Raw genomic sequence first — 72,089 nt, 5'->3', positions numbered from 1 at the left:
GTTTGTGCGTGTGCCTTCCTTAGATGTGTGTGCATTTCTGATGGATGTCATCATCTGTGGTTCCAGGGTGTAGCCAGCATCCCCCATTAAATGGCCATGTGGGCTGTCCCCCTAGCAAACATCTGGTACAGCTGTCATGCAAGCCAGATATGGGAGTTGTGATAGCTGCCAGGGCTGTCAGCACACACATTCATGATAATGACCTGGCCATTGCACATGGCCTGGCATTTGATGGAGTGGTACCCCTTGTGATTGACATAAATTCTACCCTCCTCACTGAGTTGTGCCTTGTTGTGTGCATGAGTGCAAACTATGGCACCTAATACCTCAGGGTAGTGTGCTGCATGGTACAAGTGTTACATTTTGCTGTCCCTCTCTTCAGGGGTGAGGAGAAAATTAATGTGCTCACTGGCATGTGGTTGCATGGTATCCAGGAACTGGTGGAATACCCTGGATGCTGATGCCTGTGAGACCCCCACCATGTGCTCAGTTGGTCTTTGGAAGGTACCTGTGGCTATTATTCTAAGGGCTACACATCCACTGGGATGCATTCCCTTCTGTTGGCTCTGGGCCTGAGTTGAGGGTGGCAAAGCCCAGTGAGTTCCTGTAGTATGTTGCTGTCCATCCTGTAGTGCTCTACAATCACCAGATTATGTAGCTCCTGTAAGGTTACCCTGACCCTGAACACTCTTCTCCTTCTCTACCTAGGCCTATTGTCAGCAGCAGCAACATTGACTTCAGCATCTAACACATACAAATGGAGCAGACCTGCAGCAGCCTCTAGCATTCTTTCAGTTAAAATTCCCAAGTCTGTATTCCAGTTGTGCAGAGTATGGGGGATAATCATATTGCAGGGTGTATGCATACTTTATAGTGCTCTGCTGTAGGTGCTGTCTGCATGATTAGCTACCTATAATGCAGTGCACCTGCCTAATATGTCATTGACATAATTTAATGGCCCTAGTTTAAGTTAAGCAAGGATCAGCATTAATTAATACATCATTGGCTGTTTAGATACTATGAGCACTGAGGTGCATGGCACAAAAGCTCGCCACATAGGTAAATACAGCTTAGCAGTCAGTGCACATCCCCCAAACTTCCATGCTCTGCATAGCGGTGCACCATGCAAACACAAGGAAACATGTGTCCCGTAGGTAAACAATGTTTAGACATCAGTGCACACACCCCCTCAGGTTTCCACATTTAGCATGGTGGTGCACCGTGCAAACAGGAGCAGCTAAGCTCTCGATCAGCTTAGAAGTTATTGGACACACCCTCTCCTGATGTTAGCTACCTCGTGTGTGGACACCCACACAGTTATCTGCCTACATGGAGGGATCTGCGGACATTGTTACCCCATTATGCTATTTAGTGACTCCACCTCATTTGCATAGGGATCCATGCTCACAACCTTGATACTAAACACTTCCAAGCTCTTCCACATTAGCAGCAGCACCAATGCACCATTGTAGATACTGCATGCAAGGTCCTGTAGTACATTTCTGTCTCATGATATTAATATTTGATTTTTCCATAGTTTTAAGGCATGTTTGTGCACTGCGGCATGCTGCACAAACATGCTAAGATTATTAAAAAAAAGTTATTTTAATATATTTACTGTAATTTTTGGAACACAGAGAATAGTTTTGTTGATATCTGTGTGTGCTATGCCATTTCTGTCTACCTCCATTTTTACAGCCCTTTCTGTCTGTCTACAGTCCTGTACATGGAAGTTTTCTATGTACACTATGGACTCTGACACAGGGTTTACAGGGCTGCCTCTCTGCTTGCTGGATTACTCTACCTGCCTTGTTTGCATGAGATTCCCCTGCTTATGTGGTGACTTGCATGCCACGGAAGTTTCTGTGTTGGTGCTCTTGAGTGCACCGCTCAGCAGCACTTACTGAATCTAAAAATGTTTGCGGCCTTGTTAGTAGCATGGCATGATGCCTCCATGATAAAAAAAAAACATGTAGACTTTATTAAATTCTCCCCACATAGTTTCTGGAGAATGAATAGAATGGAAGGGAGATTACAGGGGATCCATAACAAGAATTCAAATCCCAACTTCCTCAATGCAAACTCATTAATCAAAAAGTTTAAGAATAATGTAACTCATCCTTTACTTTGCCATCTGTTTTATTGCACCTCTCATCTGGGAAATTTTGCTCCCATGCATTTCTTACCTAAATTTACAAAATCAGTTATCACACAGCCATAGCAAAAAAGACATCAAGTAAGGATAAAAGCATGGATTGTATAAACTGTGCTCTCACAGAAAATCATATTAATAGAAATTACAGTCAAACACTGATTAAAGAAACAAAATCAGGGAGATATTGTTGGTTGCTGATACATATAGGATCACATTTTGCAAGGGAGAATAGTCATTAAAGATATTTATGAGCAACAAACATGATGCAGTGGGGTTCAGGTCCACTATGAACAGGAAATGGAGGCATATGTTCAATAACTAACCTCTTGAAGGCTGCATGACACTTCTCAGTAGTGTACACAACATTTTATGGGAAATGTAACAAAACAAATTTTCTATAATGTTGCCATAATGTATTGCAACATAAGTATATACAAATGTGAAATGCAAATAGCATAGCAAGGAAGTACCCTTTAGATAATTTCTTCTAAAGAACAAGCATCGATAGTTGATTGCAACTTATCTTCATGGAGAAACTCCATTGTAGGTTTGCTTAGAATAATTGCATGTGTTACAGCCCCTCGTTCTGCACACACTCACTAGGGAATACCCAGGATGGGGGAACAGATAACTATGGCTGAGATGGAGAGTCTCCTCTGTTTGTTTTATTCATCCTCACTGGGGAATACCCAGGATGGGGGAGCAGATGACTATGACTCAGATAGGGAAGTTAGATGGCATTAGATTTTAATTCATACATGATTAAATTAAACATCTGAACTACCAATGCATCACGTGCCAATAGCTGCCCAGGCCAACTCCTCTAATGATTGTGAGTCTAGCTAGATCCTCACCAAACTACCAGTCATATCATCTTGCTATGTTAACATTACTGTTGCTTACTTACCACCTCTTGCTTGTCTCTTTGGCAAAATGCAACTTTCTTTTGTATAACATTCTGGCAACCATTACACCAGACAAATGCATTATTATCCTTGGTGATTTCAACTTAAACTTTCTGGGTCTCACCTCACCAACCATGGCTCATAACTACAGGACAAACTTCAAAAATCACATAAACTGCAAAATAAACAAAGGATGGCTGCTACCGCAATCCAGTCAGTATGTTCTGTAGTAACCACAAATCGCTTCTTTCATGAAACTGCCAACTGATTTATTCGGAATAAGATACATAGATAAAATGAGTAACCTGTACACACAGTCAGATAAAATAAAGCTATATACACAGTCCAATTAGGCACCTTTCGTCTCACTAAATCAAAAGAGACTTCTTCAGACACATCGACTATGACACTCCCCTCACTTAAATACTTCATTAATTTATCACATGACATGATGCAGGTGTAAACTGCTATTTTTTAAAAAAATAAAATAAACTATAATATATATCCTTACAGTCTTTCACAATATGCTTTAAATCATTTACTTTTTCAATAGAATACCCAAAATATTTAATTTATTCTAATTAATACAGTCAAAAACACGTATTACTAGAATCAACTACACCTATTTAGGTTTTTGAGTTTTAAAATGCATAAAATGGAGCTAACTTCATTTATTCCTGGGTAACAACAAGCATTTGTGTTTAGCTGCCACTCATAACTAACCAACCAGACCTACTTTTAAAATAATTCATCACTCACACTTGGCCTCATAATAACCTCCCATTTTGCTCACATCTCTGTCATTACTCCCCCATGTACATTCAGTGACACTGTCCTATAACTTCCCCATTTAATACCTGAAAATCACATACCGCTAAGATGATTTGTAAAAAGGCAAAATCTCCCCAAAAACTACCCACTTCTCCACTGTTGACTGGACCCTGATACCTTTTCTTACTCAGGCCAACATCACACAAAATAGATGTTCTTAACATCTGTCCCGTTCAGAACACCCTCTTCTCCATATTTTGTAGACTGTTTAAACATAATAAAATGGAGCTGTTCACTAAAGATATATTCCAAATTGGAATTTCTCTCTTGAGCCTCTATTAAAAAGTGGATTTTTACTAAAGCCAGTCACATAATTCCAGTATACAAATGAAAAACACGAAAAATAAACTAAAACAATAAAAGGATAACCAAAAACACTACTGTAGCTTTAAGATGAAGCTTGAAAAATTTGGGAAAAGGGTCTGTCAATGACTAATAATCAGTACGCTAAGGTGCAGGATATCACCAAGCACTTCATATGCACAAAGCCAAATACCTAAAATAAGAACAAACATTTATCCTACATTATCTCAAATAATTATGGCATAAGATGAAAAAAATCTTTGGGAGATAACCTACAAAGAAACTTTCCTCACAAGGATGCATTCCTTATTTAAATGATAACCTGTCTCTTGACTTTCTAAAAGAATTCTCCAAGCTCACCTCTGATTGCTCCAGCCCTTCTACTTCCTCCAAATAGATTTTAACCTGCCAAAATATCTCCCACCTTAACTTTACTAAAATCACAACTAAGTAAATTACTTCTTTAAGTGAACAAATCCACTTGACTCTCCTACCGGACCTGACCAATTATGCCCTTGATTTTGTTGTCACTGCAGAGGCTACATAGTTGCCCCCACTAAAACACATATATAACCTTAGTCTTAAACCAACACATTGCCCACAATCCAGAAGCCAGCCTTTGTCTGACCTAAACCTTCAGATCCAAAACTGCCATCCACCAGTCACTTCTAGGCCATCTCCATACTTCCTACTCTTTGCAACATCTTTAACAACTGATATGTAACCAATTTACCACTTAGCTTTGTCATATGGAGGAGTACCTATAAAGCACACTGGACCCTAAATGATGACAAACTCACCAGCATGGATAAAAGGAACCTAACTGGGGCTGTGGTCATTGATTTAACCAAAGCCTTTGACATGGTGGGACTCTCAGTTTTACTAGAGCACCTCTTGACAGTAACATCGATCCTAAAACCATACAGTCATTCAAAGACTTCTTATATAACATATCTTTTATAGTTAATATCAGCAGCTGTCTACAAGACTTTACCTGCATGTGGTCCACAGTAATAAGCTACACCTTGACCTTCTCAAACAGCAGATCCTGTTACATGCTGCTTACATGGTCATTTGTAGTTCAAACCCACCATATCATGTCATTCAAAGCCATCTGTAAGTAGACCTTCTGAAACCTAGATAAGTGACAACTCCAAAAAGCTTTTCAACCTAAAAATGTCTACGCTCTTTGGCACTAAGAAAAGACTTATAGCCCCTAGCTCTTTCAGTATTAATGGCCAGCAGACATCTAGACTGAAACTAACATTTCATTTAGATACCTAGATATTAAGTTCAGTCAGTTTCTCAACTGTCAAGAAGATTCAAAAACTTAGAACTAAAATCTCCTATTCTGGGCCTATAAATTATTTAACACTTTTCACCACCAGCCAAGATAGGTACAAGACAAATGTGTACTGCTTGCATAAGTGGCAACTACCTCAAACGAAAGACATTTTTCAAATAAAATATGCAGATTTATTAACAAGTAAATTTGGAACAAAAATAACTGTCTCATACCATCTGAGGAAAGCTGACTACTCATAGAAGCCACAGACAACCTACTGCTGGGTTCCCTACTGCTCAACCAAATCACTTCATCTCCTCTCTCAACAAAAATCTTAGCAACCCCCCCAACCTACGACCTTAGGAGCCAGCCTATAAATGGTGCTACAATCAAACCTTTTCTATCAAGCTCCTTAGCTCAGATCATAGCATGTCTGTACTTGTCTCCAAACTGCAAAAGTCTCTCCCTCATTGTAGCACTGAGAATATAAACTAGTGTAAGTTAAAGACTCATTTCAAATCATACATAATGAAATAATATAAGTGTAAGTGCCAGAATGCAGGACATATCACATAATTAAAACACATTTCTTGTAAATGTATTTCTCTTCTTGATTTATCTTTGCTACCTCAGTTCTTTTTATAACCTGTTTGATTAAGCTTTGTGTAAATATATATATATATATATATATATATATATATATATATATATATATATATATATATATATATATATATATCTATGGGATCCGTACAGATGCTCGTCTGCATCTTTCACCGAATCCTAATTTGGTGAGCATACTTGCGCGAAAGTGCTGTTCACCAAAAGTATGCTTGTTCCAGTCATACTACAGTGCAGTAAGGGAAAATTCCCTTTTCCTCACTGTAGTGCGACCTTTGAGTGAGAATACTAAAGTGGGGGGGGGTGTGGGGGTGCAGGGGGGTTTGCCCTCCTGCTTTCAAGTAGATTGTGTGTTTTTTTTTTTTAACATACTTTAACGAAAGCGCTTTTTTGACGAAAGTGCTTTCGTTAACGTGTGTTCAGTGGTTATGGATTCAGGCTTTTGAACTTTCATTCAAAAGTCCTAGATCCATACATTATATATATATATATATATATATATATATATATATATATATATATATGTGTGTGTTATCACTTTTAATGCACGATCTCTGTTTTGTTGACATTATTTACCTATGTTCATCCTTTCTGAAATACTTGTTACTGCTCTGCCATTATCAAGGCTAAACCTGTAACTTCTTTCATGTTACGCCTTTTATAGTTGCTTTCATTGTAAGCTGTATGACTCATAGTATCTCTATTTGCATACACATTGATCTCTTGAATTTAATTATCTATGATTGCTTCAGTTGAAACATTTTTGTTGTTATTGTTTTGAATGCAATTGGTGCAGCTGATCATTTTACCATCACTGCCCCTCTCCCCCTTGCAGCCTGATGTGATGGGAAGCCTCCTCACAAACAATATGTATATACAGTGAATTCAAAGTCACACAAAGTTGGAGAAAATGGTGCAGGTGGAAAACAAAAACAAAACTCACCTTGTCACTCTTTTGTTCTGATGTACTGAAACTTTGACAAAAGGAGCCTAGCAATCTGTGGCAACTTTCTGATATTCTCCACTGTTATCCATTTACACAAAGGTGGCGCATACACCGATCCAGGAAATTATAGACCATCAGCCTAACTAGCCTGATCTGCAAGGCCATGGAACAGATTATCATGGACCTCAATAACAAGGACATTGGCAACCTCCAAACACTCGATCCCACATAGTTTGTTTTCATCAAGGGAAGGTCATCCCTGTTAAATTTGGTCAACTTCTTTGAGACAGTCACCAAAGCCATGGACGAGGGGAAGATGGTACACACTGCCTACCTTGACCTGGTCAACGCCTTCAATACTATTCCCCACTTGGGTATAATACATAAACTCTCTCAACTAGGCATCAATCTGTATGTTATCAGATGGGTAACAAACTTGCTCATTACTGACAGAACCCACCTAGTCAAAATAAGGGAAAGTACCTCAAGCAGTAGACCTGTAATGAGTGGTGTACCCCAGGGACTGGTCTTGGAGCCTCTATTGTTTGGGATATACGTTTCTGAGGTGCAAGCCAAAACCAGTGAGCTATGGCTGACCAAGGTTGCAGAAGACTGCAAGCTGGGTGCTGTCATCAGTTCCCTAGTGATATAGATATCCTTCAAGAGGGTCACACCCAAATAAATGATTGGTGCTAGAAACATGGCCTCAAACTGAATGCCAAAAAATGCATCATCATCTCCTATGGGAAGAGTGATGTCCCCACAAATGATCACATTAATAACAAGGTCCTAAGCAAGCAATCAGTCGTGAGGCACTTGAGCACCCAGGTTGATAGCAAACTGACTTTTGACCACCATATTGCCTATGTGGTATGCAAAGCTTTCTACATGGCCCACCTCATTAGGAAGGGTATCTCATCCAGGGACAAAGAGGTCATAACATCCCAGTATTCTTCCCTTATAAGACCCTTTATTGAGTACAACACCCCTTTCAGCATGTACCTCACAAAACACATGCAGTAGCTGGAGAGACCACAGATGTTCCTCACTGGAGAATCCAGGGCCTCAAACATCTACCCTACATGGATAGGCTAAAAGCCCTGTCCCTCTACTCAGTCTCATACAGACTCCTCAGAGGTGACCTCTGTCTGGCATACAAGGCAATCCCAGACCCCGGCTTGATGGGACTGCTGCATATCCACAAGTCAAGCTCCACTCAAGTAACCTACACATGCAACCTCAACCTGGTCTGTGACATCAATAGGACTTGTTGGCAGGACAGATTTGTATCCCAGAGACTCCTCTGTTGAGCAGAGTACCTCATTATTGCTTTTTAAGCATAACCTGGATAACTGGATGGGGAACAGAAAATAGACCACTCAGATTTCACTTGTGTCCCTGCTGGACAGGGACATTGGATGCTTACTTGTCAGAACATGGGCTAAAGTCTTGGCTAGGCTTGTAAGGGCCTCAGGCCAGTATCCTAGTAACTTCCTATTATCCTATGATCCTATAATCCTATGATAGATTAATAGTTTCTCAAATATTTAATTGAGCTGTTTGGAAACATTTCTCATTTGGTAAACAAAAATATACTTTGTAATGTGTAGATACTAGTTTATATAATGTAATTACAAGTGATAACCAATTGCTTCTCATTATGTTTGATGATCATCAGACCTTATCCTATCAGTCATACCCATCTACCCTCCATCATGGGTCTTACCAATTGAGGTTGAGACTTGACCAGAAGAGACGGAATACAGGCTTTCTCAGTGGTTGTCTTGTGCCCTCACCAGTGCAAGATGTGTTTATCTAAGCCTGACACCTCTTCTTCTTGGAGAGACATATGCCTTTTATCACTGCAGAGTCCATAATGTCCTCCACAATGAGGATACACACTCCTGTACAGTCATGATAAGAGTTGCTGCTGAAGTGGTCTGATGGACAAAAGCACACTTATGGGACTTGCCTGCCTTCCTCCAAAGGATTGTTGATGGGCAAACTCACATTTATGGGACTTGCCTGCCTTCCTTCAAAGGATTGTAACATTGGATGGCCCAGATCCACACTCTGCTTCCAAGAATTGTCATGTCTATTTTTTTCTGCCCAGACTGCCAAATGTCTGAGCCATAATTCATCTAAGTCACTTTTGCTGTAGTCAGAACTTTATTCCTCTATGCCACTGGAGCTGTCTACTCAGGAAAAACTAATTCAAAAAACATCATTAGGAAAGAGAAGAGCTAACACTTGATGAGACTGTGTCTTCCACACACTCACAACCTAGAGCTACAAATATTGTCTGTACCTCAGAGAAAGGGAAATCTCAACTTTTTAAAAAAAATCACATTAATCACACAGTAGTAAATGGGACTTGAAAGCACTGATCCTTAATGTTTCTCATTTCTGCATTGCACCCAAGTCTGTACTGTCCTGGACAATCTGAGAAGTCTCCGTTCTTCATATGAAGAAGGTTATAAGAAAAGTATAATGGATCCCATTAGTCCTCAAGATCGACGAGACGGTTTAGAAATGTCCAGCCTTGAATGATGGAGGGTGTAAGCCTGTATAGCACCACTGATGTTGTATTTGAACATCTGCCCTTACGATGAAGATGATCACATGACTATATTATGTTAGTTAGTTATAAGAATTACTGCTGCAGTGTAACTTATTGTCTCTGTAAGAGCACCAAGGTGAATTTAGTTGCACAGGTATAGATTTGTCCACACTCAAAGGAGTCAGATTGTACTACACTTTGCAGGACTGCACAGATAAATCCTGCTATGACTATAGGTTCTATAGCTATCTCAGTGTGCTTTGAAAATGTGTGAATGGTTGTTTAAATGCCTGCCCTGTAAATAGTTTGGGATGAAATATTTCTCATGAATGCTGCAGTAGTAACACCATGTTCCCTCCCAGTGTCTTTGCATGGTGATCATAAAAGAACATAATGAAATTAAGTAGAAAATTAGAAAACATTTGCATAGGTAATCTTCAATCTTCCTTTCCTGGCCCAAAGGAAACAAAAAAAAAATTCATCTTCACTAATTCTTTCAATATTGTATGTGTATATCAATTATGTACAATAAACATTTCCTCCTGTTCTTTGGAAGAGGAATAGTGCACTTGTAAATGAATGGATTGATTTATTCCAATTTTGGAACCACTTTAAGCATGAAATGGGTAGTCCTTAATGCTAACCTGTTCTTCAGAAAAAAAACAAATATCTTATTACATAAAAGCTTGGCGACCAGAGATCCATCTTGCAGAAATTATAGATACCAAAAATACAAATTTCCACGATAGAAATTCTTATGCTGCAGAAGTTGCTTTGTCAAAAGAAGACAGGGTCAGCACCTCTGACATGAAATTCATATCACAAGGAAGGGCACGAATCTCCTGGGGGCCTTACCTAAGGGGTCATTTAGGAATTGCTTGACTGTTAAAATGGATAATAAGGAAGAATCCATGAGTAGGCAAGCTGCAATGGCTGACTGGTATACCTTACACAAGATATATACCAAATATTTTCATAAAGATTAGTGAGATAATTTAGGTCTATAGGCATGGAGGGCACAGTGACTTATAGTCTGCTATTTACATACTTCACCAAAACTATTTTCTATTTAGCCAAGTAATATTACTGGAGCTGGGCCTTCAGGATTTTTGAAGAAACTGTACCAACTCAAAAGGAAACTGGTCCTGAGGTGGAATAGGGGGAGATCACTCAGGCTACTAAACCAAAGGGGGCTGGTATACTAGAGCTCCTTCCTGCAGTGATAGCAGGTTGCTGAGTTTTGGAAATGTCAAAGCTCATTTTCTACCCATTTAGACAAAAACAGGACAACCAATGTTGCCATAACAAAAAAAAGATTATTAAATTAGCCTTTTTTTCTTTCTTGTTTTCAGAAGCATTCTGATTAACAGTGGAAATAGGGGAAATGCATATAGCAGTCATTGATCTTAGGGGATTGTGACGGCTTTCATTTTCAAAGGTCCCCCTACATGGGAATATGGAAAAATTTACTTATTTGATTATTATTTTGGGAAACAACTAAGACCACTACTTGGACTTGCCACTTATGTACCAGCATGAGCAAGACTCTGTTCAATTTCTTCTCATACAATTTGGCAAAGGGATCTACTTTTCAGCCTACAAGATACTTGTCATCCGGAGGGATATTTATGGCCCAAGGGTGAACAGTCTGCTGTGAGACAAGCTCTCCAACCATTGTAGCCAGCCTAAACAACAAATGCAGTTAGGTACTCCTTGCTTGTTTGTATATCATGCCATTCTAGGTTCCTCATTGCCACACTGATTTTAATATCTTTATTGCAAAGCTCTAAAACATCATTTGTTTCATTTTTATGTTTGAGTTTGTGATGGGGTGATCACATTCCCTAGACATGAAGCCTGTCCATTTACTGCCTATGAGAACATCAAGGCATATGCAATATGTTTGAAAGGCCCGTGAATAAAGAAGGATATCAACTATCTGAGCAGTACTTGAATGGCACACCAGTTGATCTACTTTTGGATGCAAAGTATTAAGGGGATGCATATCTCTAGGGAATTATGGTTTTGCTGCTAAATGTTCCTGAGGCAGCAAAAAACTTTACTTATGTTGTGTGTCCTGTTAATTAACAATCTGCATTCAAACTGGAACCTTAGTTTGAGAGACAGCCTTACAGAACTATCTGCAAATATATAGAGCTGAGTATACTTTTCTGTATTATTCTGTATTATAGAGCTAAATTGTTTTCTTAGATATCTGTTGTATATATAGTTATAGAGAACAGTATATATTTTTTGGCTTTATAATTTGCACATTCCTCACATCTGTGTTGAAACTTTTTCCCCACCCCACCTCATTTCCTGCCTTGTCTTCAGCTATATAATTGAGATAGTGTTGTGTGTTCTTTTAATTAACAATCTGCATTCAAACTGGAACCTGAGTTTGAGAGACAGTCTTACAGAACTATCTGCAAATATTTAGAGCTGAGTATACTTTTCTGTATTATTCTGTATTATAGAGCTAAATTGTTTGCTTAGATATCTGTTGTATATATATTTATATATATATATATATATATATATATATATTTATAGAGAACAGTATATATTTTTGGGCTTTATAATTTGCACATTCCTCACATCTGTGTTGAAACCCCCCCCCCATTTCCTGCCTTGTCTTCAGCTATATAATTGAGCTAGTGTTGTATGTCCTGTTAATTAACAATCTGCATTCAAACTGGAACCTTAGTTTGAGAGACAGCCTTACAGAACTATCTGCAAATATATAGAGCTGAGTATACTTTTCTGTATTATTCTGTATTATAGAGCTAAATTGTTTGCTTAGATATCTGTTGTATATATATATATATATATATATATATATATATATATATAGAGAGAGAGAACAGTATATATTTTTTGGCTTTATAATTTGCACATTCCTCACATCTGTGTTGAAACTTTTTCCCCACCCCCTCATTTCCTGCCTTGTCTTCAGCTATATAATTGAGCTAGTGTTGTGTGTCCTGTTAATTAACAATCTGCATTCAAACTGGAACCTTAGTTTGAGAGACAGCCTTACAGAACTATCTGCAAATATATAGAGCTGAGTATACTTTTCTGTATTATTCTGTATTATAGAGCTAAATTGTTTGCTTAGATATCTGTTGTATATATATATATATATATATATATATATATATATATATATATATATAGAGAGAGAGAACAGTATATATTTTTGGCTTTATAATTTGCACATTCCTCACATCTGTGTTGAAACTTTTTGGGCACGCCCCACTCATTTCCTGCCTTGTCTTCAGCTATATAATTGAGCTAGTGTTGTGTGTCCTGTTAATTAACAATCTGCATTCAAACTGGAACCTTAGTTTGAGAGACAGCCTTACAGAACTATCTGCAAATATATAGAGCTGAGTATACTTTTCTGTATTATTCTGTATTATAGAGCTAAATTGTTTGCTTAGATATCTGTTGTATATATATATATATATATATATATATATATATATAGAGAGAGAGAGAACAGTATATATTTTTGGCTTTATAATTTGCACATTCCTCACATCTGTGTTGAAACTTTTTCCCCACCCCCTCATTTCCTGCCTTGTCTTCAGCTATATAATTGAGCTAGTGTTGTGTGTCCTGTTAATTAACAATCTGCATTCAAACTGGAACCTTAGTTTGAGAGACAGCCTTACAGAACTATCTGCAAATATATAGAGCTGAGTATACTTTTCTGTATTATTCTGTATTATAGAGCTAAATTGTTTGCTTAGATATCTGTTGTATATATATATATATATATATATATATATATATATATAGAGAGAGAACAGTATATATTTTTGGCTTTATAATTTGCACATTCCTCACATCTGTGTTGAAACTTTTTCCCCACCCCCCACTCATTTCCTGCCTTGTCTTCAGCTATATAATTGAGCTAGTGTTGTGTGTCCTGTTAATTAACAATCTGCATTCAAACTGGAACCTTAGTTTGAGAGACAGCCTTACAGAACTATCTGCAAATATATAGAGCTGAGTATACTTTTCTGTATTATTCTGTATTATAGAGCTAAATTGTTTGCTTAGATATCTGTTGTATATATATATATATATATATATATATATATATATATATATATATATATAGAGAGAGCAGTATATGTTTTTTGGCTTTATAATTTGCACATTCCTCACATCTGTGTTGAAACTCGCCCCCCCTCATTTCCTGCCTTGTCTTCAGCTATATAATTGAGCTAGTGTTGTGTGTCCTGTTAATTAACAATCTGCATTCAAACTGGAACCTTAGTTTGAGAGACAGCCTTACAGAACTATCTGCAAATATATAGAGCTGAGTATACTTTTCTGTATTATTCTGTATTATAGAGCTAAATTGTTTGCTTAGATATCTGTTGTATATATATATATATATATATATATATATATATATATATATATATAGAGAGAGAACAGTATATATTTTTTGGCTTTATAATTTGCACATTCCTCACATCTGTGTTGAAACTTTTTCCCCACCCCCTCATTTCCTGCCTTGTCTTCAGCTATATAATTGAGCTAGTGTTGTGTGTCCTGTTAATTAACAATCTGCATTCAAACTGGAACCTTAGTTTGAGAGACAGCCTTACAGAACTATCTGCAAATATATAGAGCTGAGTATACTTTTCTGTATTATTCTGTATTATAGAGCTAAATTGTTTGCTTAGATATCTGTTGTATATATATATATATATATATATATATATATATATATATATATATATATATATAGAGAGAACAGTATATATTTTTTGGCTTTATAATTTGCACATTCCTCACATCTGTGTTGAAACTTTTTTTCCCCCCTCATTTCCTGCCCTGTCTTCAGCTATATAATTGAGCTAGTGTTGTGTGTCCTGTTAATTAACAATCTGCATTCAAACTGGAACCTTAGTTTGAGAGACAGCCTTACAGAACTATCTGCAAATATATAGAGCTGAGAATACTTTTCTGTATTATTCTGTATTATAGAGCTAAATTGTTTGCTTAGATATCTGTTGTATATATATATATATATATATATATATATATATATATATATATTTATAGAGAACAGTATTTTTTTTTGGCTTTATAATTTGCACATTCCTCACATCTGTGTTGAAACTTTTTCCAACCCCCCCCTCATTTCCTGCCTTGTCTTCAGCTATATAATTGAGTTAGTGTTGTGTGTCCTGTTAATTAACAATCTGCATTCAAACTGGAACCTTAGTTTGAGAGACAGCCTTACAGAACTATCTGCAAATATATAGAGCTGAGTATACTTTTCTGTATTATTCTGTATTATAGAGCTAAATTGTTTGCTTAGATATCTGTTGTATATATATATATATATATATATATATATATATATATATAGAGAGAGAGAGAGAGAGAACAGTATATATTTTTTGGCTTTATAATTTGCACATTCCTCACATCTGTGTTGAAACTCCCCCACCCCTATTTCCTGCCTTGTCTTCAGCTATATAACTGAGCTAGTGTTGTGTGTTCTGTTAATTAACAATCTGCATTCAAACTGGAACCTTAGTTTGAGAGACAGCCTTACAGAACTATCTGCAAATATATAGAGCTGAGTATACGTTTCTGTATTATTCTGTATTATAGAGCTAAATTGTTTTCTTAGATATCTGCTGTATATATATATATATATATATATATATATATATATATATATATATAGAGAGAGAGAACAGTATATATTTTTGGCTTTATAATTTGCACATTCCTCACATCTGTGTTGAAACTCTCCCCCACCCCCTCATTTCCTGCCTTGTCTTCAGCTATATAATTGAGCTAGTGTTGTGTGTCCTGTTAATTAACAATCTGCATTCAAACTGGAACCTTAGTTTGAGAGACAGCCTTACAGAACTATCTGCAAATATATAGAGCTGAGTATACTTTTCTGTATTATTCTGTATTATAGAGCTAAATTGTTTGCTTAGATATCTGTTGTATATATATATATATATATATATATATATATATATATATAGAGAGAGAGAGAGAGAGAGAACAGTATATATTTTTTGGCTTTATAATTTGCACATTCCTCACATCTGTGTTGAAACTTTTTCCCCACCCCCCATTTCCTGCCTTGTCTTCAGCTATATAGTTGAGCTAGTGTTGTGTGTCCTGTTAATTAACAATCTGCATTCAAACTGGAACCTTAGTTTGAGAGACAGCCTTACAGAACTATCTGCAAATATATAGAGCTGCGTATACTTTTCTGTATTATTCTGTATTATAGAGCTAAATTGTTTGCTTAGATATCTGTTGTATATATATATATATATATATATATATATATATATATATATATATATATAGAGAGAGAGAGAGAACAGTATATATTTTTGGCTTTATAATTTGCACATTCCTCACATCTGTGTTGAAATTCCCCCCCCCCCCATTTCCTGCCTTGTCTTCAGCTATATAATTGAGCTAGTGTTGTGTGTCCTGTTAATTAACAATCTGCATTCAAACTGGAACCTTAGTTTGAGAGACAGCCTTACAGAACTATCTGCAAATATATAGAGCTGAGTATACTTTTCTGTATTATTCTGTATTATAGAGCTAAATTGTTTGCTTAGATATCTGTTGTATATATATATATATATATATATATATATATATATATAGAGAGAGAGAGAGAGAACAGTATATATTTTTTGGCTTTATAATTTGCACATTCCTCACATCTGTGTTGAAACTTTTTCACCCCCCCCTCATTTCCTGCCTTGTCTTCAGCTATATAATTGAGCTAGTGTTGTGTGTCCTGTTAATTAACAATCTGCATTCAAACTGGAACCTTAGTTTGAGAGACAGCCTTACAGAACTATCTGCAAATATATAGAGCTGAGTATACTTTTCTGTATTATTCTGTATTATAGAGCTAAATTGTTTGCTTAGATATCTGTTGTATATATATATATATATATATATATATATATATATATATATAGAGAGAGAGAGAGAGAGAACAGTATATATTTTTTGGCTTTATAATTTGCACATTCCTCACATCTGTGTTGAAACTTTTTCCCCCCCCCCCTCATTTCCTGCCTTGTCTTCAGCTATATAATTGAGCTAGTGTTGTGTGTCCTGTTAATTAACAATCTGCATTCAAACTGGAACCTTAGTTTGAGAGACAGCCTTACAGAACTATCTGCAAATATATAGAGCTGAGTATACTTTTCTGTATTATTCTGTATTATAGAGCTAAATTGTTTGCTTAGATATCTGTTGTATATATATATATATATATATATATATATATATATATATAGAGAGAGAGAGAGAGAACAGTATATATTTTGGCTTTATAATTTGCACATTCCTCACATCTGTGTTGAAACTTTTTCCCCACCCCCTCATTTCCTGCCTTGTCTTCAGCTATATAATTGAGCTAGTGTTGTGTGTCCTGTTAATTAACAATCTGCATTCAAACTGGAACCTTAGTTTGAGAGACAGCCTTACAGAACTATCTGCAAATATATAGAGCTGAGTATACTTTTCTGTATTATTCTGTATTATAGAGCTAAATTGTTTGCTTAGATATCTGTTGTATATATATATATATATATATATATATATATATATATAGAGAGAGAGAGAGAGAGAGAGAACAGTATATATTTTTTGGCTTTATAATTTGCACATTCCTCACATCTGTGTTGAAACTTTTTCCCCACCCCCTCATTTCCTGCCTTGTCTTCAGCTATATAATTGAGCTAGTGTTGTGTGTCCTGTTAATTAACAATCTGCATTCAAACTGGAACCTTAGTTTGAGAGACAGCCTTACAGAACTATCTGCAAATATATAGAGCTGAGTATACTTTTCTGTATTATTCTGTATTATAGAGCTAAATTGTTTGCTTAGATATCTGTTGTATATATATATATATATATATATATATATATATATATATATATATAGAGAGAGAGAGAGAACAGTATATATTTTTTGGCTTTATAATTTGCACATTCCTCACATCTGTGTTGAAACTTTTTCCCCACCCCCTCATTTCCTGCCTTGTCTTCAGCTATATAATTGAGCTAGTGTTGTGTGTCCTGTTAATTAACAATCTGCATTCAAACTGGAACCTTAGTTTGAGAGACAGCCTTACAGAACTATCTGCAAATATATAGAGCTGAGTATACTTTTCTGTATTATTCTGTATTATAGAGCTAAATTGTTTGCTTAGATATCTGTTGTATATATATATATATATATATATATATATATATATATATATATAGAGAGAGAGAGAACAGTATATATTTTTTGGCTTTATAATTTGCACATTCCTCACATCTGTGTTGAAACTTGCCCCCCCCCTCATTTCCTGCCTTGTCTTCAGCTATATAATTGAGCTAGTGTTGTGTGTCCTGTTAATTAACAATCTGCATTCAAACTGGAACCTTAGTTTGAGAGACAGCCTTACAGAACTATCTGCAAATATATAGAGCTGAGTATACTTTTCTGTATTATTCTGTATTATAGAGCTAAATTGTTTGCTTAGATATCTGTTGTATATATATATATATATATATATATATATATATATATATATATATAGAGAGAGAGCGAACAGTATATATTTTTGGCTTTATAATTTGCACATTCCTCACATCTGTGTTGAAACTTTTCCCCACCCCTCATTTCCTGCCTTGTCTTCAGCTATATAATTGAGCTAGTGTTGTGTGTCCTGTTAATTAACAATCTGCATTCAAACTGGAACCTTAGTTTGAGAGACAGCCTTACAGAACTATCTGCAAATATATAGAGCTGAGTATACTTTTCTGTATTATTCTGTATTATAGAGCTAAATTGTTTGCTTAGATATCTGTTGTATATATATATATATATATATATATATATATATATATATAGAGAGAGAACAGTATATATTTTTGGCTTTATAATTTGCACATTCCTCACATCTGTGTTGAAACTCCCCTCTCCCCTCATTTCCTGCCATGTCTTCAGCTTTATAATTGAGCTAGTGTTGTGTGTCCTGTTAATTAACAATCTGCATTCAAACTGGAACCTTAGTTTGAGAGACAGCCTTACAGAACTATCTGCAAATATATAGAGCTGAGTATACTTTTCTGTATTATTCTGTATTATAGAGCTAAATTGTTTGCTTAGATATCTGTTGTATATATATATATATATATATATATATATATATATATATATATATATAAAGAGAACAGTATATATTTTTGGCTTTATAATTTGCACATTCCTCACATCTGTGTTGAAACTGTTTCCCCCCCTCATTTCCTGCCTTGTCTTCAGCTATATAATTGAGCTAGTGTTGTGTGTCCTGTTAATTAACAATCTGCATTCAAACTGGAACCTTAGTTTGAGAGACAGCCTTACAGAACTATCTGCAAATATATAGAGCTGAGTATACTTTTCTGTATTATTCTGTATTATAGAGCTAAATTGTTTGCTTAGATATCTGTTGTATATATATATATATATATATATATATATATATATATATATAGAGAGAGAGAGAACAGTATATATTTTTTGGCTTTATAATTTGCACATTCCTCACATCTGTGTTGAAACCCCCCCCTCATTTCCTGCCTTGTCTTCAGCTATATAATTGAGCTAGTGTTGTGTGTCCTGTTAATTAACAATCTGCATTCAAACTGGAACCTTAGTTTGAGAGACAGCCTTACAGAACTATCTGCAAATATATAGAGCTGAGTATACTTTTCTGTATTATTCTGTATTATAGAGCTAAATTGTTTGCTTAGATATCTGTTGTATATATATATATATATATATATATATATATATATATATAGAGAGAGAGAGAGAACAGTATATATTTTTTGGCTTTATAATTTGCACATTCCTCACATCTGTGTTGAAACTTTTTCCCCACCCCCCCTCATTTCCTGCCTTGTCTTCAGCTATATAATTGAGCTAGTGTTGTGTGTCCTGTTAATTAACAATCTGCATTCAAACTGGAACCTTAGTTTGAGAGACAGCCTTACAGAACTATCTGCAAATATATAGAGCTGAGTATACTTTTCTGTATTATTCTGTATTATAGAGCTAAATTGTTTGCTTAGATATCTGTTGTATATATATATATATATATATATATATATATATATATATATATATAGAGAGAGAGAGAGAGAACAGTATATATTTTTTGGCTTTATAATTTGCACATTCCTCACATCTGTGTTGAAACTTTTTCCCCCCCCCTCATTTCCTGCCTTGTCTTCAGCTATATAATTGAGCTAGTGTTGTGTGTCCTGTTAATTAACAATCTGCATTCAAACTGGAACCTTAGTTTGAGAGACAGCCTTACAGAACTATCTGCAAATATATAGAGCTGAGTATACTTTTCTGTATTATTCTGTATTATAGAGCTAAATTGTTTGCTTAGATATCTGTTGTATATATATATATATATATATATATATATATATATATATATATATATATAGAGAGAGAGAGAACAGTATATATTTTTGGCTTTATAATTTGCACATTCCTCACATCTGTGTTGAAACTTTTTCCCCAACCCCCCTCATTTCCTGCCTTGTCTTCAGCTATATAATTGAGCTAGTGTTGTGTGTCCTGTTAATTAACAATCTGCATTCAAACTGGAACCTTAGTTTGAGAGACAGCCTTACAGAACTATCTGCAAATATATAGAGCTGAGTATACTTTTCTGTATTATTCTGTATTATAGAGCTAAATTGTTTGCTTAGATATCTGTTGTATATATATATATATATATATATATATATATATATATAGAGAGAGAGAACAGTATATATTTTTTGGCTTTATAATTTGCACATTCCTCACATCTGTGTTGAAACTTTTTCCCCACACCCCTCATTTCCTGCCTTGTCTTCAGCTATATAATTGAGCTAGTGTTGTGTGTCCTGTTAATTAACAATCTGCATTCAAACTGGAACCTTAGTTTGAGAGACAGCCTTACAGAACTATCTGCAAATATATAGAGCTGAGTATACTTTTCTGTATTATTCTGTATTATAGAGCTAAATTGTTTGCTTAGATATCTGTTGTATATATATATATATATATATATATATATATATATATATATATATATAGAGAGAGAGAGAACAGTATATATTTTTGGCTTTATAATTTGCACATTCCTCACATCTGTGTTGAAACTTTTTCCCCACCCTCACCTCATTTCCTGCCTTGTCTTCAGCTATATAATTGAGCTAGTGTTGTGTGTCCTGTTAATTAACAATCTGCATTCAAACTGGAACCTTAGTTTGAGAGACAGCCTTACAGAACTATCTGCAAATATATAGAGCTGAGTATACTTTTCTGTATTATTATGTATTATAGAGCTAAATTGTTTGCTTAGATATCTGTTGTATATATATATATATATATATATATATATATATATATATAGAGAGAGAGAGAGAGAACAGTATATATTTTTGGCTTTATAATTTGCACATTCCTCACATCTGTGTTGAAACTTTTTCCTGACCCCCCTCATTTCCTGCCTTGTCTTCAGCTATATAATTGAGCTAGTGTTGTGTGTCCTGTTAATTAACAATCTGCATTCAAACTGGAACCTTAGTTTGAGAGACAGCCTTACAGAACTATCTGCAAATATATAGAGCTGAGTATACTATTCTGTATTATAGAGCTAAATTGTTTGTTTAGATATCTGTTGTATATATATATATATATATATATATATATATATATATATATATACAGAGAGAGAGCAGTATATGTTTTTTGGCTTTATAATTTCCACATTCCTCACATCTGTGTTGAAACTCCCCCCCTCATTTCCTGCCTTGTCTTCAGCCATATAATTGAGCTAGTGTTGTGTGTCCTGTGAATTAACAATCTGCATTCAAACTGGAACCTTAGTTTAAGAGAAAGCTTTACAGAACTATCTGCAAATATATAGAGCTGAGTATACTTTTCTGTATTATTCTGTATTATAGAGCTAAATTGTTTGGTTAGATATCTGCTGTATATATATATATATATATATATATATATATAGAGAGAGAGAGAGAGAGAACAGTATATATTTTTTGCTTTATAATTTGCACATTCCTCACATCTGTGTTGAAACTCCCCCCCCTTATTTCATGCCTTGTGTTCAGCTATATAATTGAGCTAGTGTTGTGTGTCCTGTTAATTAACAATCTGCATTCAAACTGGAACCTTAGCTTGAGAGGCAGCCTTACAGAACTATCTGCAAATATATAGAGCTGAGTATACTTTTTTGTATTATTCTGTATTATAGAGCTAAATTATTTGCTTAGATATCTGTTGTATATATATATATATATATATATATATATATATATATATATATAGAGAGAGAGAGAGAACAGTATATATTTTTTGGCTTTATAATTTGCACATTCCTCACATCTGTGTTGAAACTGTTTCCCCCCCCCCTCATTTCCTGCCTTGTCTTCAGCTATATAATTGAGCTAGTGTTGTGTGTCCTGTTAATTAACAATCTGCATTCAAACTGGAACCTTAGTTTGAGAGACAGCCTTACAGAACTATCTGCAAATATATAGAGCTGAGTATACTTTTCTGTATTATTCTGTATTATAGAGCTAAATTGTTTGCTTAGATATCTGTTGTATATATATATATATATATATATATATATATATATATATAGAGAGAGAGAGAGAGAGAACAGTATATATTTTTGGCTTTATAATTTGCACATTCCTCACATCTGTGTTGAAACCCCCCCCCCTCATTTCCTGCCTTGTCTTCAGCTATATAATTGAGCTAGTGTTGTGTGTCCTGTTAATTAACAATCTGCATTCAAACTGGAACCTTAGTTTGAGAGACAGCCTTACAGAACTATCTGCAAATATATAGAGCTGAGTATACTTTTCTGTATTATTCTGTATTATAGAGCTAAATTGTTTGCTTAGATATCTGTTGTATATATATATATATATATATATATATATATATATAGAGAGAGAGAGAGAGAACAGTATATATTTTTTGGCTTTATAATTTGCACATTCCTCACATCTGTGTTGAAACTTTTTCCCCAACCCCCTCATTTCCTGCCTTGTCTTCAGCTATATAATTGAGCTAGTGTTGTGTGTCCTGTTAATTAACAATCTGCATTCAAACTGGAACCTTAGTTTGAGAGACAGCCTTACAGAACTATCTGCAAATATATAGAGCTGAGTATACTTTTCTGTATTATTCTGTATTATAGAGCTAAATTGTTTGCTTAGATATCTGTTGTATATATATATATATATATATATATATATATATATATATATAGAGAGAACAGTATATAATTTTTGGCTTTATAATTTGCACATTCCTCACATCTGTGTTGAAACTTTTTCCCCACCCCCTCATTTCCTGCCTTGTCTTCAGCTATATAATTGAACTAGTGTTGTGTGTCCTGTTAATTAACAATCTGCATTCAAACTGGAACCTTAGTTTGAGAGACAGCCTTACAGAACTATCAGCAAATATATAGAGCTGAGTATACTTTTCTGTATTATTCTGTATTATAGAGCTAAATTGTTTGCTTAGATATCTGTTGTATAGATACATATATATATATATATATATATATATAGAGAGAGAGAGAGAGAGAACAGTATGTAATTTTTGGCTTTATAATTTGCACATTCCTCACATCTGTGTTGAAATTCCTCCCCCCCCATTTCCTGTCTTGTCTTCAGCTATATAATTGAGCTAGTGTTGTGTGTCCTGTTAATTAACAATCTACATTCAAACTGGAACCTTAGTTTGATAGACAGCCTTACAGAACTATCTGCAAATATATAGAGCTGAGTATACTTTTCTGTATTGTTCCGTGTTATAGAGCTAAATTGTTTGCTTAGATATCTGTTGTATATATATATATATATATATATATATATATATATATAAAGAGAGAGAGAGAGAACAGTATATATTTTTGGCTTTATAATTTGCACATTCCTCACATCTGTGTTGAAACTTTTTCCTGACCCCCCTCATTTCCTGCCTTGTCTTCAGCTATATAATTGAGCTAGTGTTGTGTGTCCTGTTAATTAACAATCTGCATTCAAACTGGAACCTTAGTTTGAGAGACAGCCTTACAGAACTATCTGCAAATATATAGAGCTGAGTATACTTTTCTGTATTATTCTGTATTATAGAGCTAAATTGTTTGCTTAGATATCTGTTGTATATATATATATATATATATATATATATATATATATATAGAGAGAGAGAGAGAGAGAACAGTATATATTTTTTGGCTTTATAATTTGCACATTCCTCACATCTGTGTTGAAACTCCCCCCCCCCTCATTTCCTGCCTTGTCTTCAGCTATATAATTGAGCTAGTGTTGTGTGTCCTGTTAATTAACAATCTGCATTCAAACTGGAACCTTAGTTTGAGAGACAGCCTTACAGAACTATCTGCAAATATATAGAGCTGAGTATACTTTTCTGTATTATTCTGTATTATAGAGCTAAATTGTTTGCTTAGATATCTGTTGTATATATATATATATATATATATATATATAGAGAGAGAGAGAACAGTATATATTTTTGGCTTTATAATTTGCACATTCCTCACATCTGTGTTGAAACTTTTTCCCCACCCCCCCCCCCTCATTTCCTGCCTTGTCTTCAGCTATATAATTGAGCTAGTGTTGTGTGTCCTGTTAATTAACAATCTGCATTCAAACTGGAACCTTAGTTTGAGAGACAGCCTTACAGAACTATCTGCAAATATATAGAGCTGAGTATACTTTTCTGTATTATTCTGTATTATAGAGCTAAATTGTTTGCTTAGATATCTGTTGTATATATATATATATATATATATATATATATATATATATAGAGAGAGAGAGAACAGTATATATTTTTTGGCTTTATAATTTGCACATTCCTCACATCTGTGTTGAAACCCCCCCCCTCATTTCCTGCCTTGTCTTCAGCTATATAATTGAGCTAGTGTTGTGTGTCCTGTTAATTAACAATCTGCATTCAAACTGGAACCTTAGTTTGAGAGACAGCCTTACAGAACTATCTGCAAATATATAGAGCTGAGTATACTTTTCTGTATTATTCTGTATTATAGAGCTAAATTGTTTGCTTAGATATCTGTTGTATATATATATATATATATATATATATATATATATATATAGAGAGAGAGAGAGAACAGTATATATTTTTTGGCTTTATAATTTGCACATTCCTCACATCTGTGTTGAAACTTTTTTCCCCACCCCCCCTCATTTCCTGCCTTGTCTTCAGCTATATAATTGAGCTAGTGTTGTGTGTCCTGTTAATTAACAATCTGCATTCAAACTGGAACCTTAGTTTGAGAGACAGCCTTACAGAACTATCTGCAAATATATAGAGCTGAGTATACTTTTCTGTATTATTCTGTATTATAGAGCTAAATTGTTTGCTTAGATATCTGTTGTATATATATATATATATATATATATATATATATATATATAGAGAGAGAGAGAGAACAGTATATATTTTTTGGCTTTATAATTTGCACATTCCTCACATCTGTGTTGAAACCGTCCCCACCCCCCTCATTTCCTGCCTTGTCTTCAGCTATATAATTGAGCTAGTGTTGTGTGTCCTGTTAATTAAGAATCTGCATTCAAACTGGAACCTTAGTTTGAGAGACAGCCTTACAGAACTATCTGCAAATATATAGAGCTGAGTATATTTTTCTGTATTATTCTGTATTATAGAGCTAAATTGTTTGCTTAGATATCTGTTGTATATATATATATATATATATATATATATATATATAGAGAGAGAGAGAGAGAACAGTATATATTTTTTGGCTTTATAATTTGCACATTCCTCACATCTGTGTTGAAACTTTTTCCCCCCCCCTCATTTCCTGCCTTGTCTTCAGCTATATAATTGAGCTAGTGTTGTGTGTCCTGTTAATTAACAATCTGCATTCAAACTGGAACCTTAGTTTGAGAGACAGCCTTACAGAACTATCTGCAAATATATAGAGCTGAGTATACTTTTCTGTATTATTCTGTATTATAGAGCTAAATTGTTTGCTTAGATATCTGTTGTATATATATATATATATATATATATATATATATAGAGAGAGAGAGAGAGAACAGTATATATTTTTGGCTTTATAATTTGCACATTCCTCACATCTGTGTTGAAACTTTTTCCCCACCCCCCTCATTTCCTGCCTTGTCTTCAGCTATATAATTGAGCTAGTGTTGTGTGTCCTGTTAATTAACAATCTGCATTCAAACTGGAACCTTAGTTTGAGAGACAGCCTTACAGAACTATCTGCAAATATATAGAGCTGAGTATACTTTTCTGTATTATTCTGTATTATAGAGCTAAATTGTTTGCTTAGATATCTGTTGTATATATATATATATATATATATATATATATATATATATATAGAGAGAGAGAGAGAACAGTATATATTTTTGGCTTTATAATTTGCACATTCCTCACATCTGTGTTGAAACTCCCCCCCCCCTCATTTCCTGCCTTGTCTTCAGCTATATAATTGAGCTAGTGTTGTGTGTCCTGTTAATTAACAATCTGCATTCAAACTGGAACCTTAGTTTGAGAGACAGCCTTACAGAACTATCTGCAAATATATAGAGCTGAGTATACTTTTCTGTATTATTCTGTATTATAGAGCTAAATTGTTTGCTTAGATATCTGTTGTATATATATATATATATATATATATATATATATATATAGAGAGAGAGAGAACAGTATATATTTTTTGGCTTTATAATTTGCACATTCCTCACATCTGTGTTGAAACTTTTTTCCCCACCCCCTCATTTCCTGCCTTGTCTTCAGCTATATAATTGAGCTAGTGTTGTGTGTCCTGTTAATTAACAATCTGCATTCAAACTGGAACCTTAGTTTGAGAGACAGCCTTACAGAACTATCTGCAAATATATAGAGCTGAGTATACTTTTCTGTATTATTCTGTATTATAGAGCTAAATTGTTTGCTTAGATATCTGTTGTATATATATATATATATATATATATATATATATATAGAGAGAGAGAGAGAACAGTATATATTTTTTGGCTTTATAATTTGCACATTCCTCACATCTGTGTTGAAACTTTTTCCCTACCCCTCATTTCCTGCCTTGTCTTCAGCTATATAATTGAGCTAGTGTTGTGTGTCCTGTTAATTAACAATCTGCATTCAAACTGGAACCTTAGTTTGAGAGACAGCCTTACAGAACTATCTGCAAATATATAGAGCTGAGTATACTTTTCTGTATTATTCTGTATTATAGAGCTAAATTGTTTGCTTAGATATCTGTTGTATATATATATATATATATATATATATATATATATATATAGAGAGAGAGAGAACAGTATATATTTTTTGGCTTTATAATTTGCACATTCCTCACATCTGTGTTGAAACTTTTTCCCCACCCCCCTCATTTCCTGCCTTGTCTTCAGCTATATAATTGAGCTAGTGTTGTGTGTCCTGTTAATTAACAATCTGCATTCAAACTGGAACCTTAGTTTGAGAGACAGCCTTACAGAACTATCTGCAAATATATAGAGCTGAGTATACTTTTCTGTATTATTCTGTATTATAGAGCTAAATTGTTTGCTTAGATATCTGTTGTATATATATATATATATATATATATATATATATATATATATATAGAGAGAGAGAGAACAGTATATATTTTTGGCTTTATAATTTGCACATTCCTCACATCTGTGTTGAAACTTTTTCCCCCCCCCTCATTTCCTGCCTTGTCTTCAGCTATATAATTGAGCTAGTGTTGTGTGTCCTGTTAATTAACAATCTGCATTCAAACTGGAACCTTAGTTTGAGAGACAGCCTTACAGAACTATCTGCAAATATATAGAGCTGAGTATACTTTTCTGTATTATTCTGTATTATAGAGCTAAATTGTTTGCTTAGATATCTGTTGTATATATATATATATATATATATATATATATATAGAGAGAGAGAGAGAGAGAACAGTATATATTTTTTGGCTTTATAATTTGCACATTCCTCACATCTGTGTTGAAACTTTTTCCCCACCCCCTCATTTCCTGCCTTGTCTTCAGCTATATAATTGAGCTAGTGTTGTGTGTCCTGTTAATTAACAATCTGCATTCAAACTGGAACCTTAGTTTGAGAGACAGCCTTACAGAACTATCTGCAAATATATAGAGCTGAGTATACTTTTCTGTATTATTCTGTATTATAGAGCTAAATTGTTTGCTTAGATATCTGTTGTATATATATATATATATATATATATATATATATATATATATATAGAGAGAGAGAACAGTATATATTTTTTGGCTTTATAATTTGCACATTCCTCACATCTGTGTTGAAACCCCCCCCCCCTCATTTCCTGCCTTGTCTTCAGCTATATAATTGAGCTAGTGTTGTGTGTCCTGTTAATTAACAATCTGCATTCAAACTGGAACCTTAGTTTGAGAGACAGCCTTACAGAACTATCTGCAAATATATAGAGCTGAGTATACTTTTCTGTATTATTCTGTATTATAGAGCTAAATTGTTTGCTTAGATATCTGTTGTATATATATATATATATATATATATATATATATATATATAGAGAGAGAGAGAACAGTATATATTTTTGGCTTTATAATTTGCACATTCCTCACATCTGTGTTTAAACTTTTTCCCCACCCCCTCATTTCCTGCCTTGTCTTCAGCTATATAATTGAGCTAGTGTTGTGTGTCCTGTTAATTAACAATCTGCATTCAAACTGGAACCTTAGTTTGAGAGACAGCCTTACAGAACTATCTGCAAATATATAGAGCTGAGTATACTTTTCTGTATTATTCTGTATTATAGAGCTAAATTGTTTGCTTAGATATCTGTTGTATATATATATATATATATATATATATATATATATATATATAGAGAGAGAGAACAGTATATATTTTTGGCTTTATAATTTGCACATTCCTCACATCTGTGTTGAAACGTTTTCCCCACCCCCTCATTTCCTGCCTTGTCTTCAGCTATATAATTGAGCTAGTGTTGTGTGTCCTGTTAATTAACAATCTGCATTCAAACTGGAACCTTAGTTTGAGAGACAGCCTTACAGAACTATCTGCAAATATATAGAGCTGAGTATACTTTTCTGTATTATTCTGTATTATAGAGCTAAATTGTTTGCTTAGATATCTGTTGTATATATATATATATATATATATATATATATATATATATAGAGAGAGAGAGAGAACAGTATATATTTTTGGCTTTATAATTTGCACATTCCTCACATCTGTGTTGAAACTTTTTCCCTACCCCTCATTTCCTGCCTTGTCTTCAGCTATATAATTGAGCTAGTGTTGTGTGTCCTGTTAATTAACAATCTGCATTCAAACTGGAACCTTAGTTTGAGAGACAGCCTTACAGAACTATCTGCAAATATATAGAGCTGAGTATACTTTTCTGTATTATTCTGTATTATAGAGCTAAATTGTTTGCTTAGATATCTCTTGTATATATATATATATATATATATATATATATATATATATAGAGAGAGAGAGAGAACAGTATATATTTTTGGCTTTATAATTTGCACATTCCTCACATCTGTGTTGAAACTGTTTCCCCCCCTCATTTCCTGCCTTGTCTTCAGCTATATAATTGAGCTAGTGTTGTGTGTCCTGTTAATTAACAATCTGCATTCAAACTGGAACCTTAGTTTGAGAGACAGCCTTACAGAACTATCTGCAAATATATAGAGCTGAGTATACTTTTCTGTATTATTCTGTATTATAGAGCTAAATTGTTTGCTTAGATATCTGTTGTATATATATATATATATATATATATATATATATATATATATAGAGAGAGAGAGAGAACAGTATATATTTTTGGCTTTATAATTTGCACATTCCTCACATCTGTGTTGAAACTTTTTCCACCCCCCTCATTTCCTGCCTTGTCTTCAGCTATATAATTGAGCTAGTGTTGTGTGTCCTGTTAATTAACAATCTGCATTCAAACTGGAACCTTAGTTTGAGAGACAGCCTTACAGAACTATCTGCAAATATATAGAGCTGAGTATACTTTTCTGTATTATTCTGTATTATAGAGCTAAATTGTTTGCTTAGATATCTGTTGTATATATATATATATATATATATATATATATATATATAGAGAGAGAGAGAGAGAACAGTATATATTTTTTGGCTTTATAATTTGCACATTCCTCACATCTGTGTTGAAACTTTTCCCCCCACCCCTCATTTCCTGCCTTGTCTTCAGCTATATAATTGAGCTAGTGTTGTGTGTCCTGTTAATTAACAATCTGCATTCAAACTGGAACCTTAGTTTGAGAGACAGCCTTACAGAACTATCTGCAAATATATAGAGCTGAGTATACTTTTCTGTATTATTCTGTATTATAGAGCTAAATTGTTTGCTTAGATATCTGTTGTATATATATATATATATATATATATATATATATATATATAGACAGAGAGAGAGAACAGTATATATTTTTTGGCTTTATAATTTGCACATTCCTCACATCTGTGTTGAAACTTTTTTCCCACCCCCCCTCATTTCCTGCCTTGTCTTCAGCTATATAATTGAGCTAGTGTTGTGTGTCCTGTTAATTAACAATCTGCATTCAAACTGGAACCTTAGTTTGAGAGACAGCCTTACAGAACTATCTGCAAATATATAGAGCTGAGTATACTTTTCTGTATTATTCTGTATTATAGAGCTAAATTGTTTGCTTAGATATCTGTTGTATATATATATATATATATATATATATATATATATATATATAGAGAGAGAGAGAGAGAACAGTATATATTTTTTGGCTTTATAATTTGCACATTCCTCACATCTGTGTTGAAACCCCCCCCCTCATTTCCTGCCTTGTCTTCAGCTATATAATTGAGCTAGTGTTGTGTGTCCTGTTAATTAACAATCTGCATTCAAACTGGAACCTTAGTTTGAGAGACAGCCTTACAGAACTATCTGCAAATATATAGAGCTGAGTATACTTTTCTGTATTATTCTGTATTATAGAGCTAAATTGTTTGCTTAGATATCTGTTGTATATATATATATATATATATATATATATATATATATAGAGAGAGAGAGAGAGAGAACAGTATATATTTTTGGCTTTATAATTTGCACATACCTCACATCTGTGTTGAAACTTTTTCCCCACCCCCATCATTTCCTGCCTTGTCTTCAGCTATATAATTGAGCTAGTGTTGTGTGTCCTGTTAATTAACAATCTGCATTCAAACTGGAACCTTAGTTTGAGAGACAGCCTTACAGAACTATCTGCAAATATATAGAGCTGAGTATACTTTTCTGTATTATTCTGTATTATAGAGCTAAATTGTTTGCTTAGATATCTGTTGTATATATATATATATATATATATATATATATATATATATATAGAGAGAGAGAGAGAACAGTATATATTTTTTGGCTTTATAATTTGCACATTCCTCACATCTGTGTTGAAACTTTTTCCCCACCCCCTCATTTCCTGCCTTGTCTTCAGCTATATAATTGAGCTAGTGTTGTGTGTCCTGTTAATTAACAATCTGCATTCAAACTGGAACCTTAGTTTGAGAGACAGCCTTACAGAACTATCTGCAAATATATAGAGCTGAGTATACTTTTCTGTATTATTCTGTATTATAGAGCTAAATTGTTTGCTTAGATATCTGTTGTATATATATATATATATATATATATATATATATATATATAGAGAGAGAACAGTATATATTTTTGGCTTTATAATTTGCACATTCCTCACATCTGTGTTGAAACTCCCCCCCTCATTTCCTGCCTTGTCTTCAGCTATATAATTGAGCTAGTGTTGTGTGTCCTGTTAATTAACAATCTGCATTCAAACTGGAACCTTAGTTTGAGAGACAGCCTTACAGAACTATCTGCAAATATATAGAGCTGAGAATACTTTTCTGTATTATTCTGTATTATAGAGCTAAATTGTTTGCTTAGATATCTGTTGTATATATATATATATATATATATATATATATATATATAGAGAGAGAGAGAGAACAGTATATATTTTTTGGCTTTATAATTTGCACATTCCTCACATCTGTGTTGAAACTTTTCCCCACGACCCCTCATTTCCTGCCTTGTCTTCAGCTATATAATTGAGCTAGTGTTGTGTGTCCTGTTAATTAACAATCTGCATTCAAACTGGAACCTTAGTTTGAGAGACAGCCTTACAGAACTATCTGCAAATATATAGAGCTGAGTATACTTTTCTGTATTATTCTGTATTATAGAGCTAAATTGTTTGCTTAGATATCTGTTGTATATATATATATATATATATATATATATATATATATATATAGAGAGAGAGAGAGAACAGTATATATTTTTGGCTTTATAATTTGCACATTCCTCACATCTGTGTTGAAACTTTTTCCCCCCCCCCTCATTTCCTGCCTTGTCTTCAGCTATATAATTGAGCTAGTGTTGTGTGTCCTGTTAATTAACAATCTGCATTCAAACTGGAACCTTAGTTTGAGAGACAGCCTTACAGAACTATCTGCAAATATATAGAGCTGAGTATACTTTTCTGTATTATTCTGTATTATAGAGCTAAATTGTTTGCTTAGATATCTGTTGTATATATATATATATATATATATATATATATATATAAAACAGTATATATTTTTTGGCTTTATAATTTGCACATTCCTCACATCTGTGTGGAAACTTTTTCCCCACCCCACCTTCATTTCCTGCCTTGTCTTCAGCTATATAATTGAGCTAGTGTTGTGTGTCCTGTTAATTAACAATCTACATTCAAACTGGAACCTTAGTTTGATAGACAGCCTTACAGAACTATCTGCAAATATATAGAGCTGAGTATACTTTTCTGTATTGTTCCGTGTTATAGAGCTAAATTGTTTGCTTAGATATCTGTTGTATATATATATATATTATATATATATATATATATAGAGAGAGAGAGAACAGTATATATTTTTGGCTTTATAATTTGCACATTCCTCACATCTGTGTTGAAACTTTTTCCCGACCCCCCTCATTTCCTGCCTTGTCTTCAGCTATATAATTGAGCTAGTGTTGTGTGTCCTGTTAATTAACAATCTACATTCAAACTGGAACCTTAGTTTGAGAGACAGCCTTACGGAACTATCTGCAAATATATAGAGCTGAGTATACTTTTCTGTATTATTCTGTGTTATAGAGCAAAATTGTTTGCTTAGATATCTGTTGTATATATATATATATATATATATATATATATATATTTATAGAGAGAACAGTATATATTTTTTGGCTTTATAATTTGCACATTCCTCACATCTGTGTTGAAACTCCCCCCCCCCTCATTTCCTGCCTTGTCTTCAGCTATATAATTGAGCTAGTGTTGTGTGTCCTGTTAATTAACAATCTGCATTCAAACTGGAACCTTAGTTTGAGAGACAGCCTTACAGAACTATCTGCAAATATATAGAGCTGAGTATACTTTTCTGTATTATTCTGTATTATAGAGCTAAATTGTTTGCTTAGATATCTGTTGTATATATATATATATATATATATATATATATATATAGAGAGAGAGGGAACAGTATATATATTTTGGCTTTATAATTTGCACATTCCTCACATCTGTGTTGAAACTTTTTCCCAACCCACCCTCATTTCCTGCCTTGTCTTCAGCTATATAATTGAGCTAGTGTTGTGTGTCCTGTTAATTAACAATCTGCATTCAAACTGGAACCTTAGTTTGAGAGACAGCCTTACAGAACTATCTGCAAATATATAGAGCTGAGTATACTTTTCTGTATTATTCTGTATTATAGAGCTAAATTGTTTGCTTAGATATCTGTTGTATATATATATATATATATTTATATATAGAACAGTATACATTTTTTGGCTTTATAATTTGCACATTCCTCACATCTGTGTTGAAACCCCCCCCCCCTCATTTCCTGCCTTGTCTTCAGCTATATAATTGAGCTAGTGTTGTGTGTCCTGTTAATTAACAATCTGCATTCAAACTGGAACCTTAGTTTGAGAGACAGCCTTACAGAACTATCTGCAAATATATAGAGCTGAGTATACTTTTCTGTATTATTCTGTATTATAGAGCTAAATTGTTTGCTTAGATATCTGTTGTATATATATATATATATATATATATAGAACAGTATATATTTTTTGGCTTTATAATTTGCACATTCCTCACATCTGTGTTGAAACTTTTTCCCCACCCCCCTCATTTCCTGCCTTGTCTTCAGCTATATAATTGAGCTAGTGTTGTGTGTCCTGTTAATTAACAATCTGCATTCAAACTGGAACCTTAGTTTGAGAGACAGCCTTACAGAACTATCTGCAAATATATAGAGCTGAGTATACTTTTCTGTATTATTCTGTATTATAGAGCTAAATTGTTTGCTTAGATATCTGTTGTATATATATATATATATATATATATATATATATATAGAGAGAGAGAGAGAGAACAGTATATATTTTTTGGCTTTATAATTTGCACATTCCTCACATCTGTGTTGAAACTTTTTCCCACCCCCCCCTCATTTCCTGCCTTGTCTTCAGCTATATAATTGAGCTAGTGTTGTGTGTCCTGTTAATTAACAATCTGCATTCAAACTGGAACCTTAGTTTGAGAGACAGCCTTACAGAACTATCTGCAAATATATAGAGCTGAGTATACTTTTCTGTATTATTCTGTATTATAGAGCTAAATTGTTTGCTTAGATATCTGTTGTATATATATATATATATATATATATATATATATTTATAGAGAACAGTATATATTTTTGGCTTTATAATTTGCACATTCCTCACATCTGTGTTGAAACTTTTTCCCCACCCCCCTCATTTCCTGCCTTGTCTTCAGCTATATAATTGAGCTAGTGTTGTGTGTCCTGTTAATTAACAATCTGCATTCAAACTGGAACCTTAGTTTGAGAGACAGCCTTACAGAACTATCTGCAAATATATAGAGCTGAGTATACTTTTCTGTATTATTCTGTATTATAGAGCTAAATTGTTTGCTTAGATATCTGTTGTATATATATATATATATATATATATATATATATATATATATATAGAGAGAGAACAGTATATATTTTTTGGCTTTATAATTTGCACATTCCTCACATCTGTGTTGAAACTTTTTCCCCACCCCCTCATTTCCTGCCTTGTCTTCAGCTATATAATTGAGCTAGTGTTGTGTGTCCTGTTAATTAACAATCTGCATTCAAACTGGAACCTTAGTTTGAGAGACAGCCTTACAGAACTATCTGCAAATATATAGAGCTGAGTATACTTTTCTGTATTATTCTGTGTTATAGAGCTAAATTGTTTGCTTAGATGTCTGTTGTATATATATATATATATATATATATATATATATATATAGAGAGAGAACAGTATATATTTTTGGCTTTATAATTTGCACTTACTTTCCTCACATCTGTGTTGAAACTGTTTTTCCCCAAACCCCTCATTTCCTGCCTTGAATTCAGCTATATAATTGAGATAGTGTTGTGTGTCCTGTTAATTAACAATCTGCATTCAAACTGGAGCCTTAGTTTGGGAGACAGCCTTACAGAACTATCTGCAAATATATAGAGCTGAGTATACTTTTCTGTATTATTCTGTATTATAGAGCTAAATTGTTTGCTTAGATATCTGTTGTATATATATATATATATATATATATATATATATAGAGAGAGAACAGTATATATTTTTTGGCTTTATAATTTGCACATTCCTCACATCTGTGTTGAAACTTTTTCCCCACCCTCATTTCCTGCCTTGTCTTCAGCTATATAATTGAGCTAGTGTTGTGTGTCCTGTTAATTAACAATCTGCATTCAAACTGGAACCTTAGTTTGAGAGACAGCCTTACAGAACTATCTGCAAATATATAGAGCTGAGTATACTTTTCTGTATTATTCTGTATTATAGAGCTAAATTGTTTGCTTAGATATCTGTTGTATATATATATATATATATATATATATATATATATATATATATAGAGAACAGTATATATTTTTTGGCTTTATAATTTGCACATTCCTCACATCTGTGTTGAAACTCCCCCCCCCCTCATTTCCTGCCTTGTCTTCAGCTATATAATTGAGCTAGTGTTGTGTGTCCTGTTAATTAACAATCTGCATTCAAACTGGAACCTTAGTTTGAGAGACAGCCTTACAGAACTATCTGCAAATATATAGAGCTGAGTATACTTTTCTGTATTATTCTGTATTATAGAGCTAAATTGTTTGCTTAGATATCTGTTGTATATATATATATATATATATATATATAGAACAGTATATATTTTTGGCTTTATAATTTGCACATTCCTCACATCTGTGTTGAAACTTTTTCCCCACCCACCCTCATTTCCTGCCTTGTCTTCAGCTATATAATTGAGCTAGTGTTGTGTGTCCTGTTAATTAACAATCTGCATTCAAACTGGAACCTTAGTTTGAGAGACAGCCTTACAGAACTATCTGCAAATATATAGAGCTGAGTATACTTTTCTGTATTATTCTGTATTATAGAGCTAAATTGTTTGCTTAGATATCTGTTGTATATATATTTATAGAGAACAGTATATATTTTTGGCTTTATAATTTGCACATTCCTCACATCTGTGTTGAAACTTTTTCCCCCCCCCTCATTTCCTGCCTTGTCTTCAGCTATATAATTGAGCTAGTGTTGTGTGTCCTGTTAATTAACAATCTGCATTCAAACTGGAACCTTAGTTTGAGAGACAGCCTTACAGAACTATCTGCAAATATATAGAGCTGAGTATACTTTTCTGTATTATTCTGTATTATAGAGCTAAATTGTTTGCTTAGATATCTGTTGTATATATATATATATATATATATATATATATTTATAGAGAACAGTATATACTTTTTGGCTTTATAATTTGCACATTCCTCACATCTGTGTTGAAACTCCCCCCTCCCCTCATTTCCTGCTGTGTCTTCAGCTATATAATTGAGCTAGTGTTGTGTGTCCTGTTAATTAACAATCTGCATTCAAACTGGAACCTTAGTTTGAGAGACAGCCTTACAGAACTATCTGCAAATATATAGAGCTGAGTATACTCTTCTGTATTATTCTGTATTATAGAGCTAAATTGTTTGCTTAGATATCTGTTGTATATATATATTTATAGAGAACAGTATATATTTTTTGGCTTTATAATTTGCACATTCCTCACATCTGTGTTGAAACTTTTTCCCCACCCCCTCATTTCCTGCCTTGTCTTCAGCTATATAATTGAGCTAGTGTTGTGTGTCCTGTTAATTAACAATCTGCATTCAAACTGGAACCTTAGTTTGAGAGACAGCCTTACAGAACTATCTGCAAATATATAGAGCTGAGTATACTTTTCTGTATTATTCTGTATTATAGAGCTAAATTGTTTGCTTAGATATCTGTTGTATATATATATATATATATATATATATATATATATATAGAGAGAGAGAGAGAGAACAGTATATATTTTTGCCTTTATAATTTGCACTTTCCTCACATCTGTGTTGAAACTTTTTCCCCACTCCCCCTCATTTCCTGCCTTGTCTTCAGCTATATAATTGAGCTAGTGTTGTGTGTCCTGTTAATTAACAATCTGCATTCAAACTGGAACCTTAGTTTGAGAGACAGCCTTACAGAACTATCTGCAAATATATAGAGCTGAGTATACTTTTCTGTATTATTCTGTATTATAGAGCTAAATTGTTTGCTTAGATATCTGTTGTATATATATATATATATATATATATATATAGAGAACAGTATATATTTTTTGGCTTTATAATTTGCACATTCCTCACATCTGTGTTGAAACTTTTTCCCCCACCCCCCCCTCCCAGTTCTTGGTTGTAGTTTAAATTTGGTGGCTTTTGCAGTGCCCGCCCCACTGTAGATTTGATCTAAGACACTCCCCCAAGCCCATCTCTTTACCGCATTCTACCTAATTATCCCTTTCTGCACTTGCTTTTAGTCCTTTTTAATTTAATTATATTTTTTCAAACTGTGTGTGGACTAATATTGCTACATATTCAAGTGTGCCAGCTTGCACTGCATGAGAATTGTATTTACTACTGCTTTTGCTTCTTTTCTGAAAAAAAAAATTAATCTGCTTTTACTGTACTTGTGTTTCTTCCTACTTTATTTTGCTTTTGCATCATCTTAAAAGTACTCAATTGTATTTATTACTGCTTGGTGTAACTCATTCTAAGCCTTTTAGTTTCAACACTTGGGCTTCAGACCAGTTGTTTTACATTGAGAGGGTTTGTGGTCTGCACTGTAGTGGCAGAACAGGTAGCTTACATCCTTCTAAGTTGGGAACTGCTGACTGAGGGCTCAGTGTCTGTTATTCTAAAAGTGTATTATTTCTGGTTTAAGCACTTGGGCTTTCAGGCCAGTTATTTTACATTAAGAGGGTTCGTGGTCTGCACTCTTGTTGGAGGAGAGGCTGGGCTCTGCCCTTCTGAGCTGGGGATTTCTGGTTAAAGGCTTATAGTGCATGCATATCTGAACTGCTTCTTACTGAAATTGGTACACCTTGTTTGCTGTAGCATAGACTAGATCCAGGCCTGCTGAATCTAGCTTTGCTTGTATAACTTGAGCTCTAATCCAGGCATTCTTTAAAGTATTCAATTGTATTTATTACTGCTTGGTAGTAACTTGATTAAAGTGTAGCTATCATTCTAAGTCTTTTGGATTAAGCACTTGGGCTTCAGACCAGTTGTTTTACATTAGGAAGGTTTGTGGCATGCACTGTGGTGGCAGGACAGGTAGCTTTCATCCTTCTAAGTTGGGAACTGCTGATTGAGAGCTCAGTGTCTGTTATTCCTAAAGTGTATTAGTTCTGGTTTATGCACTTCGGCGTCAGGCAAGTTATTTTACCTTAAAAAGGTTTGTGGTCTGCACTCTTGTGGGAGGAGAGGCTGGACTCTGCCCTTCTGAGCTGGGAATTTCTGGTTAAAGGTTTATAGTGCCTGCATATTTGAACTGTTTCTTACTGAAATTGGTACACCTTGTTTGCTGTAGCATAGACTAGATCCAGGCCTGCTGAATCTAGCTTTGTTTGTATGCTTGTTGTTTGTTTCCTTGTTATTACCCTGGAACGCTAATTCCACCTAAAACGCGGCTTCTCAGCGCTTCTGTGGATCCCTAGTGATATCTGCATTGCTTACTGTACTTATTTTCTTGTTTCACTTGAAAGAAAGTTACTGTTTGTCATTTTTGCATTTAAGTTACCTGTAACACATTGCACTTAAGTCACCTGGCACTTCCTCACTAAAGCAATTATATGTCAGCACTAAAAATTAAAAGCACTACACCATCACTCCCCATTGGCCCTTGTTTTCAATTATAAAGGAATTCCCAATATTATTCTAGCATGTCCAAAGGTCAGTTGTCAATCTCCTATCCGGTCCAGCTGGTGAACCTGGGAATCTTGAGGCAATGTTACAACTGCCTCATGTACACAGACAACCCTCTCCTCCTCCCAACAAATTCCAACACATGTGAGAGATGCAACCATATAGCCAAACTGGAGGCTAAGCTCTCTCAACTCAGTACTGGCATAACCAGTCAGGAGGAGAAGGAAACCACACTCACTACAATTCCAGTCTCACATAGACCTACCACGACAGCAAACCAAGCACATAATCACACAAAAACATACTCGGAGGCTCTAAATAAAGATCTGCCTAAGCAGCAGAGACCTCTAAAGCAGACACCCAAGCAACCACTACCCCAAAACAAAACACGTGCAACACATATCTCACAAAGCCAGTGTGCTGAACAGTCACAGCCCTTAAGGCTAAACATCACACATGATAAACTTGTAATAGGTGACTCTATCATCAGGCGCACTGACGTCCCGCTTACCAGGCTGAGCAAGGAGAAGGTCACGGTGAGCAGCCTGTCGGGCACTAGGATCCACCACATAACACAAGCACTCAGGTCACTCCAAGGCAAGTACAAATATGACTCGGTCATTGTCCATGCTGGTGTGAATGACCAGAGACATACCTCCCTGGACTACATGAAAAGAGACATAGAGCAGCTCTCTGAGCATGTAGCCCAGGCCGGTATGACCCTGACCTTGAGTAGCATCTTACCCTCACCAAGAATGATGCCACAATATGAAGACAAGATGATAAATTTCAACAATTGGCTTAAGTACTGGTCTCATTCAAAGGGGATCCAATGCCTGTCAACCTGGGATGATATGCTCGACAAGCCACGATGCTTCACTAGGGATGGCTTGCACCTGTCACCCCTGGGCTTTTGGATATTGGCAAAGGCTCTTGCTACCCCCATAGTGCCTTTTTTAGGCAAGGCTCAAAAGCCCACCTCCATAGGTATCACAAGGGATAAGAAATTAAGAGTAATGCTACTCAATGCCAGAAATCTAAACCTCAAGATGCACGCACTTGAAACTCTCCTTAGCATGGAGAACATTAATATCTGTGCAGTAACAGAAACCTGGTTCAGGGCTCCCAAGAGCACGCCAGCACTACTAGACTATACCTCATACCATGCTTTTCGGCCCCAAAACTTGGACCGAACCACAAAAGGAGGGGGAGTATCGATATTCATCAAAGATACCCACACCTCCAGGTTGGTGGCAAAGCACGAAGCATCAGAGACTATCCATGTGCAACTATCAGTGGGTAAAACTGCCTTCCAGTCTATAGCCTGTTACAGAAAACCCTCCCAAACCCAGGAACCCCACTCCATCTTCCTGAGAACACTGGAAAATATGAAGGTCTCTCCAAACACCATTATATTGGGCGACTTCAACTACCCAAACATAGACTGGGAGCATTACTCTAGCTCCAACACCCTAGCCCAAAGGTTCCTAGAATTCATAAACTCAAATGCTATGGAACAACTTGTTACCACTCCCACAAGAGAGGAAAACATACTGGACCTGATCATCACCAACATGGGGACTCTATGCTCCAGACCAGAAGTGTATCCCTCACTGGTAAGATCAGACCATAAACTGATCTCACTGGATATTCACATCCCGACCCCACCCCCTGCCCAGAAAACCACAGTGAAAAACTTCTCTAAAGCAAATTTCACACTCCTCAAAACCGAGGTGGAATCCTTCAAAGCCCCCGGGCCTGTGGAAAATACGGCCCAGACCGCAGAATCCTTTATAAATGCATTCTATGAACACCTTCAGGAATGCATGGATCATGCAATCCCAAATAAAACCAAGACCCAATCCTCCAAAGGCAGACGTCCTGTCTGGTGGACCCCCAGCCATAAACAAACTATTCAATAGAAGGAGGAAGCTACTACATGATAGAGCAAAATCCCAAAAAGGGAAGGCATCTCTGATCAGTATTAGCAAAAAACTAAGGGCACTCATAAAATCGTCTAAGGCCAGCTTTGAGAGAAAAATTGCACAGGACACTAAGGATAATCACAAGGCTTTCTTTAGCTATGTTAGGAACCTAGGTGGGAATTCCCAGATATGCTCAGAATTAGTCCAAAATGACAAAAAATACACCAAACCCACAGACATTGCCAACATCCTAGCTGACAGGTTCAGTGCAAACTTCTCCCCCCCTCCTCACCAAAAGGGCAAAGATCTATCCCAGCAGAGTGCTGCCCCCCTGACATCTCAGATACTCAGGTAAGAGCCGCCCTCTCCAAAGCAAAAAACACAGCATCAATGGGACCAGACAGTGTCCCGGGCTGCGACCTACATGAACTCCAAGAAGAGCTAAACCCAAACATAAAACTACTGTTCAATCTCAGCCTTACTACAGGATATGTACCCAAAGAGTGGCGTACAGCAACAGTGGTCCCTCTCCACAAAGGTGGTGCCTCAACAGACCCTGGAAACTATGGCCCCATAAGCCTGACTAGCTTGGTCTGCAAAGCTATGGAAAGGATCATCATGGACCTCATAAATAAAGATATTGGGGACCTACAGACACTGGATCCTACCCAGTTCGGCTTTGTTAAGGGCAGATCCTGCCTCTTAAACCTGGTCAACTTCTTTGAAACAGTCACCAAGTCCATTGACGAAGGGAAGGTGGTCCACACAGCCTACCTGGACCTCGCAAAAGCCTTCGATACAATACCCCACTCGGGCATTGTAGATAAGCTCACCAGCTTAAATATAAACCCCATATGTCACTAGATGGGTTGCAAACTGGCTCAAGGACAGAACCCACATGGTTAGAATTGCTGGAGCCATGTCAGACTCCATACCAGTTACAAGTGGCGTCCCACAAGGCTCAGTCCTGGGACCTCTCTTGTTCGGTATATATTTCTCGGAGGTACAGGCCAACACAGAAGGACTGTGGCTGACCAAGTTCGCAGATGACTGAAAAGTGGGCGCCATAATCGACTCTCCAGCCAACACAAGCATCCTCCAAAAGGGCCTCATAGAAACAGGCAACTGGTACCAGAGCCATGGCCTCAAGCTAAATGCCAAAAAGTGTATAGTCATCCCCTTTGGCAAAAACAAAGTGCCCACAAATTACCACATAGGTGGTAATCCATTAAGTACAGAAGAAGTAATTAGGGACCTGGGGACCCAAGTTGATAGCAATCTCTCATTTGACAACCACGTGGCCAAAGTGGTTAGAAAAACATTTTATATAGCCCACCTAATCATGAAGGGATTCACATCTAGATTAGGGGAGGTCATCGTGCCTCTTTACTCATCCCTCATCAGGCCCATAATCGAGTACAATGCCCCTTTTGGTATGTACCTTACCAAACACCTGCAGCAACTGGAAAGACCCCAAAAGTACCTCACCAAGAGGATCAAAGGGCTCAAACAGATGCCATATGCTGCCCGGTTAAAGAAACTCCAGCTCTACTCAGTGGCATAACGCCTGCTCAGAGGCGACCTGTGCCTGACGTATAAAGCCATGTCCAACCCGGAATTAAGGGACATGCTGCACCTCAAAAAATCCAAATCCCATCGAGCTATACACTCGAGAGACTTGAACCTCAGCACTGAAATAAATAGGGCATGCTGGAGGGACAGTTTCATAACCCAGAGGCTCCCTTCACTCTGGAATAAAATCCCAGTCCAGGTTAGGCAGAGTCCCTCGTTGACTCTCTTCAAGAGGAATCTTGATGAGTGGATGGGAGATCGTAGGTTTACCCTGGGTATCAATTCTGTGTTACTGTTAGACAGAAGCACTGTATACTAATCTCGAAAAAGGGCATAGCAAAATTAATTTAAAATGGGTGGCGAAAGCCAAACATACTCTGGCTAGGTTTATAAATGCCCTAGGGCAGATAGCCTAATATGAACCTATGAACCTATGAACCTATGTGCAGTCTGGCAAAAATAACATTTAGGATATCAAATCCTCTGGTCATGGTCTGTGCTCATGCCATGTGGATAAGGCCTGGAACTCCTTACATATATCATTTAGGTCAATACCCTCCCTCCAGTCATTTAAAACCATTCTGAGAAACTGCCTAGCCAAAAGTCTGACTCTGCTCTTGCTCAACCCCAGTATAAACTATATCCCTAAATATGAAACTATTCGTACTTATACCTTGCTACTCCCCCTTCTTCACTCATTTCCTAACTGTAACATTTTATCTCTCCTGACTCTTTATCTAAATGTGCCATAATCCTGTTTTTTTCCTCACTTCATATTGTAGTTCCTGTTTGCATTATACTAACTTACTTAATTTCTCTAAATTGGCTACAGTTTCTCTGGATATTAAATCTTTGGCTTATAAGTCATATCTACTCTTAACTAATGTTTTCACATTTTGTTTAATTTGGTATAATTATTTAAAGTGTAGATGTTTTTGCATTATTTTTGAAGATTATAAAATTATTGTTTTTTAAATTGCTTTTTGTAACACTTTGAAACTTTTCTCACTGGGCCTCCACAGAAAATGGGCACCTACCCAATCAGACATTCCTGGTAATCAAATACCAATAAATAAATAAATATAGTAAACAAATTCTCTGGTAATCCCATTATTCTATTTTGGGACTATGAGAGAGTCAGAGGTGATCTATACTGCATATGGACACGAGTGAAAATAATCCTGAACAGTTTACCAACCTATAACAAAAAGCACTCACGTACTCAGTTGCACATGACACAGTGATGCACATTCTCACCTATTTGCAATTTAGGGTATATTTTAGCTCACCTAAGGCATACTTTTGACCAAAATAGAAAACCTGAGCACTTTGTGCAAATACATGCAGACAGAGGAAGGCGTGCAGACTCTACACAAATTACACCCTGCCAAGAGCAGAACTGGAAAAACAAGTAGGAAGAAACAGAAATGCTAATTTCTTAACAAATGTAACACTCCAGTCACAGGAAAACAATTTAGAAACATGAATTTCTTTTCTGTTACTTGTGAGTACTACACGAAATAGAATTTTATGGTGGGCTAATCAAAAACTCTCTTACAACATTGACTTGCTGACCTCTGAAAATTAGCAGACAACAAGTCTAACTTGATGAAAGATGTGAAGAAAATTATCCCACAAACACAAAAAATTAGATTTGTCTCTGATTTTCTTTATTTTTAAAACAGAGTAGGATGCTCTCCATGCCCATACAATGACCCTCTAAAACTGAAAAAGTACTTGGTATATCAGAAGGTAGATGCAAAAAAGATAGGATCATTTCAAAGAGGCACTATCATGATAATCTGTTAGCTGAAGGAGCAGCATGTTCTTACATACAGCCTGCCCTTCTCCTGTATTAGCAAATTGCTGGTAGTGAGACTAATACCTTTTGTGTACGTGATGGCTAAACCTGCAGAGGAAGTGTCTGTAGGTGTTATTCCCTGCCACCATCTTTTTAACACACCTAAGTAAAGCCATCCATCCAATCTACAGCAGAAAATGTAGTCAGGACAGGCCTGCTACCAAGACAAGAAGAACCTTCCCAATTGCTGGCATCATCTGTCAATGCCAGCATCTCTGATTTATAAAGAGGCTTTTGTTCCTTACACCCAGAATAAATTATCTGGCCAGAAATGGATAAGAAGACAAAGAGGTTCAGCAGTCTCATTATGTTTGTGCTGGATACAATGTGTGAACCAAGGGATGTAACAGCATTTTTATTACAAGCCTACATCTGCAGTCTTGTAATAAGATATTTTGCCTTTTTAAGTTATAGACTCTGGCCGATGTACCACTACTGCTGTCAACAAGCTGAAGCCTTGTTACAAATGAATTTGGCATATGCAGTTTTGCAGTAGTTGTAGAGTATGTACGACTAGACATACACAGGGTAAGGTTACTAATAATTTTGTACCTTTTTAACTAAACATCCATCAGCAAAGTTGTAGCCATTCTCCCTGAGACACAGTGTGGTACTGTGTGGTAAGGTAACATGACCTGTCAATGCATAAGCTAGGAGGTAACAGTGTTGTTCCATGATGTTCTTATTGATTTAGTACCTGCAATATCTCCCTGGCAACGGTTGTTTAACAGAACCCTTCTCAATTGTTTATTGTTTTGTTTTTTTTGTTTTTTTTTTACCACTACACTGGTAATTTCAGCCATCATTTTTCACATTGTCTTACAAATTGCTGTAAACCAAAAAGTTATTTGCATATGCATGCAAAACAGCCTAAAAGTATAATGGTTTCTTCAGACATTGGTCTATAGAAACACAGGAATACCACTAGGCAAGTGATTACAGGGAACTTAAGATGCTTAGCCATAAACACCTTTATGTGGGCACACATAGAAGTTCTAGCCACATTTTTGTAAGTACTGAAATAGTGCTCAACTCACAGGCAACCTTGCAGTCTGTCTTACAAAAAGTGAGCTTTAGTTCATCATAGCACTCTTAGATTCAGATTATGTAGCATTAAAGTTCACATATGCTGTTAGATGATGCAATACAATTTTACGTGGATTACCTTTGACAGACTTTATTATTTGTATTGGTTACAATGATGTGAGTGATAGAATATGAGTTTTGTGCCTAAATAAAATAAAGCCTTCTAATGCCGCTATTAAAGTAACCCCTACAAGTGTATCAGCTGAAAGCTAGTGAGGACAGAATTCCAGACAAGAGTAGAAGATATGCACAAGTCGGCAAACATAATGGAATACAAAAAAGCAATCAGCTTATATACTTTATTACAGGAAAAAAAAGAGTGTCACAGAACGTAATGCTACTCAAAAGAATGCTTTTTGTATTAAATAACATAAACAAAAAAGGCACATCTACTTATGTAAATCATTTTAAAATATTCTGTAAATATTGTTTGGCTTATTAACTTGCAAAACTTTAAGGCTGCATTATGATGAAAGTTATTTCAAGGTGATTATTACCACTTGTGTGTCTCTGCTTCATGCATAACCTGCTCAGACATTCATTCTCCCCATATGGCCAGATAGTCTGTTTGTTTAATTAGTTATTTCTTGCAATCAAAATCATTCACAGTGAAAGACTTGCCTTATCTGATTAGCGTAATAGGAAACATCTTTTCAAGTGGCCAGCCTGATGTCTAAAGTTTTTATAGCAAATTTTATATCTCCTGGCAGGACAAATAAGTAACTCTGATATAGTCCCATTCCAATGGGGCTTTTTTGTGTATTTCTTAGACACACATAAATAAGCATATAATTTTGTTTGTGTCTATTAATGCTCATCATATTTACTGTGAAAGATTTTATACAGCAATATTTCTTGTGCAGAATTGTAACACTTTCTATTACACGATTTAAGCAATCCAGTATTTGTAAAAAGTAGTAAAGCTGTAGGTAGATTGGACACTTTAAACTGGCCCTAGGTGTGACTTCGTGAGCACAGTGTGCTTTCTGTGGAAGGTTGGGCGCCAGGCTGGCAACTCGACACCGTAAAACTCCAATGCCAATAATGTGATCCACTGTGGTGACCCCTAACTGGGGAAAGATGAAAGAAGAAGAAGTAAAATATTTACTGAATTTAAGGAAGAAAGTAGAGAGAAACAATAGTAAAACATATCCAAACCAGAAATATTCAGTGGCATTCCCTAAAACATCTTTTTAAGGGTGAAGACATTTCAAAACTTACTGAAATACACGCTATAACCCATAAAAGTGAATACTAGCAACAGCTACATCACCATTACCCATGGATTTAATAATTGCACTGAAACTTCACACATTTCATTTGCTTAAAATGGCCCACAAGGGTAGTTAGCCTAGTACTAATCTATGAACCTATGAACCTATGGAGTAGGTGATTTCACATGGACAAGTACTGTAGCAATGGAATGTACAACATCATTGCATAAACTCTTTAGCACTTGATAGTCTGCACAATAATCAGTATGGGAATATCATCTTGGCAAGGTTGTTTAACAGAAAGCTCCTTACTCTGATTACAAAAAAATAGTAACCAAAGCTAGAATGATTTTATAAGGTATCTAGGCCCTCCTCTACTGACAAGAACAGCAAATTCATGAGGCATGTTTTGAACCATCACTTCAATGGACAAACAGGTGAAAAATGTTTAACATCCACTCATGACTCATTTGTTGCAGGAGATGGAGGCACAATGATTAATTGCTGACAGATTCCTTGCATTTCTGTAGGCTAGTGAGAACAAAACATGATGTAAGTAATGTATAGGGAAGTATAAGGCTGAAAGTGTATTTGAACTCTGTAATGAAGTATAAAGCCTTGTTTTCTTATCATGTGTTTCTTCTACACTGCTACTAAAACAGAATAAACATAACGGATGGTATTCATTGTCAATAAACGAATGCAATAAGGCAATCAGTGCTGTTCACGCATAAGTGCATTTGTGGCATGATTCATAGAGATTATATTCACTAAAGCATGATGGCCTCAAATATTCACATGCAAATGAAGTAATAACAGGATGGTAATTAGAAATTATGTAAAACGTTGCATACTAATAAGCCTTTTTCCTGTCCATTTGTGATTCATAGTCATATTTTGATGCAATTCCGCACCATCTGCAGATACCTTATAAAAGGTAGAATGACACATTTTCTATCTTTTTTGCAATTGACTAAGATGTTTTGTGTTTTGGCTAGCTTTACTATTTCCTGATGAGAGCTACTTGTCTTGGTCAGGTCAAAACTGCTTGACCCCAGCTGTACTTGCTAGTCAAGATGGTAAAGATAGATATAGACAGTGAATAACTCATTATAGCTTTGATAATCAGGAAATCCCTGATACTTTCAGAGTTGAAACAGATATTGTAAGGGTCTTAATGAACATGTAATACCCACATATGGGTACTCCGGAATGCATGGCCTTCCTATCTCTGTGGAAATTAAGCTATGCATGGTCCTCCCCATACTTGCCATAGGGATCTTCCAGAGACAGACTGGGAACACACTGGGTATTTTTCAGGCTTCTGCTTTGAGGATACTTCAGCAGTCCCCGGATGTCCTCTTGGCACATGTGGACCAGTATATCTATTTCCCTCTGTCACCTTAGGACAAAACCCAGACTATAAGTGCCTTTTAGGGGTGGCATGCTTCTCTGAGTTCCTTGGCAGGATGGACTGCAATCATGTTACCATTAGGCCCCCATTAGGTCCATGGTGGGTGAGAGAATAGTACTGTGATAGGAAGTGCTACCATTGCATCAATTGCCAGATAGTATGTAATACACTGGGAGCATCACCAATGTGTCTGACAAGGAGCCTGGCTGTGCACGATTCCCATATCAGACCCAGTAGCTCATTCTACCACCTCTTCCTGCATGGGGATATGCCCAATGGTTATCTTGTTTGTAAGCTGAAAATGAAAATTGTACAAACTAATTAGTTATTCTTAGTGAAATGTACTGCTCAATACTAAACTACTTTTCCTTGTTTTTTGTCTCCCCCCTTTTCTGTCCATAAGAGCTATGTTTTATGACACCTGTGAAAAATCTGATGGGTGCTGTGGAAGATATTTTTAATTCAGCCCTGTGCCAGACTTTTCACTGAGAGGACATTTGGCATGCTAAAATCCCATTTCAGATGCCTGTATGAGTCTGAGGTTGCCCTTCAGCATGCCCCAACAACTACATGCAGAATGTTTATTGCATGTTGAATTCTGCACAGCATGATCACGCATCACTCTAGTGTTGAAGTAACTCAGGCTGTCACTGTACCTCCCAGTGCATGTCCTATTATGATTAGTGATGGTCGGCTGGCAGCAATAGTAAGAAACACCATCTGGCAGGCTCGCTCACTGTATACAGCTGTGTAGATAAAGAGACAGCATCTATTCTATTACTATTGACCATGATGTTCAAGTTACTGTTTCCTTTCTTATACACAGAGTATAAGTGATGCATTCAGTGCTATCTGTGGGCTGTGATGCGTGGTATAATGTAATGTCACTGTTCCTCAGACATTTCCTCTTATCTTTCAGTATTTCATTTTTTTCAGACATGGGATCATATTTCAAATGAACCTGCTGAAATAGTAATTTACTAAACAAAATGTTATTTTAATAGTTGACTACTTGGATTTCACAAAATTATATGTATTACAATCTCTAAACTTGCATTTAACCAGATTTCATACCTGCACTATAATGGAAAATGTGTCACATGCTGTTTTTTTTTATGCAGTGATTCTCCAGTTTCACCTGTGACATAAGAAATGTTTTACTGTTCTCTGTTAATGTGGTGCATATTAGATTTATTCACTATGTCCTACACACCAGCTTGTGTTCTCAGAAATGGCAATCATCATTTGGACTTTGCTAAGGGTGAAGTGGCAAAAATGCTAGTGTTGATAGCAGGAAACTCATGGAATCTTTTTTTTCAGGTATGTTTTTTCCTGTTAATAGTGCGTATCATTTCCTTTATGCTCTCTGCAAATGTAAGCTTTACTATTTCTTAACTGAATCTCACAGTGCTGTGGTACTATGATCTCAAATGAGAGATTTTGCTATGTGGAGATGAATGCCAACATGGCATGTGTAAAGCCTGCTGTCTTTGTTCCCCATCTACTGTTTCCACTGTCTTCTTGAGAAACACATGTAATGCAGTGTGGTAAGCCCGTACATGACCAGACACCATTCCATCCTCTCCCCTTTCAACTCTGACTCCTATTTGTCTATGCTAAGTCTTCACTAACATATGGATGGAGGATGACATGGGTGCAGTATGTACCACCATACTATGGATCAATGTGATCATAGCACTAACCTTACTCTCTACCATTTCATTGTAATTCTGGAAATAAGCATGTACAATGTGCAGTACTCTGACCAATTCTAGATGACTCTCTGTGGCAGTGCACTGAGTCTTAACAATGTTAAGGCACATTTGCTGCTGGGTAGTCACTGCTTTGCATGTTTCTTGAGGCAGTTGTATTATTTGCTTATGCCTTCCACCCATCTGTAAAGATATCTGGATGAACAGTTACCTCTGAATTTATGCCATCATCCTGAAGGTCTTCCTCTGGTTCTGGAGACACTGTTGTTAAAATGCATGGGTTTTCTCCCTGTACAGCCTGTAGTGTAATGTCACCATGTGCTTGACTTTGTGATCCAGAGTCACTTCCTGCAGAGATATTTACATGTTGTGAGGTGGGCAATCCTGCCATTAAACATGGTAACTGTGTGCCACTTTTCTCAGGCTGTTTCGTAAATATATCTATGTTATGCAACTTTGCTTGTTATATCTTTTAAATTTACTTGTACAGTATATCTGTTCATTTAGGCTGCTGACCTGTAAAGCATTAATTGATTACATTACTACTTGGATACTGGCGTACTGTATGCTGTCTAATGAGGTGTGGAGGACACATGCCATGCACTCTCTGTTCACTGTCATTATGTGTAGAAGTGGAGAGTTCACTTGTTAATAGTAAATGTCATGTTTTACATAAAATCATTTCACCTGAGCAGTCATTTCTTTATGTGGAAATGTTACAGAGGTCATACTGATCTACCTCAGCAAATGACTGCTGTCGCTGCAGATGTGGGCAGTAGCCAGTATTCACATGTGTCATCATCATCTGTTTTGTAGTCATCCCCCAGAATGGAAAGGAAATATTCCTCATCAGGTATTAAAGGAATAAGTGTTTGAGCCCCCCCTACAGTAGTGTTAGGGGCAGATGGATTCTCCCTTGTCTTTGCTCTAGCATGACCTACCTTCATTGACCTCATCTTGCACTGTGCTAATGGGTGGTTCATTCCTTCAACAGCATTTGCTTCCGTAACAACTTGGTACAAGGTTTTTGTCTTCACAGCTTGTTTGGGTCTCCTTTTTCCAAAAAGGCATTTGTCACATCCCCTAAAAATTGTCATGAGGATGTTGTTCTCCTTCTGGCTAGAATTATCTTTTCTCTGTCGGGATCCCTGCTTCCCTGCTGTTGCATCATTCATTTATCTAAAACAACTTACAAAAAAACATCCTGAAGCTCGAGCCAATCATCAGCCAAGCAACACTGCAATGAAAGCATACCTGATTTCATCACAGACAAACCAATCATATTAGTACAAAAACATTTATGCTGACACAAGCATATTCATACACATACTGCAAGTCCAATTTCACACAGTTAAAATTGTATTGTATTAACCTGTACAACATCACCCACAAATGTACAGTGTTATTGCAAACACTTATCATTGCAATGCCATCTTATGTCATTGCTAACAGAGTTGAAACTCCTCTCCTACCAGTTCTCTGCATTTACTCTGCCATGACTTGTTATTCACAATGACAAATCCTGTGCCACAATACAGCAGCATGCATTCTGACATCACAATGCAGTGATGGAAATGCAGTGCCTCTAACTTCACTCACTGAAAGTATATTGTATAATATACACTATAAATGCAAAAAATAATTATTACAAACATTGATTATTCACATTGCCATCAGTAGTCCTTCCCACACACATTTCCAGTATTGCTGTCATGAATTCTCATTTATAAATGATGCTCATGTCATCAGCACAAACATAAATGAAATACATCTGACAGTCCAGTCATATCAATGGAAAACACAGCTGTCCTGGTAAATTCAATGTGTACTGTTTCCCAGTAATTTATATCTATATTGCCATTTTATCTTACTTGAAAAATGTTGAGCTTTCACAAAACACTCATTAAGTCAACTGATTGCAGCTAAATATGGCAGCATTAAAGTTATTCAAATAAAATCAGGCTTGCTTACACAAATCATATACCAGTTAAACTGAGTTTCACATATCTCTATGAATTACAGTAATATGTGATTGTCTATGTCAGCAGATATACGTAACTAGACCTTAGGTAGCAGTAGACTAGCTGCTCTGAGCAGTGTTGAGCCAAGCTGTCCTTGGGAGTTCACAGACAAGCCTAATATATCTCAGATGTCCATATGCATAATAATAATGGAAAAATTGAATCAACAATATTTTGGTTTCATAATCATGAAACCTAATCCATGCCCATCTTGCAAACTATGACACACCTTATCATGTAAAAACAGTCAGTAGTTTATAATGTAGCAAACTGACATCAACTAGAAAAGTTTTTTTAAAAGGTGAAGTGAAGAGAAAAAAAACATTATTAGCTATGCACTACTTAGGAAAATATTAGCACAGATGTTGCACTGCCCAATATCTCACTTTCAGAATGTAAAAGTGTGTTGTTTCCAGAAACCTTTGATAATATAACATAAACACACAAGAAAGGCATGCACGGCACAGAGCAAAGCTGTAATCGTAATGTAAATATTTGCAAAGGTTGAAGAAAGTAGCCATCGCCAAAAAGATAAGTTATACTCAGACATCAAAATGTAACAATTTAAAGGACATCATGATATCCTTCTAGTTTAACTTGCAGTAAACAAGAAATGTTTAGAATTACATATTTCCGCTGTACTCTTTGAAATTGCTCATACTTGTTTTCGTATAAGGTTTCCATGTTGTTATTCCATACCCAACTTTGAGTCTAATGTAATTAACAAACAATGACTTCATCATTTCTAATTTCCTAGACTTTATAAATCTTTTTATGCAACCTATAGTTTGATAACTATCATTAACCAATTGGTTGATAAGAGTAGAAAAATTCATAGCTGGATCTACCCATATACCCAGGTCCTTAAATGAATCTACACTTTCAATTACTATGTGTCATAGTAAATATTCACCTTTCAATGTATGTCTTCCAAATATCAGCATATTATTCTCCTGTGTCCAAACGGTCAATTTAGTCAAGTTCTTTTGCAGACATGCCCTATCTGTAACGCATGTAATTAGTTTACCTAAATTCAAGTCATGTGCATATATAGAACACCTCAGATGAATAAAACAGGTCTGAAAAATACAATCTAAATAAGTATGGGCCTAGCACAGAGCCTTGTGGGGGTACCCTGACTTTAACCAAGAATTTAACTACTACTATCATACAAACACTCCTGCTTTTATTTTCCAGTTTCTCAAATTCCATCTAATATTTAGCATCATCCCAATAATATTTCTTACTCCCATACTGCTTTGCACTATATCTATTTGTACCAAGATCCCCCCCCCCAACATTACCTATATATTATTCTACAGTTCAGCTTCTAATTTCCCCAGATAAACTACCACTACTTCCTGTCTTAACTATCTCCTTATACTCTAACCTTTCAAACCACTGTATTTTTTATATTCCAGAAACATAAGAGAAGATCTCAGAACAACTTCTCTTAATTCATAGAAAATCCATACTTCTTCCCTTTCTAACTACCTTCTACCAGCATTCAGACTCCATCAGCACTAAGAGCCCTCAGCCTTTCCTTCCATCTTGATTCCTACTTAAGAGCCCTCAGCCTTTCCTTCCATCTTGATTCCTACTTAAGAGCCCTCAGCCTTTCCTTCCATCTTGATTCCTACTTAAGAGCCCTCAGCCTTTCCTTCCATCTTGATTCCTACTTAAGAGCCCTCAGCCTTTCCTTCCATCTTGATTCCTACTTAAGAGCCCTCAGCCTTTCCTTCCATCTTGATTCCTACCTAAGAGCCCTCAGCCTTTCCTTCCATCTTGATTCCTACCTAAGACCCCTCAGCATTTCCTTCCATCTTGATTCCTACTTAAGAGCCCTCAGCCTTTCCTTCCATCTTGATTCCTACCTAAGAGCCCTCAGCCTTTCCTTCCATCTTGATTCCTACCTAAGAGCCCTCAGCCTTTCCTTCCATCTTGATTCCTACTTAAGAGCCCTCAGCCTTTCCTTCCATCTTGATTCCTACTTAAGAGCCCTCAGCCTTTCCTTCCATCTTGATTCCTACTTAAAAGCCCTCAGCCTTTCCTTCCATCTTGATTCCTACTTAAGAGCCCTCAGCCTTTCCTTCCATTTTGATTCCTACTTAAGAGCCCTCAGCCTTTCCTTCCATCTTGATTCCTACTTAAGAGCCCTCAGCCTTTCCTTCCATCTTGATTCCTACTTAAGACCCCTCAGCCTTTCCTTCCATCTTGATTCCTACTTAAGAGCCCTCAGCCTTTCCTTCCATCTTGATTCCTACCTAAGAGCCCTCAGCCTTTCCTTCCATCTTGATTCCTACCTAAGAGCCCTCAGCCTTTCCTTCCATCTTGATTCCTACTTAAGAGCCCTCAGCCTTTCCTTCCATCTTGATTCCTACTTAAGAGCCCTCAGCCTTTCCTTCCATCTTGATTCCTACTTAAAAGCCCTCAGCCTTTCCTTCCATCTTGATTCCTACTTAAGAGCCCTCAGCCTTTCCTTCCATTTTGATTCCTACTTAAGAGCCCTCAGCCTTTCCTTCCATCTTGATTCCTACTTAAGAGCCCTCAGCCTTTCCTTCCATCTTGATTCCTACTTAAGAGCCCTCAGCCTTTCCTTCCATCTTGATTCCTACTTAAGAGCCCTCAGCCTTTCCTTCCATCTTGATTCCTACTTAAGAGCCCTCAGCCTTTCCTTCCATCTTGATTCCTACTTAAGAGCCCTCAGCCTTTCCTTCCATCTTGATTCCTACTTAAGAGCCCTCAGCCTTTCCTTCCATCTTGATTCCTACTTAAGAGCCCTCAGCCTTTCCTTCCATCTTGATTCCTACTTAAGAGCCCTCAGCCTTTCCTTCCATCTTGATTCCTACTTAAGAGCCCTCAGCCTTTCCTTCCATCTTGATTCCTACTTAAGAGCCCTCAGCCTTTCCTTCCATCTTGATTCCTACTTAAGAGCCCTCAGCCTTTCCTTCCATCTTGATTCCTACTTAAGAGCCCTCAGCCTTTCCTTCCATCTTGATTCCTACTTAAGAGCCCTCAGCCTTTCCTTCCATCTTGATTCCTACTTAAGAGCCCTCAGCCTTTCCTTCCATCTTGATTCCTACTTAAGAGCCCTCAGCCTTTCCTTCCATCTTGATTCCTACTTAAGAGCCCTCAGCCTTTCCTTCCATCTTGATTCCTACTTAAGAGCCCTCAGCCTTCCGTTCCATCTTGATTCCTACTTAAGAGCCCTCAGCCTTTCCTTCCATCTTGATTCCTACTTAAGAGCCCTCAGCCTTTCCTTCCATCTTGATTCCTACTTAAGAGCCCTCAGCCTTTCCTTCCATCTTGATTCCTACTTAAGAGCCCTCAGCCTTTCCTTCCATCTTGATTCCTACTTAAGAGCCCTCAGCCTTTCCTTCCATCTTGATTCCTACTTAAGAGCCCTCAGCCTTTCCTTCCATCTTGATTCCTACTTAAGAGCCCTCAGCCTTTCCTTCCATCTTGATTCCTACTTAAGAGCCCTCAGCCTTTCCTTCCATCTTGATTCCTACTTAAGAGCCCTCAGCCTTTCCTTCCATCTTGATTCCTACTTAAGAGCCCTCAGCCTTTCCTTCCATCTTGATTCCTACTTAAGAGCCCTCAGCCTTTCCTTCCATCTTGATTCCTACTTAAGAGCCCTCAGCCTTTCCTTCCATCTTGATTCCTACTTAAGAGCCCTCAGCCTTTCCTTCCATCTTGATTCCTACTTAAGAGCCCTCAGCCTTTCCTTCCATCTTGATTCCTACTTAAGAGCCCTCAGCCTTTCCTTCCATCTTGATTCCTACTTAAGAGCCCTCAGCCTTTCCTTCCATCTTGATTCCTACTTAAGAGCCCTCAGCCTTTCCTTCCATCTTGATTCCTACTTAAGAGCCCTCAGCCTTTCCTTCCATCTTGATTCCTACTTAAGAGCCCTCAGCCTTTCCTTCCATCTTGATTCCTACTTAAGAGCCCTCAGCCTTTCCTTCCATCTTGATTCCTACTTAAGAGCCCTCAGCCTTTCCTTCCATCTTGATTCCTACTTAAGAGCCCTCAGCCTTTCCTTCCATCTTGATTCCTACTTAAGAGCCCTCAGCCTTTCCTTCCATCTTGATTCCTACTTAAGAGCCCTCAGCCTTTCCTTCCATCTTGATTCCTACTTAAGAGCCCTCAGCCTTTCCTTCCATCTTGATTCCTACTTAAGAGCCCTCAGCCTTTCCTTCCATCTTGATTCCTACTTAAGAGCCCTCAGCCTTTCCTTCCATCTTGATTCCTACTTAAGAGCCCTCAGCCTTTTCTTCCATCTTGATTCCTACTTAAGAGCCCTCAGCCTTTCCTTCCATCTTGATTCCTACTTTCACACTACCTACCACCAGTAAGGTACAGATCCATTTACTTAATCATGTTACTCTTCAGCTTATCCGTTATTCATATCACCCTATTGAGCCATCTCTTATCCTACCATAACTCACAAATAGCTCTCAACATCTCTCCCACTCTGCCCCAAACACTTTTCCATACCTCCTCCCTGAACTATACACACATTGCATCAAACTTATTTAATGGCACCCCTTGCTTTTACCCAAATATAGACTGATTAATTCCATTTCAGCTCAAATCAAAATAAAATTGAGTGGAAAATACTCTCCAAAAAACAAGAATCAAGTCATACCCCAATACTCTAAATTCCCCCTAAGAGGACACATTCATCCTAATCTTGGTCCCACCTAACACAACCAATATCAAGACAATTCCCTTCCACACACTACTTTGACCTCACAATGGTCAACCCCCTCCCTAGTAATCTAACTTTTCTCACCATAAATATTAGAAGCATAAGAAATAAAACTATTGAACTGCATGTATGGATTACCCAACATTAGCCTGATATTCTTACTATAGCTGAAACTTGACTTAAACCCAGCCTAAATGACTGAAATTATACCACCCCAGCTATAATATCATATGTAATGACCATATAAAGAAGGATATGGTGGTATTGCTTTACTATTTCCCAACAACTGCATTTCTCGCTACAACAAACTAATAGCAAAAGTCAATTCAGCAGAACTTATTACTTTCCTAATTAAAAAAAAAAAAAGACAGATATGTATTACTACCCTTTACATCCTTTATGGCAGCAATATAACTACACTGGACAATATCCTGCACTGGATATCCATAACAATTCCACAAGAAAAACAAGACAATGAGATGATGTCAATATTTGTTAGTTGAGCACAACCTCGAATCCCCCTGCATCAAGCTTGAACTTATAAAGTTTTACACAACTAATTAAAAGCAATGCACATTATAGCAAAACATCAAATTCCTTATTAGAATGAATCCTAGTATGAAACTCTAAAAAAATTCACCACCACAGGTACAATGTCAGATTCTCTCAGTGACCATCTCCAAAATATACAACCAGATATCTCACACATCCACTTAAATAGCTTAATTTTAAAACAGCACCCAACCTCTTCAAGTTTAACCCAGAAATATTAACTACTACCCTATCATCTATTGACTGTAACATCTTAAAAATTCTCCCATTAGATAGTGCTGTCAATGAATTCAAAACAACTTTCCTAAATATCGTAAGCAGCCTTGCATCTCCACGAAGAAAGATAATGAAAACATAATCCCATTGGGCTATCCAAAAGGGGTAAAATGCTACTGCAGGATCAAGAAGAAACATGGAAAGAATGGCAAAAACATAAAACATCACAATATCTTGAAAACAAAACCTCGGAATGCATCACAATCACACTAAAAAGCAAATAAATGAAGACAAAAACTATACTATAACAACATTCAGGACAACAGTAAACACAACCCTAAAATAATTCTGGTCAGCCATTAAAGAAATCTTACATCCTTGCCAGAACTTTGACAATAACCTCTCTTCCAATAACTCAACAACTGAACCTGTAATAGAATTCAGCTCTTGATTCTGTAGATAATGTGTCCCTACACTACCCAACAGCCACATATCACCACATCCACTTAACCCTTCAAACATGTGCTCACATCCTATATAAAACTACTCTTAAACAAATTCAGTCCATGCTCTACTTCAGGTGATGACTTTCCAAGTGAGTATCTTAAAATAGCAGCCAATTACATTTTCTTATCTCAGTCCTTATAAATAGGTCAATCCAGGAATCTCATATTTCATATATTTGATAAAACTCACACATTAGCCTTCTACACAAAAGAGAAAATTCAACAGACATAAATAACTGTATACCTATAGTAATCCCCCCCCTCCAAAATGCTTAAAAATATATTCAAAAAGTTAAAGTATCTAAATGCTAAACTAACTCCTGCAGGAACAACTCCTATCCCCCACACAACAGGGCTGCTGTCCCTCCCACAGCAGTAACACTGCACTTATAACATTTATAGACCCTGTCAATAAAGCTAGAGATAACGGCAAACTAGACTTCTTATTGCTAGTCTTGTCTTAAGCCACAGCAAACCTCTACTTCAAATGTCCTCGCTAGGTCTATCTCAGCCAACCCATCTATGTTTCAAAAAATAGGTTTTAGTCAGTAAAATGGCACCCAACCCTCTCTCCATGTCTCCCAGTCATCAGCAGTGAACCACAATGCTCCATCCTTAGTCCCCTTCTCTGTAACATTCTTACCATCAACTTCCACACATCCACTCAGTAGTACTCCCTAGAACAAGACACAGATGACTGCATGCTAATATGTACATCAGAAAACCTGGAACATATCAAAAATAAATACTCAGGAAATTTAACAGACACTGAAACATGGTTTTGTAACTCACAACTCATGCTCAACCAAAAGAAAACATATTTTTCCCCCAAATCTCTCTCATAAAAAAATAAATAAATAAAAGTCCCCTCTCTTAAAAATGCAACAACAAAAGTTATTTCATATCAAATTATTAGGGATGCTAGTGGACGATAATCTTAAATCCATCCATCCAAAATCCCTTTTTCCCATTTTTGCAGATGGGGTCAGGGGGTCACTTCAACAGCGACAATCATCTAGAGCCAATATTTATACTTCTAGGAGACTAGCCCTGCCATGGTTGTACTTCTACACCATACACTTTACCACACACTCACACCTCTGTCAAATTTAGAGTCTGCAATCCACCTTCTGCAAATCTTTTGAATGTGAGAGTAAACCATAGCACCTGGAGGAAACCCATGCAAACACAGAGAGGTCATGCAGACTATGCACATAAGGCACCCCAGCCAGGAATTGAACCAGGGAACCTCTTGTTGTGAGGCTTAAATTGAACCTGTACATACAACTTCTGACAAAAAAAATCTCCAAAATGTAGGGATGCTTTATAAAGCCAAAAATGTTCTCACCAATGTAACTAAAACTACACTGGCCACTACTAACCTCTTCCACTGACTACTTAATGATGTCCCCATCCTTACTAACCTCCCAACATCCCAATAAGTAAAACATGAACAATGTGTTAATAAAGTGAATAAATCTGCAATAACTACCTCTTTCATCACAGTACTTCTCTAAAAAGTCTAAATTGGTTAGAATTACCCCATCAACTAACACATGCATAGCTTATTGCCTATAAACTTATCCAACATCCATCTGGTTAAATAGCACTAGATGCCATTCTACACAACTACATTCCCATTCAATCATTATGATCAAATGACCAAATCTCCTCTCTGTCCAGAAACCTACCAAAGCTGCTGGACATAGTATTTATTCATTCCATGTTGCTGAGGCCTAGAACTCCTCAACCTCTATCCATCAGGTCAATACCCTCTCACCAGTCCTTTAAAGCATTCTAAAAGACTTGCTAACCTAAATCTTCTTCTGTCCTTGCTCAAACCCAAGATAAACTATAACCCTAAATACAAACAAATACATAATTATGTTACACCTCCTCAATTCCCCTCTTCACTCACTTCCTTACTTCAATCAGTTTCTTTCCAGACTCACTATCAAAATATACCATAACCCTTTTTATCTCACTTCATATTGCAATTCCTATTTGTATTATACTACCTTACCTTTACGTTCTCTAAAATGGTTAAAATTTCTCTGAATATTAAATTATTGACAGGTAACATATGACATTTGTCTAAGTTGGTATAATTATTTAAACTGTAGATGTTTTGCATTATTTTTGAATGTTCTAAAATTGTTGTTCTTAAAATGTTTTTGTAATACTTTGTGGCTTTTCTCCCTGGGACTCTACTGAAAATGGGCAATGACCCAGTTGAATTTTTCAGGTAATCAAATGTCTATAAATAAATAAATATAAAGATTAAATTCAGTGTTAATGCATACAGAAATAAGTATACAGATTGAGGACAAGTGCAAGAATAAATTCTGTACTTTGCAGATTAATAAATGAAGCATGTAAGGGTTATTTGAACAGGTTTTCCTTTAAAACCACGAATCACAGTGGTTCGAGTGCTCATATGAGCGACCCAAAACCACAAAACTGTAAATTTCGACAGTCTTTAATGTTCGAAAAACAGCAAATCGAAAAGCAGATTCACTGTTTTTCGAACATTAATGTTGAAGAAAAAAAAAAACAAAGTGTAACGCAGGGGGGCAAGCCCCCTGGCACCCCCCCACACCCCCTACTTTATTATTATAACTCTGAGATCACACTACAGTGGGGAAAGGAGCCATTTTCCGATCCCCAATATAGTGCAATCTGCCCCAGAATGTCGAATGTGCAATGAACGAATCTCACTGTGTATTCGCTCATTGCACATTCAAACCTATTTTCTGTTCGGCATTTGCAAAGTTTGCAGACTGCCTTTTGGAAATGTTCTGTTCACCCTTCTGCAATATGTGGTTTTAAACGTCAATCATTTGAACAATCATCCATTGTCTTTTTTATGCAGGTAAAGGGGAGATTTCCTACAATAAGTCACAAGAGAGCAAACACATGTAAAGAGACAGTGAAGGTGCTTATCAGAATGTAATCATGATTGTAAAATAAAAATATATATATTCATTCCCCAAAGAAATATACTGAATAATATAATTTTTTTATTTATTTTCCAAGTATAAATCCAGACATAATTCATACACAGATATAATACAAGAAGTAATGCACTTTCAGTACACAACTATAACACAGTTGATATAAGCAAGATATTTCAAATGTGTGACCATTTCTTACACCATATCAGTTGATCTCCTTATTATCAGTAGACTGCAAATATAAAAATCATTACCATTTAATATTATTATACTGATTGTTCACAGGTTTCCAGTATCATTTCAAAGAATATTTTTTCTGAATATAGATTTAATTAAAATAAGAAATCACGTTTAATAAAAAAAGTACTGATGTATTACATTATGAGTCAATTTATTGTCTCCATTTCTTGTTTGTCTCTCTACCTGCTTTCTCTTTTTCTTATTTTAATGATGCTTTAATTTGTCTTTCTTTTTTTTCTCCCCTGTTTATGTTCATTTTTCCACAGGTCCAGAAGTCCTCGGGGCAGCTCAACCACATTCCTCTAAAGTCAGGGAATATTCACTTTATACCCATCCAGGGACATCGACAGAGGGTCAGGGCAGTGGCACCTATCCTATATGTACCCTGGCACAGTATAGCCTGGACAGCCTCACAGACAGTGGGCTTTGGGGCTTGGTTGAGGATGTGGTGGAGTAGGTAGTAGAGAGACATATTTAGTGAGTCCAGGATACTCTTTACTGAGTGCAAGACTCACTGCCCTCATCAACGTCGATCACTTCACCACTGCAAGCCAGCATGCCCTAAATATCAGGGTCCTCCACTGTAATGCCATCAAGCAGTAGAAATGTCTGAGGTCCTATGAATAACAGTGCTCTTGTGATGAACTCCACTTCACCTCCCTCCTTGTCTAATCCTTTCTTCTACACCATCTAACCTACATCCTACCTAAACTATCCCATTACATTAAAAACAAAAATTGGAAAATTGGAGCAGGTCTGTCCCCCAAGGAAAAATATAGTACTCTTCCTCTCCCACCTCCTCCAGCACAACCCTCTTGATATGTTCCTTCTGTGTGTTCTTTTTGTTATGGCTCACCTTTGTCAGACTTTCCCATTTCTACCTTTCCAGTCTTTTAAAGGAATAATCTGGCTGTCCACATACGGATACCCCTATAGAAAGCATATACAACCCCTTTATATTTTATTAAAAGTTAATATAAATGGTTGTGCTGCACACTGCTTGCTTAAATATGTGTCAGTACTTAAAATGTGTTTGCATTCATGCATAATACCTGAATACTTCTGAAATTTTGAGCATTTACATTTTCACATTGGACTTTTCACATACTTTCGAATGACTTCACCAAGAGTTGTGGTATTGTATGAGGAAGTCGGGAGTGGCAGAGAAGTATGTAAGAGTGGTACAGGATATGTACGAGGGTAGTGTGAAAGTGATGAGGACTGCAGTGGGAGTGACAGATCCGTTTAAGGTGGAGGTGGGATTACATCAAGGATCAGCTCTGAGTCCTTTGTTATTTGCAGTGGTGATGGACAGGTTGACAAATGAGATCAGACAGGAGGCCCCGTGGACTATGATGTTTGCAGATGACATTGTGATCTGTAGTGAGAGTAGGAATCAGGTTGAGGAGACTCTGGAGAGGTGGAGATATGCTCTAGAGAGCAGAGGAATGAAGGTCAGCAGGGCTAAGACAGAATATATGTGTGTAAATGAGAGGGAGGGTAGAGGACTGGTGAGGATGCAGGGAGTAGAGTTGGTAAAGGTGGACGAGTTTAAGTACTTGGGATCAACAGTTCAGAGTAATGGTGAATGTGGAAGAGAGGTGAAGAAGAGAGTACAGGCAGGGTGGAATGGGTGGAGAAGAGTGTCAGGAGTGATTTGTGACAGACACGTACCAGTAAGAGTGAAAGGGAAGGTCTACGAGAGGGTAGTGAGACCAGCTATGTTATATGGGTTGGAGACAGTGGCATTGACAAAAAGGCAGGAGTCAGAGCTGGATGTGGCAGAGTTAAAGATGTTAAGATTTGCACTCTGTGTGACTAGGATGGATAGGATTAGGAATCAGCATATTAGAGGGTCAGCTCATGTTGGACAGTTTAGAGACAAAGCAAGAGAGACGAGATTACGTTGGTTTGGACATGTGCTGAGGAGGGATGATGGGCATATTGGGAAAAAGATGCTAAAGATGGAGCTGCCAGGTAAGAGGAATAGAGGAAGACCTTAGATAAGGTTTATGGATGTGGTGAGAGAGGACATGCAGGCGGTTGGTGTGACAGAGCAAGATGCAGAGGATAGGAAGAAATGGAAAGAGATGATCTGCTGTGGCGACCCCTAACGGGAAAAGCCGAAAGAGAATGATGATGATGAAAGTGGGAATTATTTAGCAGATGCTTTTTCATTAATGTAGTCAGTGCAGATAACCTGCAATTAGTTTATTTACACAGAAGAGTAGTGGCCATATTCATACAAAACTGCTATAACTGTGTGAAAATCGTGATTGTGAATGGCACCCATTTTATGTTTTATGTGTGTGTGTGTGTGTGTGTGTGTGTGTGTGTGTGTGTGTGTGTGTGTGTGTTTTAGCTGATTAATTTACTGTGAAAGGACGAATAATTTGAATGAATCACTTGAACATTAATGGAAGCCCTATTGGTTTTCATCAGATAGGTGATCAGCACACAGAAGGTCGAACTAAAAAGAAAACTAGCATCCACTCATGGTTGCTAAACTCAGAGAACAGAGAAAATGTAAGTGTAATAATTTCTACACTTGTTTTCTTCTTCTCCAAGTTTGTGATATAGTTTGAGGAGTAGGGGTTTGCACCCAAACTGGTCGGTGCACAGTGTGTTTTCCATGCAAAAAAAAAATCTTTTCTGTGTTTAATGACCTTGGGAGTGTCATTGCTTTGAATGAGAATCTTCCAAGCATTTAGATGAGTTTGTTTCAAATAATGTTATGTCAGTTAAACAAGGTACGATAATTTATAGTGGATCCAATATTAATGAATTTAAATATCGGTTATTTAAATGTCTAAGATTGTCTTATTTGAAATTAAATCTGCAACAACATATGTGTTATAGAGAATATGTTGCCATATGAGTCTGTCAAAACACGGTTTGCTTTGTTCTAATGTTGGCCTTAGTTCTGTTTTACATAGTAATGGACATCTTGGTTGTAGAAACATGAAAACGGAAGGTGCTGCATCGACTGGATGAATATTATTTGACTGTCAGCTTCCCTGGGCTGAGTGGTCGAACTCAGAGGGATAACAAAGAAGGAACTTGTGCGGGAATTGATTGCTGGAGTCAAGAAAGGTAGGAAAAGTATTTTGCAGGTAAATAGGGCACATTATCATGATATCAAATTATAGGAGAATTAAGAAAGGTAAGGTACAATCAAAAGAAGAAAGTAAGGGACAGATACTGAGAAGTATATAAATATCCACTTTTATTACGTTTACTAGTTCAATGATTTAGTTAAGCATATCTGCATTAAAGATCACTGTACTAAAACTAATAGCTTTGCAAAGTACATATAAGATGATGTTTCATGAAGTCTTCTGTGTAGGTTCAAATTTTCATTAGAATAATGTATTATTTATTTAGTTCAAACAGGATGGTGCTTTATCAAGTTTTCTGTGAAATTTTAGGTATAAGCTTTTTTATTTATTTTTAAGGAGAAGTTTGAGGGAAAAGGTCATTACATTGGAAGCTTATAAATACAACATGAAATTCTCATGTGCCTGTGAGTTTAAAAGGAATCACTTCCAACAAAGGGGCATGCTGTGTAGAAGTCCAATATACTGCACCTGCAATTACTTATTAGAAAACATTGGTTTTATTGGTATATTCCTTGTGTAAGGTTTCACAGATAGGATTCTAACCAGGGTAGTGTCTTTAAATTCCTTGTACAAACTTGGCTAGATGGTAATTGGAGGAACATGGAACACTTTATTATATGTGTCAGTTTTAATTGGAACTGAAACAATTGCCTTGTTCTATATTGATCTGGTCGTGAATCTGAATTTCATGCAGACACTGAAACATTAAGTCACAATGAATTCCATTTAAAGCACAAATAACACCACCTCTCAAGCAGAGAGATTGCTTATGTGCAATATGTGTACTGCCAAAACAGATTAAGTGGAATAGACTGTTTCGTTTATATTAAGGTTGACTACATTTACCATGGTATTTCCCCCATACACCTCTGACTCAGAGGGTCTATAGTTTGTTTTTACAGTGCAGTCAAAAACCTATATATATGTAGCGAGTTTAAAGTTGTTTTTTTTATTATTCCAAAATGACAGTAACTTCCTCTTGACTAACTCACAGCAAACTGTTAAATAAATTTGCAAACACTAATGTCATTCCATATGGCACTTTTGCCACACTCCTTCAAATTAGTTGCCTCATTGTGGCATTTCTCCTCACTCTGAAGTGTGCCTTTTGCTAAAACTGATCTTAAACTAAAAGCCTTATCTCTTTTTTTTTTGTATTCAACTCATCCATATCATTTGTTGTAATATAAGTGCTCTACATTGCAAAAGAGTATATTTTCAAACTTCCTCACGCTCAGCAATCATGGCAGTTTTATCAAAGAGGCATATTCTCCAAACTCATTATGCCATCATTAATCTGGGATCTGTGCGTTCTTCAAACCTTCAGAGATTTGTAGTATCTTTGGTGAGTAAGGAGTATGCAGGATTTACCTCTGATTGACCATATAATTGTCTATTAATATTAATGTGCACTCCTACCTTAGAAAGCATAATATCACAGACCAATCATATTTTTCATGCATAATAAATACAGACAACAACATCCAGATCTTACCCACATTTCAGCATATGCAAATATTCAGTTTATTAATTGACAAGGGCTGTAATTTACAGAAATGCACTGCACTTCTGCACAAGGCTTGCAGAGCTAAGCTGCACGGTGTGGTTAAACATGGATACAAGGAATGGCAAAACAAAAATATGCGGTGCTTATGTGCAGCTACCTGCACCTCAATGTATGTAAACGAAGCAGGTAACAAGTATGAAAGTGGGCACAGTTCTGCTGTGTAAACCTGAAATTAGCCTGAAGCCATTCATTGAAATGTGTATATTGAAAAACACGTGAGAGTCCATATTACAGCTATTCACTACACAGTGCAGTCTTTGGAGAACAGAAAATATAAGGTCAGGCCAAGATATCTCAACATAACTGAGTCCTTTTAACAGCTAATTTGAATGTGTTACAGTGGTGTCCTGATAGGATGGAAGCAAGCTCTGTGTCCATTTAAGTAGATATATATATTTATAGCCGCATTGTTATAATATTACAAGTAGAAAAGTAGGAAACGTTAAAGAAAATAAAGGGTCACACCAAAGGACAACATATAATAGTGTGCAGGAAGAGAGGCAGGAGGGCAACTTTTTTGTAGATATACTCACCTTTTTGGGGAGAGAAAAAAAGAGGGGAAGTAATAGGGAAAGCAGTAATGGAAAGGGGTTGTGATAGTATATGGGGGACAAACGCAGAACAGCAAAAGCAAAGAGGAAACAAGTGCCCAAAATAGGATGGGGATACACTGGATTGGAACAAACAGAGGTGGTGTAAAAAGTGATGAGATGGATTAGACAATGCATAAGGGTATGACAAACGAAGAAAGGAACACACATAGATGGGAATAGTGTGGAATGCAACAGGCTGAAATGTCATTTTTCATTCTGGGTCAGAGAATCATTGATTTACTACCACATTATGGATCAAGGCATTGGTTGTTAGAGGCCTACCCTCTATCCCGCTGGTGTAATGGTAGTGGCAGGCCAGTAGAATAAATCTGCAATTCAGTCTACAAGGCTGTTCATGTTTGATATATATATCTGTCCATTGCTCCTGGTCTCACAGTCTCCAGCACTTCAGCAGCAGGGTCACTAAAACCATCGCAGGTGGATACCTGCTGTTGAGTGGCCAGATTCCCCCCTGTACCAAGGCAGTCACAGACTCATTATCCTCATGCACCACAGCAGTGTTGTGACCCATTGTACTGTCTGTGGAGTTAATCTGTAGTCTGGACCTGGTGACAGGAGAAAAATAGTAAGATGGGAAGGTAATCTGGAATAATTCAACAGGTTTGTCAGCACTTGTAATGGTAACTATCCATGGCTTGCTACAAGCCTGTCTTGCCTACTGTGGAAGGTAGCATGACTTTATCATGCTCTGGTCATGCCAAAAGGGAAAAGGCATATCACAGACCCATGGTAACTGCAAGGCAAGATGCTAAAAGAATGTACACAATGCCACTAGAAAAGAATGTACACAGTGCCACTAGAAAAGAATGTACACAATGCCACTAGAAAAGAATGTACACAATGCCACTAGAATTTCCCATTGACTACATGATGTGCAGCATTTGAGTGTGTGTGTGTGTGTGTGTGTGTGTGTGTGTGTGTGTGTGTGTGTGTGTGCACATATGTTAAGACAGATTAAACTAAATATGGCACTGGTACTTATGGGGCACATGACATAGTATGCACTCATCATGACATGGTACAGTATGATCTCACCCCAAACAGGACCCTGCTGAAACCCACACAAAATGTAGTGAGAATAAATATATTCAGCACCAGAACTATCATCATCATCACTACCGGATGTGGAAGATCGATACAGTAGAAGACATTCTTAATATGAGCACGGATATTAATCTTCAGTAGCAAAATCAGTCTCAAACTGAAAATAGGATAAAGAGAAAGCATAAATGTATGACTGCAATGAAAAGAAATGCTTACTGTTCCACTCAGAGTATTTTTTTTGTCTAACCTCTGCTTCCTATGCATGGATCTCATTGAGATTTCTGTGCTACATGTCCTCACAATGATCGCACTGTTCCCCTGTCCTGGTGATGCCCATCGCTGAAGGCATCTCATTAGCAGCGGCATATCAGACAACTATGTTTTTAAATGTACCATGATACCATGGTACAAGTTCAGTAAATGCTCCTGAAATTACTGCAATGGAGATAAAAGTGTTACCTTGCTCTCCTTCGTGCATCATGAAGACAAGCTTTGGCAAGCACTATAAGGGGCTTCTGTTCTGTCAAATGTCCTCTAAAAATGGTGTAACTTTCATGAGAAATAAAAGGGTGGTCCATGAATCATGCCTGCAAAATCATTTGTGCAGTGAGGCTATTCATAAAGAAGTGCAAAGCAAGTACTTACACAGCTCACCAGCATAAGCTCATGGTGACAAGCTGTTCTGGGTGAGCATAAGCATTAAAATATAGTGATTCATAGATATTCGTGCCTCCTACATGCTACAAAGATAGAAATAAATTTGTGTACTCATAGATGCACCACCATTTTCTAGGCTAAGATATGAGACGATGTACTGCATATCTGTCAGTATTAGGAGGAATGCCAATGTTATTTGGCTCTATAGGTAGCCTGAGGAGACAACAGTACTGAAGGTGTGTGGTTGGATGTGCTTTCCCGACTTTACTAAAGATATGTAACCTTCTAATGGAATTCACTTTACAAAAGGCTATCATTAGCAATATGCAATCTTGTATGCATCTCATGTTGGATTTATTGACACATACGCCTGCAGTATTATGAAAGCCTGCCTTGTACATGCCTAGCACTGCTACAGCACTCTTTAGTCTTATTGATTGTCCAATGTGTGTATTGGCCAGTAGTGCTGGGTGCAATAGTTATGTAGCCCACAATATCAAAACAAACTGCCCCTGTACATGCCTGTCTCTGCCTATTTTTATTGCCTTTCTAATGTAAGGACTGGCCTATTGTACAGAGTGGAGCAGTCATATGCCTACACATTTCCTCGTCAAAGCCCATATCAATGGCTGTTATTGATGTAATCATAACTGAGGGCAGCAGGGACATCAGGTGCAACCTATACATACCTAATGGTATGTATATTGGCTTTGCATATTTCTCAGTCTGTACGTACAGCCCTGATATACTATACCACCATAACTGCTGTTTGATTATAGCATAGTCTGTATACGTTACCAAATTTTCTGTAGCTATCATTCACCCAACATTCAATCATTTAGACTGTGTGTGGATATAACACGATTTACCCACAGTTAGTGTGATCAAACAAAGCCAACCGTAGATAAATCCTAGATTCTTGCTATAATACGATATGAACAAGATTGCTTACCCTTATTAAGTAATGTGATTACATAAAGGGGCATTAGAGTTCTTCCATCTTCTGTACTCAAAACTCATGTACACCACGAGTATAGCAGACACTTCAGTTTGCTGCAGAGTATATCAGTGCAGTGTAACTGGTAGGATGGAGAACACAGCATCTCTGTAGAGCTTTGTCTCTCTGTCTTTTATTAATGTTGTTAGGTTATGTCCAAGCTCTTTTACTCAAGAAATTTGTGGAAAATGAAATTTGAAGAATGAAACTGTAAAGTGTAGGATTACTGACTGATAAAAATCCTCAGTGAATTAAAATTGTTATTAGGGGCAAGAAATAAATATAAGCAAAATAAGGGGCCTCCCACAAATCTCTGGATATATGACAGGTATGGCTATCATGCTGCTGCTGAGTATACCTGTCAGCTGCCCAGTCTTGCAGAATTTTCCTTATTTCTTTTCCTCATAGTTTATCCTAACCCTTATAAAATACTTAGTAAAAGGTTATTGAGAATATGCCAATGGAAATTCTGGCTGCTCAATGATACTTCACCAGCTGGTCTTTTTGCATTGGTATATGCTCAGTTTACAATGGGCATGGCTATGCACATTTCCAAATAGGAATGACTCTTTACTGTAAAATTACCATTAGATTGTAGTCTATAGCTCTGTATCATGTGTTCACACTGTTCGCACATATCTGTACATCTGGAAGACAAGGTTAACAGAAGAGGCTGGACAGTTTCAGACACTTTAAAGATAATGTTCTGCAGCGGGAACTTAGAACACATTGATGGCACTTGTTGGAGAGAGGAGATACTAACTAGCCTTATACATGATTCAGACAACAGTTCATGGTAAACATGATGTGGAATGACACAATTATACTTTACTGCAGTATTGTAAGCATGTTACCAGAATGTTATGCAGTACCAAAGAAAATGCACCTCCCATAGCAACTGTATGGTCATCCATGTTGGGGAGTGCATATAAGCAAACAGCTAACAGGCAGTTAGAAGTTTTTGGTGACCCTGTAGGAGAAACTGATTCATGGATCAAGCTTACGAACAATGTACACTGACATCAATATGGAATCAGCCACATGTGTCTCAATGTCTGTGCCTTTAGCATCAGATTTCTGTACAGTTGTACAGCATGCACATGTTGTAGGTTGTCCATAGCAACTGCAGCTTATGTTATATATTAAGTGCATCAGGTATCCAGCCACATCAGTCCGACAGTAGAGCTAGGTTGAGTTTGTGTGGTATATCATGTAATGAAAACCTTTGTGTGCATGCTACAGAATCATGGTTTTGGCCTGGTTGCCATTGCTCACGCTGGTGTGTATTTTGTTGTATATTCACAGAGTACAGCTTTGCTATGGTGACACTGGTAGTGGCTAGGATGCTATGATGGGCTGATGTTTGCAGCTGTTCTGGGGCTGCTGCTGATGAGGTATTTATACCTGAGTGATAGGCGGTTGATGGAATGGCATTGCCTGTTTCCACACTGGGCATGGATGCTCCTTCCATATAAGCTGCTGGTATTGCCTCATCCACATAAGAACATAAGGGTGTAAGCAGGAATGCTCAACATCCCCAGTGGGGAAAGGATCTACCATGGCTCTACCCAGTGACAAAGCTCCCTTTATGTTAGTGGCAGCATATGCACACACTTCATCTGAAGTTAGTATACCTAGCATTTCACATGCTTACAGGTATGACTGTCACATGTCATAAGTGGACCCTGTCATGTGGTTGTCATAAGAGATCAGTCTACAGATGTGTTGTAGTGTCATTCAAATACAACCCTCTGCAAACCAGTCCAGCATAGATTTCACTGCTGTGTTGCATGGTATTTATGAGAACATGGAGACAACGGTAACAGTATTGTTTGGCCTGTTGAGGTATGTGGTGACACACACTGCCTTTAAATTGTACAAGCTGTAATGCCTGTGAAAGATTACCAGTGCAATCATCATTGCATTCACTATAAATGGTGTGTGAGACTAGGAGAGGGTAATTTGTAGTATACTTCTCCATTCTGTGTTATGGGAAGCCATGGCTCTTATCCCAATCAGCAGGACAACTCATGAGCTGACTTTTCCAGGTGGTCATAGTCCTGCAACTTCTCACTATTCCTGTCTTTGGGAATATCAGTCCTAGTGCAACAAGCCAACACAGTAGCTTCTGCCATTGCTAGCATGTTGTGAAACTCCAAATACTCTGCAGGAGGAGACTGTGAATGGCACTGAATATCCATCAGCACAGGACTTCCACATCAACATCATGCCACAGTCATGTAGTGCAGATCTCCACCCTATCAGATGAAGAAATTGACTATGATACAGAATAACCATCAGCTTGTGACCTCATCTCAGACTGCTTTATATGGCCACCACCTACTGTGTCTAGACGGATTCACTTTAGAACATCAAAAGCCCATAACTTTGAAATTTAAAACATTGAGACCAAAATAGTGAAAATTCAAACCACTGAAAACTCAAAACATTGAATCCCATAACACTGAAAAAGCATAGGAAAGCAACATGTACTATATTCCATCACAACTACATACTGAAACAAATAAAAAACAAACCACATTGCAGTTCTTCAACTGTAACCGGGGCTGCACCCACACACACACACACACACCTTACTACTTAAATATATCAACCCTGAGATTGCACTACACGACACTACACTAAGATGTGGTATGTTGTAGTATAGCAAGTAAGAAGGGAACTTGTCTGAGGTTACCTATGAAACTCCAGTAAGTATCAGAGATATATATATATATATATATATATATATATATATACTAATGTGTAATGTTTTAACAGTGAAGTAGTGTTTCTAAGAGAAGGTTGAGGATAGCTTGTACAATTTAAACAGTTAGTTATGAAGCACAGAATGGTATGT

The sequence above is a fragment of the Protopterus annectens genome, chromosome 12.part0 (assembly GCF_019279795.1).
Source record: "Protopterus annectens isolate FY-2018-M chromosome 12.part0, PAN1.0, whole genome shotgun sequence".
Taxonomy (NCBI): Eukaryota; Metazoa; Chordata; order Ceratodontiformes; family Protopteridae; genus Protopterus; species Protopterus annectens.
Note: the sequence above shows the minus strand (reverse complement) of the source record.